The sequence below is a fragment of the Humulus lupulus genome, chromosome 2 (assembly GCF_963169125.1).
Source record: "Humulus lupulus chromosome 2, drHumLupu1.1, whole genome shotgun sequence".
Taxonomy (NCBI): domain Eukaryota; kingdom Viridiplantae; phylum Streptophyta; class Magnoliopsida; order Rosales; family Cannabaceae; genus Humulus; species Humulus lupulus.
Window position 1 is genome coordinate 292,994,018 of NC_084794.1, and position 72,089 is coordinate 293,066,106.

Sequence of the window (72,089 nt, forward strand, 5' to 3'; positions counted from 1 at the left end):
GTGACCCGCCCCCAAACTCACCATATCTCACATATGGTTGCTGCAACGAACCTCCAACCTCCCCATATCTAACATTAGGTAGCGGAGGCTGCATCGATCCTCCTTGAAAATCGATAAAGCTAAAATATAGTGGATGAGACTGGGAAGAGCGTCCAAAAATGTATTGGTTTTGATACTGAGGAGGTTGTTGCGATGACACATGTGGCAGATACGGTGGATGAGGCTGGTACTGCTACTGTGGCGGATACTGTGAAGGAGGCTGGTACTGCTGCTGTGGCGGTGTATGAAGGTCAGGATTGGCAGTGTTACTCTGAGAAGACGAACCACCTTAGTATTGTGGTGGCAAATACCTCTGCAGAAAAATGTCAAACTGTGGGTCATACAGTTTACTAGGTTGCTCAGGTACCACAGACTGAAGCGTCTCACGAATTGCCTTCATCATCAGAGCCATAGTAGTCATATCTTCATTAGGCGTAGCTGCAGTATTTGCTTAGGATTGACTCTGATCTGTAGAGCTAGAGGTTGTTTTTCTTGCCTTCCCTTTTTCCCTATAACCCACTCCTCTTTGGTAGTCAGATCTCTCCCCGAGTACTTTACTTAGTATCTCGTATTGATCGACCGGGACGAATCAACGCCAGATACATTAAGAGATGCCTCACTCTGTTGTTGACTTTGCCTTTCAAGCTGTGACCTCTAAACCACTGTCGCCAATTTTTCCTGTATAAAGATAACATTATGAACACAAATTAGAAACAAGAAAACAATACTATTCACTTACATAATCTTGTTGAGCTGCCTTATTGACAAAATATTTTGTCGATTTTTTCATATGAGCATCCCTCCAAGTATCAACAACATGCGCATCTGAGTTCTCCTATACAAATGTAAACAAAATGTTTCAGAATGTGTTATTTTATAAAATTAAATTAACATCTTCACTTACATATTGGTGACGCTTAGCTGCCAACGACTTTGTGCCTTGTGTTGTGGCATACTTCATTTGTTTTTTGTTTGCTTGATTTTTAGCGGAACGAGCCAAAAATCTTTCGCTCAAAAACATTTCACAAATATTCTGCCAAGCCTCCTTAGTGGAATGGTCAGGTGGCTTAGAGAGGACATTCTCCAAATCTTTTGGTCCAGCATAATGACTTTTGACGTGTTTATGTCTATTGTTCTTTCTCTCGCGATATCTTTCACCCATCTCCTTGTTGACAGTTGCCAGAACCAACTCACGTTGTGGATGACCATCTATATTATAGTAATACTGCATTAAGAACAAAAAATTAGATAACTTTGTAAATAATGGAAATAAATAATGAAAAGTACAAGATTTGTAATTCTTTTACCCTCATACGATCAAGCACTTGATCCTTAAACTATTGAGGTACATCAGCAAAATCCAAATAATGTCCCAGACACAAAATGGTAACTAGAGTGCCCAACATGCGAATAAATTATTGATCCTTCTGCCTAACCATTTTGTTGGTCACAGGATCAAGCTCTAGATCCAATGGTTTCCCGGCTTTTTTCTTTCGTTCTTCAAGAACATTATTACTAAAAATTTATTAACAATAATCGGTAGTAGTATTGATGTTATATTTATCTAACAATATAATTTTTAAAAATAATTTTGATATGCAATATTTCACCTGACTCGCAAGATGATGGAACCCTAGAAGGATCTGGCGGTTCTTGACCCCCACCATCTCCGCCGTGATAAGTAGCTATATCAGCTGACATTATACTTTAGTTTAAAATTTATTAGTTAGTAATTAGCATTAAAATAGAAGTATATCACATTCAATTCATAATAATAATAATTACAAAAAAACTTTATTATATTTAAATATATAGTTCTGTTACACAAACAGAAAAACTAAACAGAATAATCACTATCATTTCCATCCGTAATCAAAGACACATTTTCATCTTCACAAAGCTCAACTAACAATTCATCCTCTGCATCTGCGACTTCCTCATGTTCTAACATATCAGCTTCGTCGTCACCCTCTTCATTAACTCCAACATATGCAACAGGTTGATCAGATTGCATAATCAACTCTCCGAGGTCCACAGTCAACACCAAATTTGATGAACTTGTTTCATGTACAACATCAATAACATCATTAACCTCATCAGAATTGTCCTTAATGTCCCAAATCTATCGATGATTCACATCTTCTACAACTTTCCAATCACGACCTCTAAGTAAATCATCGAGATAGAAAACTTGCTTAGCTTGAGTAGCAAGTATGTACGTCTCATCTTTGTACCATTCACCATTGACGTTTTTACTGGTGATATTATTTTCAATGATTGTTTTCTTCATTCTTGGATTTGTATTAAATCATTTGCACCGAAATAATGCCACTGAATATGCACCAGTGAAAGAAAGTGTCGCTACTTCTTCAAGTGTGCCGTAATAATTAAAACCTTCTGTTCTGGCAACAGACACTCCACTATTCTATGTGGTGCGCTTTTTGTCTCGATTGTGTGCAATAAATCGAACACCATTGACTATACAACCTTGGTAAAAGGTTGACAAATGATCTAACCCAGATGCTAAAGCTAACAGTTCATCACCATTTTCCAAAGACCCAAGCTTGTGCAAGTCATATATCTAAATACATAAAATGGTATTAGATTCACACAATATATCATTAATAAAATGACTATTCAAAGTTCAAAGTTCAAAGCTACCTTTTTATGAAACCACGAACGAATTTTTTTTCCTATGCAAACGATCATGATCACCATCTGGGTATTTTTGTTTAATCTCTTGTAGGTATTCGCTGTTAATTAGAATAGTGTTACGATTCTTGATGACAAAAAACTGATAATAACCACACATGTTCTAATTTAGAAGAGAATAAACTTACTCTAAATAAGGCTCAATTTCAAGAGAATTCTCAAGTATGAACCACTCAGCTATTTCACGAGTGTTATGATTGAGAGGCTTCAAAGTTCCCTTTGTGAGTGGACGACACTGAGATTGGAAAACTGTAAGGTTTCGTGGGATATAAGTTGCATCTTCATTTCGATCATGAATGTTAAATCTTATTTCAATGTTTTTGAAATATATTGAACAAAAGGTCAAAGCCTCATCTGCAACATAGCCTTCGGCGATCGACCTTTTAGGGCGAGCTTTATTTCCCACATAATTCTTTAATTTTTTCATGTACCTTTCAAAAGGATACATCCACCTCATAAAATACAGGGCCACCCAATACAGCTTCTTCTGGCAAATGTAATACCAAATTAATCATTATGTCAAAAAAAGCTGGAGGAAAAATCAACTCCATCTTGCACAATATCTTAATAAAATCATTTTGTGCTTCCTCCATATCTTTAACATTTAAAGTCCTCGAACATATTTGCCTGACGAAATTGCACAATTCTGCAATAGTGGTTGATATAGATTTTGGAAGAAACTTGTGAACACCGAGAGAAAGTAATTGTTGCATTATCACATGACAATCATGTGACGTCAACCCAAGAATATTTGTATCATTCTTGGACACTTTCTTCTTCAAATTTGAACAAAAGCCATCTGGAAATCTAACTCCTTTTATAAACTGACAAAATTGTTGCCTCTGCGCCGGAGTTAACACATAAGGAGCGTGCAGCTTCATCAACTTCTCATTCTCATCTTCATAAATCCACAATGATTCTCTCACACCCATCTTTTTCAAATCATGTCTGGCATTAGTGTTGTCGTTAGATTTATCATTGTCTAAGATGGTGCCAAGGAGACTATCACACACATTCTTCTCAACATGCATGACATCTATATTGTGTTTTAATTTGTTTGTACACCAATACTCAAGCTCATAAAAAATACTTTTTTTCCTCCAATTACCTTCATCTACTCCTCTTTTACGTTTCACACCCCTAAACTGGACATGTTTTCCTAGAACTTGCGCTGCAAGAGCATTAACTTGTTCTAGTATATCCTCACAAGTAAACCGTCTCGGAAGACGTCTTCTCTCAACTTCTCCATCGAACTCTTTGTCTCTTCTCATTCGATGAGTACTTGGCAAGAATCTTCTGTGACCAACGTACGATGTCTTACCGATCACTCGGATGGAAGTTGTGTCCTTATTACACGTAGGACAAGCTTTGTATCCCTGACCACTCCATCCAGACAAACTACTGTGAACTGGAAAATCGTTCACACTGTCCACAAAAGGGCAGCCCGCATCTTGAACATTCTGTTGGTTGTACTGTCTCTTGTATCAACTCCGTTAACCCACAGATCCTTCAACTCATCCACCAATGGTCTCAGAAATACATTCATGTCCTTACTGGGTGATTTTGGCCCAGGAATAAGGAGCGTCAACATGAACTAATTGTCTTTCATGCACAACCAAGGTGGCAGATTATAGTTTGCCAACACCACAGGCCACATGTTGTATGCAAGGTTCATGTTGCCAAATGGATTAAATCCATCAGCAGCTAAGCCCAGACGAACATTTCTTTGAAAAATCAGGATGCTTGGCATCAAAGTCCTTCCATGCAGAGCCGTCCACCGGGTGTCGCATCACCCCTTCATCTTTTGATTTCCCGGCGTGATGCCATATCATGTGTTTCGATGTAATCCTTGAACTGTATAATCTTTTCAACCGAGGGGTCAACAGAAAGTAACGCATCACCTTGTGTGACACTTTTTTTCCTTTCGTCATTTCGGAAGTAATCCATCTACTACTTCCGCATACTGGACATGTATCTTTAGATGCATGCTCATTGTAAAATAAGCAGCAATCAAACTGACACACATGAATGGACTCGTATCCCAACCCTAATTTTTTCAATCTCTTTTTCGCCTTATAGTACGATCCGGGGATTTTGTTTTCCTTAGGAAATGCAAGCTTTAACAACTTCATCAATTCATCAAATATGTTGTTAGACATCTTCCCTCTAACTTTTAGATGCAATAACTTTGCTAAAAAGTTCAGGGATGAAATCCAATCACATCCAGGATATAACTCTGCTTCAATGTCCTCAAATAACTCGTCATAATATGACTCCCACAGTGATCCCTTTCTACTTCCTCAGTTGTCGGTAAAAGGAAGTCTTCCACAACGTGAATCATCTCATCCTCTTCATTCTCATCAACCACCTCATCAGCAACAATTTCTTCCACCTCACTATGAAAAATCCACTTATCATAAGCTTGATGAAAACCCCTATCGAATACGTGTGCCCGAACTACATCCAAAGATTCAAATCTATTATTATTGCATCTCACACACGGGCACCTAATTCTTCCATCAAAATCTTTATGTTCCGACGCCATCCTCAAAAAAGCTTGCAGACCATTCCAATATTCTTGACAACCACGAATTCTCAATGTTGTCCAAGTCTTGTCAATCGCCATCTAAAGTGTTATAAGAGTATGAGTTTTAGTAATGTGAATAAGAATGGATAACAAATGAGATTTGTTATCATTTTTGAAATCTTATGCAATAATATAATATCTTATGCTATTTTATGATATTTTATTAGATAATGTTATTTATAAACAAATTAATATTTTTTCCTAAACTAATTTATTATTTATTCTTAATTTTTTAAACTTTTATTAAATATAATTATCAATTTCTATATTCATGTAATTTATAACTATTAAATATTAAATAATGTTATTCAATAAACAAATTAAATTAAATTATTTAATTAGATAATATTATATCAAACTTTTATTATTTAAATAATTAAATTATTACATATTAATTAAAAACTAAATTATTATTTATATAATTATTTATTCATAATCTTTTAATTTGTAATAATAATAATTTTACAAATTAATTATTATTTGACTTTTAGACTAATTTTTTTTTTTAAATAATTAGATAAATTTTATTAATCTTTATCATTCATTATTTTATTAATAATATTTTAAACTTATAATTTATGTGCTGATATCTCTGTAATTGATGGTTGTAGCCAACAACCATCAATCACAAGCGTACCGGGATAGAGAAAATAAATTAACTTCTAATTAACTACTAATTAATTTTTTTGTTCTATTTTTACAAATTATAATTATAATAATTTTATAAATTAATTATTGTTCTATTTTTGTGAAACATGTTCAATGCAAGATTTTTTTTTTAGGTAGTAGGGGACAAAATCTAAAATCTTTGTGTCAATCCTCTCAGATATTAGTCTTTTTGCTAAGTTTTTATTTCAAAAGCAAAAAGTTTTTTTTTTTTTTAATAATGATGGACTTTAAACATTAACCACAAAAAATGTGACATAATTTTTTTTCGATTTTAAAATGTGGTAAAAAAAATACCAAATTTTAAAAAGAAAATGTTTTAGAAATATGTGACATTGTTTTTGTAAAGAAGCCTTCTACATTATCCAAACAAACAGAGAGAATTATCAGCATTAAAAAAACTATTCCAAATAAACAGAGACTAGGAACACAAAGCCAAAACAGAGAATTGTACACATAATGCAAAAATGACAGATTCATCATTAAAAAAATACTAACAACTAACAACAATTCAGTAACAAAAAACCAAACATAAAATCTAAAATCAAAATACATCAATGACTGTAGTCCAAAATATGGATATCATCATAAATCATAAAAAAATACCTTTGACCCACCAAACTAATAATCTGAAATTCCTAAAGCCACCAAGTGTAATCCGAAAATGACAGCCAACCAAGACCAATCACAAAAGAGTCACTGCCAAAACCAAAGTATAAGCACAAAACCAATGTATAATATGATGCAACATAATCCTATATCTACAAACGCATTTTGAAAAGATCAAAGTAACATAGTAATTGGAAAAGAAATTCACGATTCTTTATTGCATATCTAGTTACACTAGTAGTGAAAATAGCAGGGCAATATTTATTTGAAAATCAAGAAGAGGGTTTATGTGGCCCTGTGATGGGTATGGGATGCATACTGTGTGAGGGTTTTTAACCTAAGAAAATTGAAAGATATCAGTTTTAAAAAGTTAGAATTTGGCAACAATAGCACTCTCTGTCCATAAAGTGTTGTGCCTTTTGTATATATTTTGTCACAAAATAATGTTAACACAAGAAAAATAAACTCTAGTTCAACTATTAGGACAACTTTTTTTTTCTTTCTCTATCCTCTTATGCCTAGACCATGAAAGTTTCTCGGAACTATGAAGTGATGTAACGTTTCTAATTTTATTATTGCATATTGGAATCTTGACCAGAATGGTCAAAACTCTCATCACATTGCCCATGTCGTAGGGAAAGGGTTCTAATAAGCCAACACCAAAAAAAAAAAAGGTTTGAAGAAGAAGAATAAGAATAATCTGAATATGAGACTATATAGTTGAGTGCAAATTAATTAGTAAAAAAATTGTTTCTTGGTCATAGTTTCAAACTTCAGGAAAATTCCAACAGGGTTCGACGGGGCAGGTCTTCTTCTAGACCAAAAAGAAATGAGAATTGTTGTAATACTACAATAAAAATTGGTTACATATAACACAGAAAATTATATAAAAAAAACAAAATTAAATAACTACAATAAAAATTGGTTACTTACACTTGCTGCTTCTCTGACCAGTCTGTGTACCAAAAGGAATGATCATAAGATAAAGAAGGGAATGGTGAGAATGGCAGTCGGAGAAGAGGGAGAAGTCGGAGAAGAAGAAAGGAGAACAGACGCGAAGAGGGAAGGTGCGGTGCCAATTTGTAACGGTTTCATAAGCATTAGCGGCGGGTCCCGCCGCCATTAGTCACGCGTATAACATGGTTGAACTTAGTTTTCGGTACTGTAAACTATTCAGAATTTCTGAAAATTTACAGGATGCTCTAAATAGCTACAATATACACGGTCAAAAAAAAATCGTGCCGAAAACTGTTCACGGGTTGAGAACACTGAGAGTCCCACCAGTAGGGCTTAAAGTGAAACTCCTATAAAAGAATTCTCATATATATATATATATAGATGCACTCTTAATGGTTACTAGACATAGATGATTACTTTAATATTAACTGCTGGATTAAGATCAATAATCCATATTTATAGTTGTTAATTAATATTTCTAAAAATAAATTTTGATTTTTTCAAATTTTTGGAAGGGTTACTTGATGAAAAAGTTATATTTATTATGAAAATATAATATTATAAATTTTTCATTTTTCAAATACATGTCAATTTTTAAATATAACTAGTATTTTTCATTGATTGGAAATACCATTATTTATGGCAAACAAAAAATAACTAAATTAAAAATTAGTGTAGAAAAAAAAAATTATTTATTGATGACTTACTATACCAAGTTACTATATTACCGTATCATCATAATTATTAGTATTATTTATAGGTAGTAACTATTGAAAAATATTTCGTGTATATATATATATATATATAAATATAATTGACTTTTCTTTCAAGTTCTCGTCAATTTGAAATGTAGTAGTGGCTAATTTATATATATATATATAAAAATATAAATATATATTTATATATTACAGTTTTGATATCAATAATTTTTCCACGAATTGGCCACTACTACATTTCAAATTGACGACAACTTGGAAGAAAAGTTAATTATATTTATATATATATATATATATTAAAAGCTAGTTCTTAAATATTGACTCTGGATTTGTTTACGGCTGTCTAAGTTGATTATTTGAAAGAATATTAATTTAATGTTTTCATTAAGATTGAATTTTCATATTTTCATAGTTAAGTATAGCTTTTATAATTTTTTTTAAACATAGTACTAATTTAGATTTATCTCAAAAGATTTTTAAGATAAAGAGATGTGGCCTATGGATTGGTTTAGCACATGCCATTTGATTAGACAATAAGTTTTTTATGTTAGATATATTAATTCCTCCTTATTGTATCTATCCCGACTCCCAATCCTATAAAGATCATATTCTGACCCCGATCCTATATAGAACTTATGAAGACAATATTTAATAAAAAAATATTAAAGACTATTAGCAGCGACAATAAGAAAATTCGGACATTTTTTTTAAAAAAATTCAAAATTATCAAAGGCGACAAAGCCACTTCTAATATTACAAAAATTGCCGCTAATAGTCAAGAAAAAAAAATTAAGTAGGATAATTCCCACGTATTTTGCTGAAAATTTTTATAATTATTTGGGGCGACTTTATCACAAAAGTCGCCACTGATAATAATCCATATTAAAAAATTGTCCACGATGAAATTAGAGGTGAAAATGTGGTTTCGCTGCTAACAACGACATTATTAGGGTGATTTTAAGTTGCTAGTATCGCCCTTAAAATTTATTTTTCTTATAGTCTCTATGTATTAGTATGGAGGGGTCCCCTTTAAATGTATCGAGTACTTAACTACGAATCAGTTTATGAAAGAATATTAAATTAATAAATAGCTACAACATTATTTTTAACCTTTTGACGAATTAAGGGGTCTAAAAATTATTTTTTAAAATTAATGGATCCAATTAGGTAATGAAAAGAAATAATGTATCTATTCCTATTTATGATTTGATTGTTTGTTTAAAAATATGACTTGGCCAAAACGTTCTACACACGCACTAGTATACTTGATTGACTTGTCTTCGTTCGGTGTTTCTTGGAGAGACTTGATTAAACCTTTTAAATGAGACTGTTCTTTGATTGAGACAGCACACATGGCTTGTTTTCTCAGGCGTACAGTAGGGAGTGAAAATTCATGACTACGCTTACATTTACTATATTTGTTATCATATACGTATATTTGATCAAACATTTACATTTACTATATTTCTCATTAGTTGGGTGTGTTATCATCATCATTTCATTCACATTTATAAGAGCCAATCATTCTGGGAAAAAAAGAAAAGGACTAGTCTCTGCAGGGGTCATGCGCGCACTCAGAAATGGCTAAGATCTTCTTCTTGGCAATATTGAAAGCTACTTTAGTTCTCACAATTGTTATGGTTGTTAATGGCGAAGACCAATCAGGTTTCTTCATATAGTCTCTGTTCAATTTTAATCAGGTTTTTTCGTTTTAAATATATATATATATATGTATCACTAACAATATCTCTAAGTTAATATCTTATTTTTCAGATTTCATCAGTATTGACTGTGGAAAATCAGACGTGTCGAGCTACACAGATGAAAAAACGAGTATCGTTTACTCTTCTGACGAAAAGTTCATCGAAACTGGCGTAAACAGGGAGATAGCACCAGCTTACAGAGTGTCGAGCCAAGATCAGCAGCTCTGGAATCTACGCTTCTTCCCTGAAGGAATCAGAAACTGTTATAATCTGAATCCTTCTCTAGGCAAAGGTAACAAATATTTGATCCGAGCAAGGTTCTTGTATGGAAACTATGATGGCGAAAACAAAATCCCAAAATTCGATTTGCATCTTGGAGTTGAGTTGTGGAAAACAGTTTCAATTGATGGTATGAGTAGTGCATTAGATTTGGAAATCATACACACCCTTTCTTCGGATCACATATATGTTTGTCTAGTAAACACAGGCTACGGAACTCCATTCATATCAGCCTTAGAGATACGGCATATTGACATTGACAATGACGGTGTATACATTACTGATACTGGATCACTCCTACTCCATGATCGCTATGCTTTCTCTTTACCTACAAAACTATTCAAGACGAGGTACCGAGATGATGCATATGATCGCTTATGGAATCCACTTGGTTGGACACCATTTATCGAAGGCCCCTCTACAAATAATGAGAGCTCTATAAGGAAGAACGAATTCAAATTACCCTTCTCTGTCATGAACACTGCACATGTACCAAATACAGATTCTCGTTCTTTGGGTATTTCTTGGAAAAATTTTGATAGCTTGGACAGCTACAAATTGTACTTCCACTTTACGGAACTAGAAAAGCTCCAAGCAAACCAATCTAGAGAGTTTAACATTTCCGTCAATGGAGCTTTCTGGATTGCAGTTGTTCCCAGATACTTAGCTCAATATACTATATACAGCGAGAAAGCTGAGAGATTTGAATTAGGAAAACTGGAGATACGTCTCAACAGCACCGAGAAATCAACCTCACCGCCCCTAATCAATGGATTGGAGGTATATATGGTAAAGGAGTTCTCAGGAAGAGAAACAAATCAAGATGATGGTATGTATATACATGATCTCCACACAAAGGTCGATCATATATGAAGTACTTTTTTTTTTTTTGGTTTTTTAATTCATACACTATTTATATATATATATATATATGACAATATTATTAGTGGAGGCTATCTCAACTATCAAATCGGTGTACGAATTGAATAAACTTAAGTGGCAAGGAGATCCTTGTGCCCCGGAAGATTACATGTGGGATGGTCTAAATTGTAGTTACAGTACTACTGATAATTCGCAAAGAATTGTTTCCTTGTATGTCTTCTACTCTCAACAAAACATATTATTTATTTATATATATATATATAGGAACTTCACCTTAAGTCTTATTGGTGGGGCTCTCAGTATTTTCGAATTTTGAATAGTTTTTGACTAGATTTTCTTTTATGACCGTGTATATTGTAGCTATTTAGAGCATCGGTGCGATTTTTAGAAAATTCTGAATAGTTTACATTATCGAAAGTTAGGTTCAAACATGTTGTTGCATGCGTGACTAATTTTTTTTATGCACGTGGAAAGCAACATATTTAAACCTAGTTTTTGGTATTATTAACTATTTGGAATTTTCTGAAAATCTGCAGATGCTCTAAACAACTACAATATATAGACGGTCATAAAAAAAAAATCGCGCCGAAAACTGTTCACGAGTTAAAAACACTAAAAAGTCCCACTGATAAAGCATAACGTGAAACCTTGAAAAATTCTCATATATGTTTATGTATTTATCGTTAACATTTTTCTTACTACCAGAAATTTGTCGTCAAGTGGATTGAAAGGGGAAATTACTACATCTATTGCCAATCTTACATTGTTACAAAACTTGTAAGTGCCTATGTTTGCTTTGAGAATAACTGAAAATTTAAATACATACACATATTTATTTATTAATTTAGTGTAATAAAGACGACAAAATATGATTTATTTATTTTTATTCCAGTGTTTCTGAAATTCTAGATGACCGGCTGATATCACAATAATTTATCACAGATTTTCTATCTATTTTAATCACTAAATTCCTTTTAAAACATGTACTTAATTTGTTCAAGAAGTTAGCCAATTTAAAGTAACGATGGCCGTTTATATATGTAGATCCCAAATATAAAATTACATAAATATAATTTTTTTCTGCTTTATATATATATATAAATATATATATAACTTTTATCAATTCATATTTGTTTTAAAAAATATTTTATTTTAATTTTTGATAATAAATGCGAGTGCTTTTATAAAACTTTAAAGCCTGAATTTAATGGCTCTTAATATAAAAGTAACTTTTATTTTTTTTATTATGAATTTTTCCTTTAGTAATAAATATGTAATATTTTTATTTTATTTATAAAAGTTTAGACTTAGTAATTAATTTGGATATTTCAATTTTAATTGAACCAAAACTTAATTCTTGTTTAGTTTTTCTAATCTCATCGATAGTATAACATACAAATAAAATTCTCTCAATTGAAAAATAATATATAATAAAAATGTTAGTTTATTGTAGATTTTTTAAATTATTTTTTTATAAATTTAAATGTGTAATTGTATTAAACTCTCATTTTTTTAATAATAAAAAATTATCATTTAGAAAACATTAATTCCCAATTTTTATTAAATAAGGTACACATTTTTATGAAAAATATACAATTTAAGATTGAACATTAAAAATATATACGGTGTAATTATAAATAAATATATTGATGATTTGATGAAATGATATTTATTTAATTTAGGATGTAAATTTATTTTACTATTTTTTTTAAATGATCTATATTTATCATTATATCATTAATTCTTCTTCGAAATTTGGCTGTGCACATGCGGGTATTTAAGAAAAAAGTATACTGCGGATTGCAATAAAGACGTATATAGTGAATGACTTTTTTTTTTTTGGAAAGGAGTATAGTGTGACATGACTAAAAAATCTACCAAAAATTAAAATACTATCTAATTCTTTAATTTTTTTATTTTGTATCTTCAATTATTTAATGTCAGGGATTTATCTAACAACAACCTCAGTGGAATCGTGCCTGAATTTTTAGCTCAACTGTTATTCCTTGGAGTTTTGTAAGTTGACAAATATCATCATTATCTATAAACTATATAACTATATATAGTTTTAAAAAGGTGCAAATCATCGTTTGAATTGTTGTTATACAGGAACTTGAGCGGAAATAATTTCACAGGTCCTATTCCAGATGTGCTTCTTCAGAGAAAAAAGAATGGATTATTATTAAGGTATATCTATTTTATTTTATGAAATAAATAAATAAATTCAATCACATGAATTACCTTATAGTATTTAGTTGTTATTTATTTATTAATTAACCTTAAATGGAATTTTACATAAATATTTTTGTATTAGATTGAGATGCCATATGCAAACTAGATATTCATTGACATTCTTCATCCCTTGATCCCCTTCTCCCGTCACTTTGTAAACTAGAGCTTAAAAGTAAATGCTAACAAGTGTAATACATTAAACCTTTTGATGAAATTACATTAATTATTTTTCTTCAGCAGCATTGATACAAATAATTCTAGCAGTAGTAGTAATAGTCCATGTTCATCGAAGTCTTGCGGAAAGAAGAAAAACTTTGTTCTACCACTGGTTGCATCACTCGGTGGACTACTTTTAGTCATCTGCTTTACCACTGTGATTATTATCTGGAGACGTAAAAGGAGACATGATCATAAATCTGCTATCAGTTTGGAAGGTTAATTATTATTATTGATTTACTTCCAAAATAGTTGTTCATTGTCTGCGCTCTGTTTGGATTTTGTGTATTTTACAAAAGATAACAATTGAGATATAAACTTTGCACTTATTAATTTCTCACAGGTAGAAACTTAGAGGATGAATCATATATCAACAAAATGCAACAATACACATACTCTGAGATTCAAAAAGTAACCAACAACTTTGAGAAGGTATTAGGCGAAGGCGGATTTGGAAAGGTTTACTATGGTTACTTAAATGGCATTGAAGTAGCAGTGAAGATGCTTTCTTCTTCATCCATGCAAGGACATCGACAATTCCACGCAGAGGTTTATTTATTTATTTATTCAAAAGCATACATTATAATCTGATTTATACAATTGACTTCTAGTTCAATTATGACTTTAAAATATTTCAGCTAAAACTACTTTTGAGAGTTCATCATAAAAACTTAACTACACTAGTTGGGTTCTGCAATGAGGGGTCCGAAGTTGGACTCATTTACGAGTACATGGCAATGGGAAACTTACGATCACAACTTTTAGGTTTGTTTAGTTTGAGTTTATATTTAATTATATGTTACATCTAATCATTTATGTTTTATATCTTTCTCATTATAATTGAGTTTTATGGATATGTAGGTAACAGTAGTAGTGATATGATCTTGAGTTGGAAACAGAGACTTCAAATAGCAATAGACACTGCACAAGGTTCGTATATCGATTCTTTACCAAATGTTTATAGTATTAGTTAGACATATAAATAATAATTCTGTATTATTTTTTGAATTAAAATTCCACTTAAATAATCCCCCACTATTATTATAATTTCTTTATGTTCATTTATTAACACAAGAAAAATTAGGATGCTATAGCCATTACTAATGGATATATTTATGAACATATGTCTCTCATTGGGAGAGTTGAGAGAATTCCCACGTAAGTAGAAAGTCAACGTTTGACTTTTAACCTCTCCCACTGGGAGACGTGGGAAGTCTCTCACTTCTTCCATTGGGAGACGTGAGACATATACCTACAATGACTCCACCAACAATGTCTCATAAATTGGGAGACATTGTAGACTTTCAATATCCACAAATAAAGTCATAAAACCCATATTTTGTTGTAGTGAAAGTGTGTTGTGATAAAATATTGTATTCAAGTCTTGGTGTAATTACTTTTGTAATAATAAAATAATTACGTTTTCGCGTGTTGTGGTATTCAACATATGTGTTAATAATTTAGGATTGGAATACCTGCATAACGGATGCAAGCCGCCAATAGTTCATCGAGATGTTAAATCAACAAATATCTTGTTAAATGAAAAGCTTCGGGCCAAATTAGGCGATTTTGGCCTCTCCAAAGTCTTCGCTAACAATTATACATCAACATTTGATGTTACCACGCCTGCTGGTATATCGGCAAGTATTGTTGGCACTCCTGGCTACCTTGACCCTGAGTAAGTATTAATATTATTCATAACATAGAAGGAACAATATATATGTTGAGGGTAATATTGTGAGAAGTTCTTATATTTGTTTTTGGCGTATGACAAGTTTTAACCCGGATTATTTTCTAAGATGGTGTACATTGTAGTTATATAAGAGATTTTTAACAAATATTTGAGAAATTCTAGATATTTTTGGGTCCCGAAATTAAAATTGAAACAACATGTTTTATGCACGTAACATATTTGAATCTTGACACCCTAAATTATTCATAATTTATTGGAGCTCCCCTACAGCTACAATATTCATGATTGTATAAAAAAAATGGGTTATAATTAACTTATTCATGTGTAGAAAACAAAAAAGTTCCTACGAATAGATACTTTTCCAAAGTTCCTACCTGAAATACCCTATATATATATATAGATTTATATATGCATATCAGCTGGATGAACACTCATTAATTATGAGTTACTGATAATTTAATTTGTACATTTTATTTTCAATAGGTACTTTATATCAAATTGGTTGAACGAGAAAAGTGATGTTTACAGTTTCGGAATTGTTTTATTGGAGATAATCACAGCTCAACCTGTGGTAGCAACAACAGTACAACAAGGTAATCATCTAATTAAATGGGTTAATTCCATGATTGCAAAAGGAGATATTAAAAACATTCTCGATCCAAGGTTGGAAGTAGATACTGTTGATACTAATATTGTCTGGAAAGTAATTGAAATAGCAATGGCTTGTGTCGCAAAAACTTCCACCAGTAGGCCAACCATGAGTCGGGTAGCACTTGATTTGCAGGAGTGTTTGACAACAAATATACCTCGAAACAACAACCATCTTGAGACTGATCAAGATCAATATTCAACGGATTTAGATGGAATAATCTCCAACGATATAGCTTCAGAATTTTCTCCATTAGCTAGGTAATGAATAAATCTGAGACCAAAGATAATGAGGATGAATGATGGCATAGTAATTTGGGCTGAATACTTCTTTAAGTTTTGTTTGCTTGTTTTTTTATTTTCTGTAATTGTATTTCTGAATAAATTTTGTAAACCTATAGATACATTTTTTGAGCAAACGTTCTAGTTCTATTTCTTTAAATAATTAATAAATACATAAATATTTATGTTAGAACCTTATTTAGTGAACTTTTTCTAGAACATATATTTTATTTACTCTTGATTTCTATGAATTAGAGATTTTGTGTGCTGTAAAATATGGTGAGTGACTCATTTTTGAGTTGTCAAGTTTTAGATTTTATCTTTATCTAAAAAGATTTTTCTTAATATAGTAATTAAAGTCTTTGAAGATATGATATTATCCTATTGATTGCGTGCATATTAAATAAAAAAAATTCAGGAAATTTTTTTACCTCGTTGTGATTTATTTTTTCAAATGAATATAGACTTAAATCTGTCTAGGTACGGAAATTTTCTAAATGAATGCTCAATTTGTTAAGACAGAGTCACACATGCTAGCAAATTGTTTCCTCATAAAGAAATTAGCAAACCATTTCTTTATTGCTCCAGATTGCAAGAGAGTCTCTTCTAAACGTACAAACAGTTATAGATAGCAAGATCCCTTGAAAATTTATCTCTTATCTTGTAATATTGATAATATTTTGGTTTCTTTAGAGGGTTCTATACGTGTTGACGCCGTTTTTCACCAACAGTGAAATAAGAGCACGAAAACAATAATCAGTAATGGCCAATAAAAATATGATAACACAAAGGAGATTTTTTACGTGGTTCAGCAGTTAAATATGCCTAGTCCACGAGTCTTTGTTATTAAACTCAAGATGATCTCTGAAAATTCTTCAATGATGAATTCTCCAGAGTTTTATCTCAAGATCACAAAAATTCGGTCATTTGCAATGGTGCATGACCTCTCTATTTATAGAGAATATTTCAGAATACTATCCCACATATTTCGGGAAGTTATTCTGTGTATGCAAATGAATTAAATGGCATTAAAGCCTGCAATCCTATATATAAGGAAACGTCCCCTGAAGATCAGGGGGCGTATAACTGAACAAATAATATCCCTTGATTATAGGAGATTTATAGCAATCAATGTAGACCGCGTCTCTTATAGATGATTCATTAAGATATTCAAAGTTGTTATCTTATATCGCCAAGGCCCTATTCACCCAGGTCTCTTATCGACTTTCGAGCTATAGCATCTTCCCGAGATCATGTGGCTTCGAACTCATACTTATGTCGAGCTCGGGGCCCCTGATCCGAGGCCACCCCGAGAACAGATGCACCTCGATGTCTATCTTTCGAGCTTGTGAGGATCTCGAGGCTACCACCTTCGAAGTCGTCTCTGCTTCGCAAGCTCGATGCCTAGGCTGCGGACACGATCCAAACATTATGAGTCCATTCATTGCGAATCCAGCTTTCGAGATCATAATTCTTATGGCTCGAAATCTGGGTGTAACAATACGGATCTCAGTGTTATTCCAAAAATTTATAAACCATTCATTTTGTCCAGTGACAATAATGAGGCAATAACGAATTCGAAGAACCTCGAATCCACAAAAGAGCAAAGCATATAGAGAGAAAGTACCACATTATCTAGAATGTGTGGTGAAGGCATGATGTGAAGGTGATGAAGTTAGCATTAGAAAGCAATATTTCATATTCCTTTACAAAGATATAAGTAGAGAGCATATTTGTGAAGCATGTAGAATGAATGGTTTTAAGAAACATGTCTCATTTGTTTTAAAAGGGAAATTGGGAGTTTGCTGGGTTTTAAGCTCTTATAAATCCATGTCAGACATGTAACACCATTTTATATTGTCAAGAAAAGTAGTAGAAATCATTTAGTTTGACAGCCGTGTTGCTCTTGTTTTATTACATGATTATTGGAATAATACAAACATTTATAAAATCTCGAACATATAAATAGTTACAATTATAGTGTCTAGGTCATAGTGGATTATAATAAATGTTGGCGTAACCAGCAACGATGACACACCTAATAACTGTCGACATAGCTATCCCTATGCCGGCAAAGGCAAATACGACAGCTAGTCAACTGTCGTCGTTGCTCAATAGCGACAATTAAAAACTGTCGGAAAATCTTATTTTTGTAGTAGTGAGGCGCTGCTGGTTTGCAGAGAAAATGTTATGTTTTTTTCTTGAATTTTTAGGGCAAATGGAGCTATTGGGGACGAAGGTTGCAGTTAATGTAGGCAGGGGCGTTCGCGTCAATGGGCCACTGACGCGAACACCCCGTTAACAGCGTCATAGTGGCACTAACGCAAACTGTAATAACCCGGATTTTTTTATTTGTTTATTGTGTTTTATGTAAACATTATTCTGTGAATTAATTTTTTAAAGAGTATGAATAATAATTAAAATAATATTTGGTGAATATTATTTTAATTAAAGAAATGTGAGTTGATCGCTTTAGACCATAGTGCGGGGACTTAGATGTGAAATAAATCTAAGATAGGCATCTTGTTCAAAGAGGTTCCTATGGCTCGAAACTGGACTTGAAGAGTGCTTGCCATTCTTGGCCGTGCACAAGGAGCCATTGATGAAGGTTTTGTGCACGTGAGCATGCATGCATGGTTTGTTGTTTCTTTTGGTAACTAATGGTTACTAATTTGTAACCAAAGGGGACAAAAAGTGGTATTTGGTCCTGAAACTTTAGGAAGTTACTGCAAGGCTTGGGATTAGGTATTCTAAGATCAAAATCTGATTATTGAGAATCAAGGATAAAATTCCCTAGTTAATTGTCTAAGTATAATAATTTACAAGCTAGGCTCGGGAATTATTATGTAAGCTTCAAGAAAAATTCTAGGTTTGGAAGTTAGTTTCAAAGTTTAGATTTGATGACTTAGAATCTACAAAATATTTTCAAGGACTTAGAAAATATTTTAGGAAGTACAATATTACCGATTTTAAGTCTCAAGGTCAAGAGGTGGGCTCGGGGCTTGTGAATTGGACTCGAGCATCGGAAAACGGAATTTTAAGAAATAATTGGAGTTTTGACTTAAAATTTCGAACATGGATTAGGATAAAATTATTATTGAAATAATAATTTTCTAAGTTAAGTTTGGGATTCTGAGAGGGATATTATGGTCATTTTACCCCAAGGGCTCAGGTTTGAGCCAGGGTCGAGAATTTCAGTTTTTTTTTTTTTAAATTCTCTTATATATTTTAGAATCTTAGTAAGCATAAACTAAGACATATTGTCCCAATATGATAATAGGGTCTAAACGCGATCGGAAATACTCACAAAGACATAATTCACGAAAACTAAGGACAAGAGGTAAGGAAGTATACACCAAGAGTAACTTAGCTTGTTGTGATCTTAGTGAATTGTTTGCATGTTTGTATGCTGCCGGTTAAATTCTAGTTGCTATATATATGTGTGATTATATGGCTGGATGCGCATGATAGTACCCATCTATCGGGTTTGAATGTGCTTAGTGCAGTAAAGTTATCATGAATGCATGTGCAATGTTTGTGATTGTCAAGGGAAACCTTGTGAGGGTGGACCCCCATGCAGCCGTGTAGTGGGGTTAGCCGCCAAGTCGGTAAAGTCATCGGGTTTTAGCGGAGTATACCCCTTTGGCACGGGAGGTGAGTATTCTTTGGGCCGTGGAGGCCACCCAGGGATCATGACCCCACAGATAACTCGATGGCTCAATACAAGGCCTTGTGAGGGCGGATCCCCATGCAGCCGTACAATGGGGTGATCCTCCAAGTCAGTAAAGTCATTGTGTTTTAGTAGAGTGTACCCATTTGGTACGGGAGGTGAGTATTCTATGGGCCGTGGAGGCCACACGGGGATTAAGACCCCACAGATAACACGATGGCTCGGTTATATGTTTTCAGTATGTTACGCAACACTTTGACTTATGTGAATATGCTAGACGTGTTGCTCAGTTTGCAGTTTCTAGATATGCATTTCTGTTATGCAAAGTTTGTTTTGGATAGTAGAGTCATAAGTTGTAGCTAGCTTCCTTACTGAGCGTTATAGCTCATCAGTTACTCTGTGTGTGTAGGTAAGGGCAAAGCTTAAGGAGCAGTGCAATAAGCTGGAGGGGATTCTGTCTGAAGTATGCATACTGTGAAACAACCGACCTGCAGGGTTGTCAGGGTTCTCTTAAGTTTTCCGCTGAGTCTAGTAATAGTTTTATCAATTTCATGTTTACTAGTTTTTCTAAAGAAAACCATGTGGCTACAGACTATTTCTTAAGTTACGTTTAAACTACATTTTGTTTTTTTTAAAAACTATGGGATCCCATCCAAATACTATTTTATTTCAAAGTACTCCAATGTAAAAAATTTCAAAGTTGATTTAGTTTTTAACGATTTTTACCAAAGCGTTGACCGTAAGGGTCCAGTTGACCCCGGATAGTCATAGTCATGTTCGGTGGGTCTAGTTAAGAAAAGTCGGGTCGTTACATTAAATATGTGACAATTATAGGGTATTTTGTGTGAGTAATATGTCAGTCCAAAGATTGACTTATTGTTTGACATAATTTATTGTCAATGTTTGATTGCTACAATAAGAATATCGCTTAAGTTAATATTATTGTTCAAAGACTTAATATTAATGTTGTGTTTGGTATCTTGAGATGTGATTAACCAAATTTTGAATTTATTGTTTGATTATGCGTATTAATGTGAGCTTGTTTTATTTGTTTTGTTCTATATGCAGCTAGTTCATCTTCTGCTGCCTCAATATCTGCTAATATTAATTCTATTCCCATGCTTAATGGGACCAATTTCAAGGATTGGAAAAGGAACTTACTTATAGTTCTAGAATGTATGGATTTAGACCATGCATTAAGGGATGAGCAACCTGCACCTCTCACTAAGGAAAGCACCCGTGATGAGAAAGCGGATTTTGAGTGGTGTGATCGTTCAAATCGCATGAGTTTAATGATTATGAAGCACAGCATCCCAAAAGCCTTTTGGGGCACAGAATCCGAAGGGATTACTAAGGCCAAGAATTTCCTTGAACAAATTGAGGCACGTTTTGCTAAAAACGATAAGGTTGAAATGACAACACTTCTAGGTTCTTTGATGACCATGAAGTATAAGGGTCAAGGAAATGTAAGGGAGTACATTATGGAAATGCATCATATTGTCTCAAGGCTTAAGACACTTCTTAAGATCGAGCTTTCTGATGATGTGCTTGTGCTTATGGTTTTGTTAACACTTCCTACATAGTTTAACAAATTTAAAATTAGTTACAACTCTCAAAAGGAGAAATTGACTCTCAATGAGCTCATTTCTCACTATGTGCAAGAGGAAGAAGGTTAAAAAAGGACAAGACTCAAAGTGCTCACTTGGCCACTGCCTCTAAGGATAAGGGCAATGATAGACCCAAAACGGGTATGTTTTAAATATTTATATCGCAAGTGCGCACGAATCGTATATGAAATATAGTGTTCGTGTAAGCACGAGATCGAACTCAAATGAGTTGTCTAAAATCAAAATGAAAACTATTTTAAATCAAAATTAATAAATCTAACCTTGCTCCAAAGATTGATGAGAATTTGTGACAATAAAATCTAATAAGAGACAATAATAAATAAATTTAAGAAAATAAATAAAAATAAATTAATATTAGAAATCAAGATGGTAAAAGAAGATTATTAAGGTATTAGAATCTACAAAATATAAGTTCAATAATATTTATAAGTACATTGATTCCCAAATTTCATTAATAGTATAAATTAATCAACTATCACTTATTCAAACAGAAGCCACCCTAGCCTTCACAGCCCTCTTGGCACTCCAACGGGCTGGGCATTTTTAAGAAGCTCAGGCCCACCAAGCCAGCCCAATCCGCACCCCCAGCCCGTGCTCCTCCCTGCTGCTTTTGGCCCATCCTTCTTGCCCCATTGGAGTGCCAGAAAAGCTGGACTGGAAGGATGGGCCAAAAGCAGCAGGGAGGAGCACGGGCTGGGGGTGCATTGGGCTGGCCTGGTGGGCCTGAGCTTCTTAAAAATGCCACATTTTCCTTCTCTTTTTCAGCTTTAATTCTTTTCATTTCTCTTCTTTTTAAAGTACCAAAATGCAAAATTATTTCCTATAAAATATTTTTAACTATAAAATAAATCAATTTAATTCTTTGAAAATATTAATTATAACTTAATTTATATTTAATATTTAAGTTCAATAATACAACATTTTTTTACCTCAAACTAAACAACAATAATTCAAATAATTAACTACAACATTTTACAACAAAATAACTATAAAAATACATAAAAATCTATAAAATTAAAATAAACCTAATAAATTCAAAATTACTTAAAAACTCAAAGACTAAACAACAATTAGCATAAAAAAATGTGGTAAAATAACTTCATTTTGTAGAGTTATCAAGCAAGAAAAGGAAATCCGAGAATGAAGCTGCTAAGGGTCCAGCCCAAAAGAAAAAACAAAAGGATTTAGAAGGTTGTTACTTTTGCAACAAGCCTGGACATGTGAATAAAGATTGTGCCAAGTATCATGCATGGCGTGCAAAGAAAGGTATGATTCTTACTTTGGTCTGTTTTAAGGTTAATTTAGCTTCAGTACCTAGGAACACTTGGTGGATAGATTCTGGTGCTACTACTCACATAAGTGTTTCTATACAGGGTTGCCTGAGCTACCGAAATCCAAGTGATGGTGAAAGACACATCTTTGTGGGCGATGGAAAATCAGTAGAAGTGGAAGCAATTGGGCACTTTAGGTTGTTGTTAGGAACTGATTTTTATTTGGATTTGAAAGACACTTTTGTTGTACCATCTTTTAGACAGAATTTAGTTTCTGTTTCTTTGTTGGACAAATTTAGATATTGTTTTTTTGGAAACATTCAGTTTAATTTGTCTTTAAATTCAAATGTTGTTGGAACTAGTTACTTAAATGCTTATGGCAACCTTTATTTGCTATAAGCAATTACATCCTATAATGAAACCTTGCATGTGGAATCACGTGGTACTAAATGCAAATTAAATAAGGACAATTCAGCGTCATTATAGCATAAGCGCTTAGGTCATATCTCAAAAGGTAAAGTTGAGTGCCTTGTGTCTGATGGCATTTTAGAGTCTCTTGACTTCACAGACTTTGATGTTTGTGTCGATTGTATCAGGGGAAAACATACTAAATCTAAGAGATTAGGTGCCAACAGATCTTCAGATGTCTTAGAATTGATTCATACAGATATTTGTGGGTCATTCCCTACAACATCATGGAATGGTCAACAATATTTCATATCATTCATAGACGATTACTCATGTTATGGGTACCTATATCTCATTCATGAAAAGTCACAGTCCCTGAATGTGTTCAAAGCTTATAAAGCTAAAGTTAAGAATCAACTCAACAAAAGGATTAAAAATGTCAGATCTGATTGTGGTGGTGAGTACTACGGTAGATATGATGGCTCAGGCGAACAACGTCCATGACCGTTTGCTAAATTCCTAGAGGAATGCGGTATTGTCCCACAGTACACCATGCCAGGATCACCTAGCATGAATGGTGTTGTTGAAAGATGCAATAGGACTCTTAAGGAAATGGTAAGAAGTATAATTGCTTATTCTACCTTACCTGAGTCCCTCTGGGGAGAAGCATTAAAGATAGCAGCTTACATTCTTGAATAGAGTACCAACTAAAGTAGTTGCAAAAACACCTTATGAGCTTTGGACATGTTGAAAGCTTAGTCTAAAACACTTTCACATTTGGGGATGTCCAGCTGAGGCAAGGCCTTATAAGCCACATGAAAAGAAAAACAGTGAGCAGCTACTTTATTGGTTATTCTGAACGATCTAGGGGCTATAAGTTTTATGATCTCACAATTAAAAATATTTTTGAGACGGGAACTGCAACATTTTTTGAGGGTGTTGAGTTTGGGGGGAGAAATAAGGTTAGAGACATTGCTTTTGAGGAGGAATTGAATTCAAACTCAGTTCCTGCTATCACTTTTAACAATATTCAGGTTCCTACACCTATCATTGTTCAAGAAATGAATCCAGAACCTCAACAAGACAATGTTGAACAAACCCCAATTCAAGATGAAGAAATTGTTCCAGAAGAACAAACTCAACAACTTTGAGAACCAGAGCCATTAAGAAGGTCTACAAGAGAAAGAATAAGTGCTATTTCGGATGATTATGTTATATTTCTCCAAGAACATGAGAATGACAATGGAATGATGAAAGATGACCCAACCAATTTTCATCAGGCCGTGAAAAGTTCTAACTCTCAAAAGTGGATTGAAGCAATGAATAAAGAGTATAAGTTTATGCAAGACAATAAAGTTTTGGGAACTTGTCCCATTACCAGACAGTAAAAAATCGATTGGTTGCAAATGGATTTTTAAGACCAAGAAGGATGCAAATGGTAATGTGGAGAGGTATAAAGCTCGTCTTGTAGCTAAAGGCTATACTTAGAAAGAAGGCATTGATTATACAGAGACTTTCTCTCAAGTTTCATCGAAAGACTCTTTTAGAGCAATAATGGCACTTGTTGCTCACCTTGATCTTGAGCTACATCAGATGGATGTTAAAACCGCGTTTCTCAATGGAGACATTGATGAGACAATTTATATGGAGCAACCAGAAAACTTTGTGTCAGGAGACCTAAAGAATATGGTTTGCAAATTGACAAAATCTATATATGGGCTCAAGCAAGCTTCTCGTTAATGGTATCACAAGTTTCATCAAGTAATTATCTCATTCGGTTTTGAGATGAATGTTGTTGATGATTGTTTATATCACAAGTTCAGTGGGAGTAAGTATATATTCCTGGTTCTATATGTCGATGACATATTGGTTGCCACTAATGATATAGGCTTATTGCACGAAACCAAGAGATTTCTATCTAAGTATTTTGAGATGAAAGATCTTGGGGATGCTTCTTTTGTATTAGGAATTTAGATACACCAAGACCGTTCTCGAGGTATTCTTGGATTATCACAAAAGGGCTATATCGATAAAGTGCTTAAAAGATTTGGCATGCAAGATTGTAGACCAGGTGATACCTGTTGAGGGTAAAAAAGTGACGGGACCGCCAACAGCCGTGAGTAACCTTTTCGCGTTGGCTGTGGAGACAATAGACGGTGGTTTGGGCGGTGAGTGAGTGAGGAGTTTGGGATTGAGCTTGAGTTTAGGGTGTATTCTCTGTTCCGAGTTTCGGTCCCCCTCAAGTTGCCTACGTACCCTTATATAAAGGATCAAACCCCATCGTAGTTCAGTTGGAGGGTAGAATAGTCATTCCGTTCTATGATTCAAATGTGTTCACCTATCGTTGTGGGTTGTACGCCCACTTTCCCGGGGATCACGATCCACGACCTAGAATAGTGGAAATAGTTGCAACCGCCTTGGAGTAGTGTAGTCCACGAGTCGTGTGCATAACCGTTATGAGGCTAGACTTAGTCTTAATGGGCTGTCCAGCCCACTTTCGTGAGCTGACCACGTAATCCGAATAAGCCCTCATGCATTTGGGCTTACCACCCCTTAGACCATATCGCAGGCCTAAGTATGTCTAAAGAATTGTTGTGGGTTGTGCAGCCTATAATCAAGTGGGCTTGTATGGTTGGTTGTACAGACCATATATATTGCAATTTAACTAAGGCATATTCTATAATTTGGGCCATTGGGTTCTCTTATGCAGTCCACGAAGGGAGTGACTTGTACAGACCACCTAGTGTTCATCATCCATAGTTTATGGGTTCATTGAATTGAGCCGAGATCCAATTGGGATTTTTGCCCGTACAATTTGTCCCCCACTCTCTAAAATAGTATAGCTATTTTGGAGAGTAGTTTGATGGTGTTTGACCAATAGTTTTGTCGTTTGTAAATGCTACGAGAAATTCATTCATCTTATATATCTTTATTACAAGATGTAGTTCGTAGTGACCTCAAATTTTCTCATCATGAAGACGTGGTCTGTAGAGACTAAAAAGAATTTATTAATATTGTATATGGTTAGGTACAAGATGTGTTATGTACAAACTATATATATATATGTTCATCATGTATGAGCAAGATGCGGTCTTTTGCACATAGGGTGTGGCCTGTAGACACGACGTTCCTCTTGTTAGAGTATTATCCCACTTGTAAAGATAATTTATATCACAAGAATTTTGAATCTTTTGCAGAGTGTGGCCTGTAGAGGCCACATCATCTTTTGAATGTAACTTTTGTGTTTACACATTTCGTGGCTTGTAGAGTGATCATTATCTGGTCTATAAAGACAACTCTTGATAGATAATACAATGTGCTTCTGCACATTGTGGCCTGTAAAGGAGACTACGGTTTAAGAGGTAATAATAACACTCATATACCATATGGTCTGTAGAGACCATATCGATTTTGGAATAATGTAGGCTGTGTGTTCTCACATTTTGTGGCCTGTGGAGGCAACTCTAATTTTAAAAGACCAATATTGTGTGTGTCTACCAACTTTGTGGCCTGTAAAATAGTACCTATATGGCATGTAGAGACAACTTTGGTATCACAAGACCAACTGTGCTTTTACACATTTCGTGGCCTGTACGAGTAACTATAATATAAAAAGCGAAATATAGCTCATATATATATATATATATATACCATGTGTCTTGTAGAGACCACTATAATTTAAGAACAAAACATAGAGTTCATATAATGTGGTCTATTGAGACCACTTTGACTTAAGAGACAAATAGCAATGTTGGTATCCGTTGCCTGTAAAGCCCACAATTATATTTAGCCAAAAAAGACTTTGTAGGGTGATAGTCACCATAAATAGATTATATATAATATTAGTGTGAATGAGTAATATAGGACTTAATAGTAGTATTGTGGGTTATATATATAATAGAAGGTACTTATATATATATAATTTATTAGCGGTACTGTACGGATGTTGAATGAGGATGGTAGTAGTAGAGTTTATCATATATATATATACTAATATTATATATATATTTAATAGTGGATTTCAAACAAAAATTAAATTGGCTTAAGTTTTGAGCCAAAATATACTCTGGTGGTACAGGAATGGTACTATACGAATGACAGAATGATATCTGAAATGATAAATCATAAACCAATTTCCCTCCATTTCTCCAATAGTACAACTTACATAATATATTTACATTATATTCAAATACATTTAGCATGCACGTCAGAAGCTTTTACTTCTTCCTGTTCAATGTCATTGAAATGTCAATGCTATAATATATATTCATATCTATTTTGGAATAAAATATTTATATATTGATTAGCTAACCTTTCAATATATATGTACCATTTTGCATTTGTTTCTCCTGCCTATTTCTTCTTCTCCATAGGCCACCAGAATATCATTTTCTTTTGCTTCTTCAAGTTGAACATTGAATGACTCTACCTCCCAAAAGAGTGTTTATAAAATATTCTGACTGGAGTATTCTTGAGGTAAATATATATTTTTTGTTCTTATTATCGTTGGGGTTTATTTTTTTATCAAAACTGAAACTTTTTCAAGTTTCTCTTCACTTTTTTTATTTTTATTTTGTGGTGGTTGGTGGTTGAGCTATAATGTGATTGTGTTTCTGAAGGTAAAGTCTCATTCTTTACTTTTCTTTGCTATTTAGAATGCAATAGCTATGTCAATTGAAAGCCTTGAAAACTCTATCATCCCCAAGGCTATCCCTGTTGCATCTTCTTCTAAGAGAAGAAGATTAGATATTTCTTATGGGTTTATGGATGATGTCTCTGCATCAAATAACCCTCTATGTTTGGTAACCTTGGCTATGCAAGGGGATGGTAGTGATGGTTCGAGGAGAGCTCCTCAATGTAATCAACCACCAAATTTAGAACTCGACATGGAAGCCACTAGTGGCTTTACAAAGAACTTTTTGTTGCAATCTCCTCCCTCGTGGCTTGATGAGGAAACATTGCTTGTGTTAAGGGAAAAATATCACATTCCTGAACACATTAATTTGAGGCTAGCCAAACCTCATGAGAGGATTGATTGGGATATTCCTGGCTATGTCGCATTTTATGAATACGCCTTCTTCCTTGGGTTTAGGTTGCCTATGTCTCCTTTTGTCCAAGAATTTTTTGAGCATTTTGGTTTAACCCCTTCCCAATTGATGCCAAATGGTTGGAAAATCATCATGTGTCTAGAGGTGTTGGGTGAGGTACATAAAAAATCAATTGGGCTAAAAGAATTTTGTCATACTTACTACCTGAAGTTGCATGATAAAGAGAAAGGTAGGTACAAAGTGGTCTCAAGATCCAACAAAGCTCATTTAGTCGGGGGTCTACATAACGATCCAGATTGGAAAGACTTATATGTGTTTGTGGCAGAAAAGGATGCCTTTCGCGAGGGTCATAAAGCTCCTACATCATGGTGTTTGAGTATGTATTAATCCCTTGCTCTATTTTGTGCATATTGTAAACTGAATCTCATTGTCTTCTTTTTATGCAGGTCTCAAGAAAAACTCTCATGTTGATCCCGGACCTCATACTCAGGATATTATTGATTGGATCTTATCTATCCCTGCAAAGAAAAGACATTGGCGGAAAATTCTTTCCCACAAGAATATTACTTGTACGAGGTTGTGGGAGTTTGTAGAATCTTCAAAGAAAGGTACTCATGTGCCTCCTCCTGCCAAATTCAGTGACCACCGACTAGGGAGATATTCGATATTGAAATTGGGTGGTAACCTTGCTTTTACTGATCCATTGTCTCCGGATTTATACCAAATTGCAGAAAAAATGTCAAAAGAATTTGTGATCAATTCTGCGAACAATGCGACTGCCCGCTTAGCCCAGAGATTGAATTCTAACAAAGCAAAGACAGTTAAAGACAAGATCAAACCACCAAAAGTGGCTAAAGCTTGTCGGGCTGATCTAGAAGAAGAGGCTCCCCTCTCTATACTCGGTGAATCTGCTTCTCCACATAAACAAGTGGTTGACTTGGAGGGCCACGAGCTTGAGAAAAAGCGGAGCAAGTATAGTGAAGAGGATTGGTGTGATGACTTGAAGTTTGAACTTCCCGGTGATGTTTCAGCCTATGCAGACCCCGGAGTTGTCTTACCACATGTTGCAAAGTTTGTATTTCCAGAAGATAAAAAACAGATGAAGAGCATGGGCATTAGTAATACTTTTGATTTTTCCCTCACTCGTACATTTCAGGTATATTATACATGTTTTATCCATGCTTATCTCAAGATTGCAAAATATCTACTTTCATTCATTATTTCAATGATCTTGTACAGAGCATTCAAGCTTAAGCGTTCTTGAGAGAGGAAGTTTCTTCATCAGTTCGTCGGGCTTAAGGAGGCCATTTCTGAAATAGCTGCTGAGAAAAAGAAAGTTGAAGAACTTAAGGAGGCACATGCTACTTCCCTTAAGAAGGTTGGTGATCTTGAGACCAAGCTCGACGGGATGAAGAAAGAAGCAGATTTACTCAAAAATGAGTCTAAGGAGAAATTACTTGAAATTGAAGGGCTACAGAAGGCCAAAATAGAGTTAGAGCAAAAGGTGGAGAACCTAAGGCAAGAGTGCATGGATACTATTGACCACGCCATTCTTAAGACTTGTTATGACCATTATGTTGAGTTTCGAGATGGCAAGGCGGACCAATGGGAGGTGGACAAAGTGATTGCTGAATATGAAGAACTTGAGAAACTCAAGGTTGGGGGAGTCGAGTCTGATGGTCTTGACGAGCAAATGGATGTCGATGCTCGAGAGTAGAGTTGTTTGCACGCTACTACGATGTGCCTTTTGTCGAGGCTTCTTTGCACCCTTTTTGACTTTACTTCTCATTTTGCTATTGTTGCTTTTTAGACTATGTTTATTTCATTTTGAAATGTTGTCAAACTCCTCCGTCTACTAGGTTGTGGAACCATCATATATATGGGTAGTATTTTGTGACTATGTGAAATTTTACTTGTATTAGTGTTATATTTGGATGGTATGTGCAAGCAACACATAACTATGGCTCGTACAAGAACCTAAACGCTTATTATAAATTACATCTCATTTGATGGTCTGTATAGACCATGTACTCAGTGAAACCAACACTTTGGTGATAGTTTTGAGGCTTGTATAAACAATTATTGGACCATCAGAATTTGATAGTTTGTACAAGCAACAAACATTTTTATGGCCTGTACGCGTGGCATAATCTTTAGATGGTCTGTGTAGACAACGCATTGTTCTCAAAAAGCCATTACATTTTGATGATCGATGATATTTGTATATACAATTTAGTACCGTGAAGGATCACTAGATTTTGATGTACTGCACTAGCAGCGTTAGAATTTCGTGGTCTGTACAGGTAACAAAATATCTCATATGACCACCATATTTGGACCATCAGATTTTGATGGTCTGTACCAACAACACTACATTATTGTGGCCAGTACAGGCAACATGTATGTAGGAAACACAATATTATTAAGATGATCTTTGTGGTCTGTGCAAGCGACATATAGTCTTTGTTGTTTGTACAGGCAACTCAATGATCTTCAAATACTATATTATCCTTGGCCCCCAGCTTAGAAGTAAATGTTTGAGGCTTTGCTTCTAAGTTTATTCTTGCTCACGTACTTATAAATAAACAAGATGAGACAAAGTTGAATATACTAAAGATGTAAACATGCAAACAACAAAATGAAGTCTGAATAAAATTTAACTCAAAATCGCAAAAAGTGTTTCGTGCAGGGCAACACTGTGGGTTAAGCTTTGCCTCGTTAAAACCTCTCTGAGAAAAACCTCCCTTGAGGATAAAATCTCAGCCAGGAAAGAGTACGAAGTAGTTACCCCTTGCAAATGGAAGCAAAATTAAACTAATAAAAATAAGGTCGGAGATGACATGCATTCCAACTATTCGTAACGTTCCTTCCATCAGTTGCTTGTAGCTTGTAGGCTCCTTGCCCCACCACCTTAGTAATTTGGTAGGGTCCTTCCCAGTTGGATCCAAGCTTGCCTACTCCAGCCTCTTTGGTGTTCTGAAAAGTTCGCCTTAGGACATAATCCCCAACTTTATATGCACGAGTCCTCAAGTTTTTGTTGCAATGTCGAGCTACCATTTGCTTGTACGATGCTATCCTTAAATGGGCCTTGTCTCTTTTTTCGTCAAGTAAATCTAGCTATTTTTCCATTTGATTAGAGTTTGTCTCCTCATTTTCTGTAGATGTCCTCAAGGTATCAAGACCTCTTTCAACTGGGAGGACCGCTTCGAAACCATAAGTTAAAGAGAAAGGGATCTCACCAGTGGAAGTCTTTTCTGTTGTACGGTAAGACCATAGCACAGCTGGCAATTCCTCAACCCACTTACCTTTTGTCGCCTCTAGTCGCTTCTTGACTGTAGATACTACGGTTTTGTTAGTGGATTCAGCTTGACCGTTGGCTTGTGGGTATCTCGGTGTTGAAAAGTTAAGTTGAATATTCCAGTCCGCACAAAAGCTTTTGAACATACCGCTGATAAATTGAGAACCATTGTCTGTGACAATTTCCTTTGGGACTCCAAATCTACAGATCACATTCTTCCAGATAAAGTTGATTACTTCTTTGTCTTTGATACACGAAAAAGACTCTCCTTCTACCCACTTTGTGAAATAATCTGTCACCATAAGCAGGTACACCTTCTGTCCAGGTGCCATTGGTAGCTTGCCCACAATATCCATTCCCCATTTCATGAAAGTCCATGGAGATATAATGGGATGGAGGGGCTCTGATGGCTGATGCGGGACGGGAGCATATCGTTGACATTTGTCACATGTTCTGACATAGTCTTTTGTGTCTGCTCTCATGGTTGGCCAATAGTAACCCACAGTGAGTGCTTGATGAGCCAAGCTTCATGGTCCGAAGTGGTTTCCACACTCTCCTTCATGCAATTCCTGCAACACGTACTTGGCCTCCTCTGGGGTCAGACACCTAAGGAGAACGCCTGTATAGGACCTTCGATACAATGTCCCTTCAATGATAGAAAATCTTGTTGCTTTAACTCTAAGTTTACGAGCCTCCATCTTATTCTCAGGGAGTTTGTCATCTCTCAAATAATCAATGATGGGATCCATCCATGATCTCGTTTGTTGCACATCCAAGGCTTCTTGGTGACCTTTCCAAACAGCAGGCCACTCTAAGTAAACAAGCGTGATCTTCTTCTCTTCTGTTGCTTCTATAGAGGATCCTAGATTGGCAAGGGCATCAGCTTGTACATTTTGGTCTCTAGGGATCTGTTTGATATCACATCTTTTGAAAGAGAGTTGGATTTCCTTAGCCTTGGCCATGTAGGCAATTAACTTTGAGTCTCTAACTTGGTAGTCTCCTTGCATTTGATTTACTACCAACTAAGAATCACTGTAGACGATGATGCTATCTATTCCCATGCTTATAGCCAATTCTAATCCAGCTATGAGTGCCTCATACTCACTTTCGTTATTGGTGGCTTTGAAGCCACATTTATAAGATTGTTCAAAGACACCCCCCTGAGGTGATCTTAGTGACACACCCAAACCACTATCGTGAGTAGTGCTCGAGCCATCAACATGCATGGTCCACCCTTCATTGTCTGTTTCTTTGTCCAAGCACATGGCTTCTCCTTCTGCTTCCTTTTGAATGGACGGGGAAAAATCAGCCACAAAATCTGCCAAGACTTGGGACTTAATGGTTGTACGAGGCTGAAAGGTTATGTCGTGTTCTCCAAGCTCCACAGCCCACTTTGCTAATCTACCTGAGAGCTCGGGCTTATGTAGAATTGACTTCATTGGAAAAGTAGTGGGAACTACAATTGGGTGGCATTGGAAGTATGGACGCAACTTTCATGCAGCAACTACCAGGGCCAATGCCAATTTCTCCAAGTGGGTGTAGCGTGTCTCAGCATCAAGTAGGGCCTTACTTGTGTAGTAAATTGGCTTTTGCTTCCTTTCCTCCTCTCTAACTAGCACTTCACTCACTGCAGCTTCTGACACTAACAAGTATAAGTAGAGAATCTCCCCTTCCAATGGCTTAGACAGAAGAGGAGGTTGCATCAAATATTCTTTTAGCTCTTGTAATGCACGATCGCACTCAGGAGTCCACTGGAACGTTTTGTTCTTTCGAAGGATGTCAAAGAATTTTTGACACATATCTGATGATCTGGAGTTGAATCGGCTAAGCGCTGCTATTCTGCCAGTTAGCTTCTGGACATCCTTTTTAGTGCGTGGAGAAGGGATGTCCATAATGGATTTGATTTGGTCTGGATTGGCCTCAACTCCTCTTTGAGTAACCAGATACCCCAAAAATTTACCTGGAATGCCCCGAATTCCCTATTATGGTTTAATGGCTGGATTAGTAGGCCGGGAGGGCCATAACTGTTTAATTATGCCATTAAATGTGTTTATGCATGTTTATGAGAATTATATTATAATATGATGTTAAATGCATGCATGTGAGTCCACATTTGTTTACAGGGGTGTTTTGGTAATTTGGCCCGTTGAGGGTATAATTGAATATTTGTTTGCATGCTAATGATATGTTGTGCGACCACATTATAATGTGGATTGGTTCGAGTATTTCGACTTGAGACGATCTTTAAACATGATTTATCGGTTTGGTCATAACAGGTTTGAGCTCGGGGCTCGGGGTGAGTCTCGGGGTGATATTAATGGTTATAGCATTACCGGGGATTTTAGGGTAACGGGATATGAGTTATTGGTGTTTGAGGATATTGAGATTAGCGGGAATTGGGAAGCGTTAATTATGATTAACGGGATAAGCGGAAAGTACCAATTTTACCCTTGAAATGGTTTTAGAGGCTTTAGGTGGCTTAAGGGTATTTTGGTCATTTGAGGGGATTAATATTACCCTTTAGTTGGCTGTAGAAGGATAAAGACTAAACAGAACAAAAACAGGGGTTGTCTTCTCCCTTCCCGTACATCATCATTCTCTATATTTTTCTTTGGAATTTTGAGCTCAAAGAGGTGGAATTAAGCTAGGAGATCAAGGGGCTAAGGTTGTAGACTTAGTTCAGCCATTGAAGAGGGTTTGGTTTCGAATTTGAGGTGACTTTTATCCATCAATTTGCTGGTTATACTCTGTTTTCCTTTTAGTTTTTCAGCTCTAGATTTTGGTGTGGAAAGTTGGAATCAAGGGGAGTTTTTGTGGTGTTTTACTTGGGTTATGATGAGGGAGAGTTATGGGTGATGTTTGGAGGTTTAAATGGTTGTTTGGAAGGGGTTTTGAGTTGGTTTGAAGGGCTGGTTTGAGAGGGAAAACGCAGGGGAGTTTGCTGGTGCGTTGCTGAATTCTGGGTTATTTAGCATAATGAGTCGCGGCCTGGCTATGGTGTGTCGTGGCCTGTGTTGGCTTTAAAGGTGAAAATGGCTCTGTCAGGAGGGTGAGCCGCGGCATGGCTCTGGTGAGCCGCGGCCCATCAGGGTAAATTTAGCCAAAAAGATGTTTTTAGCTTGGGGATTCAAACCTTAGGCCTCGGGGTTGAACCTAGTACCTGGTTGAGTTATGTTTGAAGTCCCGGGGGCTAGATCTTGGTATGGGAACCCTCAATTATTATTTTTATTGATGAATCCTATATTTTGGTTATGACCAGGTGACCGTCAAGGAATTTAAAGGTTGATCGTTCTCAGGGGTCGTTCATATAATTATTCTCACTCGAACCAGAGGTAAGAAAACAGTGTATGAATACAGTTGCACCCTGTATAGGTATATGACATGCATGGTTTGATATTGAAGCATGTTGATTGATATATGTGGACGTGGATTGCATATTAAATGCTAATGAACGCTGATTACCTGTTTATGACACTGACTAGTTAGGAACCAACTCTAAAGTCGATGATCACGCATTGAATAGCTCTATGGCATTAATGTGGGACCGACCCTAAGGTCGAAGAACTTATAAGCGCTTGCCTGGTCTACGACCAGATGTCTATAGCCAAGGTATATGACCCCGGTGACCGTTTGTCACATGGCTAGGGGACGTTGTCCATAGCTTCGACTCTAGAGTCGAGAGGAAGGTCATGTTGGTGACCAATCACCATGCACCTGTCCTGATCAAACTTATGAAAGAACCACTCGTCAGTTAAGCCCTGGTGACCCTATCGTCACATGGCTAGAGGAGGATGTGCTCATTATTGTGACTATTGGCTATTGTCACCTATTTGTTTGGACTGATAGTCCTGAATGGTTATTATGATCGTTGTTGATATTATATCATGCTTTATTGTGTTTTCTTGCTGGGCCTTGGCTCATGGGTGCTTTGTGGTGCAGGTAAAGGGAAAGAGAATCTCACCCAACCCTGAGTGGAGAGCTTGGGCGATGTTGTGTACATACAGGGCCGCTTGATCTCCATGGTCAAGGAGTTCTCAGAGGGACTAGGGGTTTACCCTATTTTTGCCGCTTAGGCCGGCGGGGACTGTAAATTTGAAACAATAGTGACTCTTTTGTATTACGAACTACTTGTAAACATTTTGAATGGCTCATGAGCAGTTTATTTACTTAATGAAGTATATCATTTCCTTTTTACTGGTTTTTCACCTTAACCTGATAATAACACTTAGATCACGTTTTTAACCAAAGGACTTGGGTAGCGAGTCAAATTTCCGGTTTACTGTTCACCGTAACTGTTCTGGGGTAACCAGGGCGTTACATTACCTGAACGTACACCGAACGTACACTTGGTTGGGTTCAACTTCATTCCATTCTGTTGTAGAACCTTGAATGATTGTCGGAGGTGATTAACATGATCTTCAGCCCTGAGAGATTTGACGAGCATGTCGTCAATGTAAACCTCCATTGACTTTCCAAGGTATTCAGTGAATATCTTGTTTACGAGCCTTTGATAAGTAGCCCCTGCATTTTTTAGCCCAAAGGGCATTACTTTGTAAAAGTAGGTTCCCCGTTCAGTAATGAAAGAAGTTTTCTCTTGATCTTCTGGGTGCATTAGAATCTGATTGTAGCCTGAAAACGCGTCCATAAAGCTCAACAATTCATGCCCAGCCGTAGCATCTACCATCATGTCGATGTGTGGTAAAGGGAATGAGTCTTTTGGACAGGCTTTATTTAAGTCTATAAAATCGATGCACACTCACCATTTTCCATTCTTTTTTGGGACTACAACGATATTAGCCAACCACTGTGGGTAGTGGACTTCACGAACAAAACCAATGTCAAGCAACTTCTGAATTTCTTCATTTATAATTCGGTTTCTCTCGGGAGCAAACTTTCTTCTTTTTTGTTTCACTGGAAGATAGTCTGGATCTACATTTAGCTTATGGGTAATAACATCTGCACTGACTCCGATCATGTCTGCATGAGACCACGCAAATTGATCATGGTGGGCCACAAGAAAATCAAGGAGCTTCTTTCTAATTTCTGGTTGTAACCTTGAACCAATTTGCACCTTGTGGTCAGGGTAGTCTGGGTGGATTGGAATTTCTTCTATTTCTTCAACTGACGGATGCTCAGCCTCCGATCCCGGTCGAGGCTGCTCTAATTGCTATAAAGTGGCTTTGCCGGGTTTGAGAGCTTGCCTGTAGCAATCTCGTGATGTCTTTTGTTCTCCTTTGATTTCCTGTACACCCCATTTGGTTGGGAAACGAATTATCTGGTGATAAGTAGATGGCACAGCTCTCATGTCGTGTATCCATGGTCTTCCCAGAATAATATTATAAGCAGAAGGGCATTCGAGTACGAGGAACTTTACACAAATGTTCACCCCTTCAGCGTAGACTGGAAGATCAATCTCTCCAATCGAACTCTTGTGCTCTCCACTGAATCCAACAAGCATTGTGGAACACCTGGTAATATTTGACTCATCAATACCCATCCCTTGCAATGCATTCAGGAAGAGGATATTTGTGGAACTTCCATTGTCGATTAGCACCCTTTTGACAAGGCAATTGGCGACATTAATTGAGATCACTAAAGCATCATGATGGGGGTTCAACAGATCTGTAGCTTCTGTGCTGGTAAAACTTATCACCAAGTTTGGGTCAATATTTGTGTTGGTAGAGTGTAAAACTTCCCCACTTGTCGTCGAACGTGCATGTCTTTTTGCAGCAGAATATGTTATACCACTTACCTCAGATCCTCCTGTAATGCAATTCACCACCTTTTTGGTTGGTGGTCTATCGGGGGTAGGGCTCTTCTGAGACCTTGGCTCCCGATTCTTTTTTCCTTCTATTGTCAATCTTCCTTTTTCTGATAGATAATTAGTCAGGTGTCCACGCTTCAACAATTCGTTGACCTCTAGTCGGAGTGCTATGCATTCATCAGTAAGATGCCCATGGTCAGAGTGGAATTCACACCACTTACTCCTATCCCACTTATCTGTTGGAGCCTTCATCTTTTCTGGCCAACGCACTGTACTTCCCATTCCTTTCATTACTGAGACTACCTCTTGAGGAGGTACAAAAAAGGTGTACTCAGGAAGTTTAAGCTTAAGCTTTTCTCCCATTCGTTGGCTTGAGCGATCCATAGATCTTTGGTTGTCTCTCCTGGATGAATACTTGCTCGGAAGTGGGTAAGGATCTATTCAGCTTTCGCTGCTTCTCCTTTCGGTCCTCGCGGTTCTTTTAGAGTCCCTCTGCTCGTAGCAAGGGGGTGAGTGAACACGATTATCATCTTCTTCATAGCGAATTTGTGCCCATGCTTTTGCAAGTACATCATACATGGTTTTGCATGGGTATTTCGTCAATTCCTTGTAAAGGTTTGATCCAAGACTCAAGCCTCTACGAAAAGCGGACGTAGCAGTTGCCTCATTGCAATTTGGAATGGCCACCTTCTCTTTATTGAATTTGCCCACAAATTCGCATAAAGACTCTCCTTTTCGCTGTATAACCCGATAGAGGTCATCTGACTGTTTCTCTAGCTTGCGACTACTGGCGAATTGCTCAATAAAACTATCTGTCAATTGAGCAAAGGAGGATATGGTGTTGTTGGGTATATTTATATACCATTGAAGTGCAGGTCCCACCAAGCTTGATCCAAAACCTTTGCACATGCAAGCCTCACGTAAGTCTCGAGGTATAGCAACAACCAACATGCGTTGCTTGTACTGAGCCACATGGTCGTCTGGATCAGTGGTACCGTCGTACATCTTCATTATTGGAAAGCTTAATTTCCTGGGCATCTTGACCAAGGCTATAGCATCCACGAATGGTGAATCTGCAAAGCTATTAGCGGCACTTTTCTTTATAGGCGTTGGCAACCCAGGAATCCGTTGGATCATGGACTCTAGCTCGGAAAACCTCTTCATTATTTCTGGGTCCACAGAATCTGGTGTCGCACCTAGGCCCTTGTCAGCTAAGTGGCATGGTATCAAGTTGTCTTGTTTATTAGTAGCATCTGTGGAGATGAGTCCTTCTTGGTTGGTCGTTGTTACCCCATTCAGGTTTGACGTCATGTTCCTCAGGAGGTTCTGTGTTATCGGAAGGCTCTATTGCCTGAACAGTAGTAATTGTGCGCTTGGGCAGGCCATTGTTTCCATCCTAGGGGTGTATGATGGTCCCTGAGCCATTTACGCGATGTTCTCCCATATCAGACCTGTGTGTTGTCAAACAAACGGATAGGTTCTATCCCTCGCCCGGAGGCTTGTGCGTCCAGTGGTGGAGTAGTGTTTTCCCTTTGGAGAACCTCTACTATTCCTTGGAGATCAACATTCTCTTGGCGAATAGAAGTGTTCTCGGCTTCCAACTCCTTCAATCTTTCATTCGCAATTTTGGACTGATTAAGCAAAGCATCATATTGCGCCTGTAGATCTTGAGCACTGGTATCACGGGGTGTCTCCATCGATACTTTTCGCAAAGTGTTGAGCAACGAAAAGGTGTTAATTACTGTCGGGGCCCCATGGTGGGTGCCAAACTGTTGAGGGTAAAAAAGTGACGGAACCGCCAACAGCCGTGAGTAACCTTTTCGCGTTGGCTGTGGAGACAATAGACGGTAGTTTGGGCGGTGAGTGAGTGAGGAGTTTGGGATTGAGCTTGAGTTTAGGGTGTATTCTCTGTTCCGAGTTTCGGTCCCCCTCAAGTTGCCTACGTACCCTTATATAAAGGATCAAACCCCATCGTAGTTCAGTTGGAGGGTAGAATAGTCATTCCGTTCTATGATTCAAATGTGTTCACCTATCGTTGTGGGTTGTACGCCCACTTTCCCGGGGATCACGATCCACGACCTAGAATAGTGGAAATAGTTGCAACCGCCTTGGAGTAGTGTAGTCCACGAGTCGTGTGCATAACCGTTATGAGGCTAGACTTAGTCTTAATGGGCTGTCCAGCCCACTTTCGTGAGCTGACCACGTAATCTGAATAAGTCCTCATGCATTTGGGCTTACCACCCCTTGGACCATATTGCAGGCCTAAGTATGTCTAAAGAATTGTTGTGGGTTGTGCAGCCCATAATCAAGTGGGCTTGTATGGTTGGTTGTACAGACCATATATATTGCAATTTAACTAAGGCATATTCTATAATTTGGGCCATTGGGTTCTCTTATGCAGTCCACGAAGGGAGTGACTTGTACAGACTACCTAGTGTTCATCATCCATAGTTTATGGGTTCACTGAATTGGGTCGAGATCCAATTGGGATTTTTGCCCGTACAATACCCATGTTGCTAAAGGAGACAAATTCAATCTTAGTCAGTGTCCTAAAAGTAACCTTGAAATTCAAGAAATGCGAAAGATTCCTTATGCATCAACTGTTGGGAGTCTAATGTATTGTCAAGTATGTACACGTCCATATATTGCATGCGTACATTGTTAGGATGTTAGGCAGATATTTAAGCAACCCTGGTATGGACCATTGGATAGCAGCCAAAAGGGTTATGAGGTATCTTCAAAGAACAAAAGATTACATGCTCACATATAGGAAATCAGATCATTTGGAGGTCATAGGGTATTCAAATTCTGATTTTTCTAGATGCCAAGATAGCAGAAAGTCTACATCAGGCTATATTTACCTGTTAGCTGGAGGAGCTATATCCTGGAAAAGTGTCAAACAGACACTTGTAGCTTCTTCCACCATGGCAGCAAAATTTGTAGCATGCCATGAGGCATCAAATCATGGAATATGGCTGCGAAACTTTGTCACTGGGCTATGCATTTTGGAGAATGTAGAAAGACCACTCAAGTTATTTTGTGACAATAATTCAGCAGTGTTGTATTCCAACAACAATAAGAGCTCATCCAAGTCAAAGCATATTGACATAAAGTTCCTAGTTGTGAAAGAAAGAGTGCAGAGTGGACAGATATCCATAGAACACATTGGGACAAACTCCATGATAGCGGATCCGCTCACAGAGGGATTGCCACCCAAGGTCTTTCATGAGCACACTACTCATATGGGTGTTGTATTGTTTATGGATATCATGATTTAGTGGAAGTTTGTATGTTATTTGCTTTATATTTGTTTTAGACATTTATGTATTTAATTATTTTCTGATCAGAATGAAGTATTCAGTTTATTCACTCTGTTTTGTCATGTTTGATTATGACCTCACTAAAGTTTAAGTAGGATCAGTTGGAAATAGACATGTTTGGTTCACATTGCATGTAATTTACATGCTACACATCCATGATTGATGTATGTCATTTGACTGTATTTGTATATGTGACCATTGATGGGTTTAGTCATGATGAATATGACAAAGACCGCTTTGATCTTATATGGATATGGTTGATGGACAAGATTGTTAAAGAATACCTTTATAAATAGAAAATTTTGAGCTCATAAGGTTATACATTTATAAGAAAACATATATTGCCCAAGTGGGAGATTGTTGGATTAAAAATCCTATTATGGGCACATATGTATTAATGTATGATGCTATTATAAAGTTTGATACAAAATAAAGTGACCAATTATGTTATAAGTATCATAGGGTATTAAAATGTCATGGAAATAATGTGTAGATACCATAAGTTGTATTTATAATTTGATGAGGGGCCAAATTATAAATACCCAAAATTGATTTAATAATCAGTTTTTTAATAAATAGGCAATGGTCCCCAAGAAACGTATTCTTTCGTATTCTTTCCTTCCCCATTACAGAGAAATACACAGAGAGAAACTGATTTCTTGGAAGACCAAAACATTTTGGACTATCTCCACCAATGGCTTCAGGTTAATGCTTCCGCTCTTGTATTCATCTTCTTCTTTAATTTAGCAAAGGTTTTATAGAAACATGTTTTAGGGTTTATCATTTATGCACTTCTAGTAACATGATTAAGATCTGAGAAATTATGTTGAATACTAATGTTTATGTGTGTTGCTTAAGTGTATTTTAATAATCCTAACAAGTTGTGCCTGCTTCTCTTTCATCACTTGCAGACAAGTTTAGCATACTAAAGGGCTGCTGTCGGATTTTGTTACAGGTTGTTTTGGAATCTGGATTTTTCTCTATGATTTATATAATTTTCTTGACAATGTGAACATACGAAAGGTGACATGACTTTAATAGCACGGCATGTGAAATCATCTTATACTTCATTGTTTTAGTGGCTAGTGCAGCACATATTAGCTCTTATTGTGCAACATATGAAGTGAAAATCTATTATTTTTATTGTTTTTCTGTCCAGGTACACTATGAGTTAGTTTTGGAAGCAGATCCCTCTGTAATAAAGGAAGCTGCTTCATTGTTACAGATGAGCATGGAGAATGCTACTTCGCTTCTTGGTATATGTTTAGTGTCTTGGATAAATGGTTTCCATCTTGTGGACATGTATTAACAATTTATCTCAAATGTCTGCTTTTCAGTACCTTTGCATGTCAAACTGAAAATTGGAAGAAAATGGGGTTCCATGGAACCTTTCCAGGAAGATAAGTTGTGAGATAAAACTCTTCTCCCCGATTTCAAAATTTGACTGGAAGAAACAAATGTTTCATAATGTTGGTGAGATGATTTATGGCAGTTTTCCCAGTTTATGAATGGTCTTGTTTTTTAACTTCAATTTTATTGGTCTATTTTGGGCTTTAATATTCAACTACCCTGACGAAAGTATAGTTTCACACCCAGGGAATTCATTTCAAATTGCTAAAAGCAGCTGAGGAGAAGGATTTCTGCAGCATCTTACTGCAGATTTTGCTTCTATCATGAACCAACATTGGAGCATGGATACCATCATAAAGTTCAAAAGGGATTGGTAGACATGTGTACAGACCTCCATGGAAGAGTGCAGCTCAGAAGTTTTTCATTTAGATAAAGCAACATCTCACGGGCGTTCCACTGACCTTGAAACATTTGGTTCGGGTGTACAGAGACTGTCAAGCTGACCCTGATTGAACTCTTCAAGGTGAGTGAAGTTCTGAAAAATGATCCTTGAGTTTGTCCAGTCACTCACTGGGGCTGTTGGCTCAAACGTCGGGACCATCCTATTGGAAGCCGAGTTACTCGTGTAAGGATGGAAGAAAAGACGGCAATGACATTTCATTTGATTCGAGTTTGACTCTAAATGCAGCTGCACTTTCATAGCACATCCTATTGCCGAGGTCATTTGATGATTACTTCTTTCTCTCTTTTAATATAAGCTGTCCATTACGAACGCCAAAACAAGAGATCTCATAGCTAATAAACTGGTTGCAATCCAATTTGGTTAGCACGACTTCACTTTATTCTTTAGTCCTCAGTGACATGAAATATGACCAAGTGGTTAATTGTCCTTTATTCAGTTATTTATTTATTCTTTTTTAATTAACAACCGTGATTGACTTCAGCCACTTTTCTAATGTATTGTAATTTTATGGATTTAATTGTAAAAATTACAATTTACAGGCCAGGTTTTTTTTTTAATTTTTTGAGGAAATTGTATCGTATCCCTAGTGAATTTTGAAAAAAAAAATTCATTTACACATTATTTTATTTAGATTTTTTAAGATATAACTTTGGACCATAATTAATGGCAACATAAGCAATTTTAGCGATATAATTTTATATGAGGAGTGTTAAGGAAACTTTATTTTAGACTCTTGTTTACACTCATTCATCCATGGATAACATGTGCATATTATTTAATTTTTTATATTTTGATATTTTTTCAAATTATGAGTGTAATCTACGAGAGAACAAAAGATAGTGTAATATATAGTATATTTAGCATTTCTCATTTTATATTCTTGAACGTCTCTAGTTAAGAAGTTTATGGTATCATTAATGATTTTTGATACAAAACATTTATTATTATTACTACTCAAAACAAAACTGATCATTTTCTGAGTACAAACAAGTGGCACCAAAAATTCCAACCTTAGCACTCAAAACAGTTCCCCAATACTTTGACCATATTACATGGGTGCATATTACCTAGCTTAGTGTAGAAAAGCCTTGTTACTACGCTGAGGAACCTTTTTGAAAATTGCCCAAATGAGGTCGAAGTAGAGAGACAGCTGAGCGAAAGCGAAATAAGTAATAGGGAAGCACAAAGCTGCGTACAAAGGAAAGGCCACATACCTTAGTTTATGCGTAAGAATAAAGATATGTCCGTCGCAGAACGAAACCAACATGGAAGCTATGGAAGCAAAGAGCGAGGTCAAGCCAAAAAGAAGCTTTCGAGGCAAGTCCATGGCGAAATCTTTCTCGTCGTAGCGAGAGGTGAGGATCGAGAGGAAGAAGACGAGGGCCGTGATTGAGAAGCAGAGAGCGAGCAACGAGGAGATGGAGAAGGTGTCAAAAGCGAAGTTTCCTATCAGGAGGGGTATGCCGGTTTCTTGATTGACTCCGCCGGGTATGGTTGTGGAAGTTGTGAATGCGACTGTGGCGATGAGCGCCGCCACGAGGGAGCAGGACTCGGAGGTCTTGGTTAGCCATTTACCACCTTCTTTGATGAGCTCTTTGTGTGTGGTGATGAAGACTTCTTTAGGGGCCTCGTGCTTCATGTTGTAGCGTGGGAAGAACTGCGGTGGCATTGAGTGTTTGACAAACTGCATGCATGCATCAAATTTTATCATTTTATAATTTGTCACAACAAAATTTGTAATAAAAAAATATCATTATATAATTTTGTCATGGTAGAAATATTAATTAATCACAAAAATTATAATTTGTTACGACTCAATATAACAACTTGTTGTCACTAAATTTTAATTTAGTTACAAGTAATTTTTATGTTATTAAATGTAATAACAAAAAACTATCACCAGAGCTATTGGTACTTGTTACATATATAAACTGTTCATGTTGTCGAGTAAAAATGACACTAGTCCCTCATGTGTTGTTCCATTATATTCTTGAACATTGATAGTTTACTTTTAGTTTTTAGATAAGTTATTATAAACGCTATCTATTATAATATTGGCATGTGAAAGAAGTGTTATGAATGAGATGTGAAGTGTTATAAATGAGATGTGAAGTGTTATAAATGACCACTTATATGTGAATATATATATATACACACACCTTGTACCACTTGATTTCCCATTGCACTTGCAAGGCAACACCAGGGATGAGCCAAGGCCTCTGCTCTTTACACTCAGAAGCAAGATGCAAAGCACTATTTCCATCCTTGTCGAGTTGGCGGAACACACTTTCCTTAAGAATGTTACTGTTGAGAAGGAGATTATAAACCTGTGATTGTCTATTTTCAACAGCCAAAAGCACAACATTCTTGTTATCTGAGTCCACATCTTGGATGGCAACCGGGAACTCCTCCAAAATCTTCTCTATCATTTCAGTCACTCCCATCTTTGCAGCTATTAGTATTGGTGTATGTTGTCTCCCAACTTCACAATTTAATTAATCAGATTCTTAATTAGTTTATGATGCTAGATAATTAATATATATGTTCTTAGGAGAATTCTCCTATAGGGGCTTCACTTTAAGCCTTACTGGTAGGGCTCTTCAGTGTTCTCAACTCGTAAACTGTTTTCAGCACGATTTTTGTTTATGATCGTATATATTGCAGTTGTTTAGAGCATTCTGCAAATTTTCAGAAAATTCCGAATAGTTTACAATACCGAAAATTAGGTTCAAACATGTTTTCTACGCATATAAATAAAATTAGTCACGCGTGCAACATATTTGAACCTAGTTTTCAGTACTGTAAACTATTCATAATTTTCTAAAAATCACGTCGATGCTCTAAATAGCTACAATATACACGGTCAACAAAAAAAATAGCGTCAAAAATTGTTCAAAGGTCAATAATACTGAGAGCTCCACCGGTAGGCTTAAGGTGAATCCTATAGGAGAATTGTCATATATTCTTATATGTGTATAGTTTGTTACTTACCAGCAGTCATGTTGTGATCTGGCTTCCGTTTCTGACTAGATTTCAAGCTTGGAAGCTTTTCTGAATCAGACACAATAGAGTTTGGGTCAAGATTGGGAAATGCAGATTCTTCCTCTATGTCCTCTCCATGATTTTTTTGGTGGGGATCCAATCCAGTGTTGTCATAGAATTTGTAAGAAGTAGAATGCTTGACCAATTCATTCATGGCACGTCTAGCCCACATGTGCAGCTTTTTCTTTCTTTGGATTTTCTTTATTCTCCAAATGCCTACAAAACTCAACACAAGTTTCCCTAAATATATTTTACTTTTTCCTTTGCATGAATATAAACTACGTACATAATATAGCTTTATTAACTAGTACCACCTATGATACTTCAAGACAACAAAAAATTTCCAGTAATAGTTTTACCATTTCTTTTTTCTCGCATAATGTTATTTTGGTCACTTGATGAGACTATCTCAAAGTGGTGGTTTGGTAACATGAATTAAAATTTCGCACTATTTTCTTGTATTAACACCTATGAATATAATATACGGTTTACACTTTTTTGGACATTGTATTTTATCTCATTACCTATTTGGATCTTGTATTTTAATAAATTATTTTTTGGACCCTATGTTTTGTAAAATAGTTAAAATAGAACCCTAAACTAGGGCTGTGCAGAAATTTTTACAACCCGAATAATCCGCCCAAACCAACCCGAAAAAACCGCGCAAAAAACGCAACCCGAATAAACCGACCAAAATTTAAACCGCCCAATTGTTACATTGGGCGGGTTGAAAATAATTATCAACCCGCCCAATTAAGAATTTATTATTAATTTATTATTTTTAATATATTCAAATAAATATATAAATTAATTAAGTTTTGTTTTAATTTTTTTACTATAAAGTTAAAATATTGTTTTAAGCTTAAAAAGATAAACTTCACACTATTAGTACTAATATTTTTTTTTAAAAATTACAAAAATGTAAAAAAAAATACCACTTTTGTTTGAAAAAAAATTACTAAAATGTAAAAAAATATTGTTTTGGGTGGGTTGACCCGACCAACCCGCCAAAAAAAAATACCATTTCAGTTTGGGCGGGTTAACCCGACCAACCCGCCCAAATTATTGGACGGGTTAAAATTTTTTTTTTCTTAATTGGGTAAGTTACGGGTCACTTTTGCTAACCCGATTATGATATTGGACGGGTAAAAATGCCTTGTAACCCGACCAACCCGCCCAATGATCAGCCCTCCCTAAACCCGATTTTGGTCAATATTTTTTCAACTAAAATCACAAATAATTTACTAAACTAACAATTCAGAACAAAAATAAAATCATTCTGCTTAAAAACTGTGTTGTTATATTCAATTTTTTCTTCATCAAAATTGAGTTTAGGGTTTTATTTTAACTATTTTACAACACTTAGGGTCCAAAAAGTAATTTGTCAAAACACAGGATCCAAACAGGTAATGTGACAAAACACAGGGTCTAAAAAAGCATAAACCCTATAATATATAGGGAAATTGAGCATCATTTTTTGCTAGGGGTGTTCTTATTATCTTTAGCACATTGAGAAATTGTAATCCAAATTTTTTTTTTAGTGAGAGTTTACATTGTAGTTATACCAGGTATAACATAAATTTTCAGGAAATTCCGAATAATAATGATACTAAAATCATGAGGGTTCAAACAGTGAGTTGCACACATGCATGTTTTGCTTACGTATGTAAAACAAATTTTTTTAATGTTGATTTCAGTACCATAAATTATTTATAATTTCTATAAAAATTGGTAGAATGTCTCTTGGAACAACAATGTACATCATCATAATAAAAAAAAATTGAATTATTATTTCTCCATGTGCCAAAAACACGAATGCCAAAAACAGGGACGCCCCTAGCGATAGGGGTAAAAGTGACGCCCCTACATTAGAATCTCCCAATATATATGTATATATATATACTAGATACAAACAACGTGCAATATGCACGTTTGCTTAGTTTTATTTATAGAATTTATTAATTATTTTTATTAAATTTATATTAATATTATATAAATTTCAAATAAATATTATATTTTAATTAAATAATTTATCTATTTTTGTTTAAGTTTATGTTTGTTCTAGTTTTTAAATTTGGGACTGACAATTATATATTATATGTTTAATGTAATATTAAATATTATACATGTATTTTAAATTTAGGTTTATTGCTAGTTTTTTTCGGTACTTTGAGGAATTATAATTTATTTTTTTATATATGACAACGTACGTGATAGTTATAATAGATATGCTGCCAATTTTCAGAAAATTCTTAATAATTTACAATGTCAAAATCATAGTCCAAATAGTTTATTTTCCACGCGTATATAAAAAAATCAGATACACGTGTAACTGATTGTTTGAAGTCTGATTTCAGCACCGTAAACTATTCAAAAAAAAAATTTAAATTAACAAGATGTCTGTTGTAATTATAATGTACTGTCGTAGTAAAAAAATTGAATTATAATTTCTTAATATAAAACACTTAATAGAAAAAGTGATACTCATATATTTATACACATGTAAAGGTACAATATTACTCACCAATTCCGAGGATGACTAGCATGGACTTCATGACAAGCTTTACAAACAAGACAAGTTTGTCATAATTAGGCGGAAACTGACGATTTTCATCACTTTGTGAGCTATCACCTACAAGAGAATAGCAAACCATTAACTTAATATTCCAAACTAATAAGATCGTGTTATACAAAAATATATTTTTTGAGACATATACAATTAATTATAAGTTCACTAAAATGCATGAAAAGTCTCTTCAATTCAGCTGTTGAGGAATCTCTGCAACATAAAGTATATATATATATATATATATTTATAGTTACCATGGCTAGAATTTGAAGTGTTTGCCAAAGATGATTCTTCTATACTGTGTTTGGATTCTGAACTCATTGCAGGTGAAGATGTGCCTGGAGTAGTTTCCTGATCTGCAACACATATAGAGTAGTTAATTATTCTTTTCCCATAAAACAAACACAAACTATTGATAGTTTATTTAATTCAAGCAAAGAATAACCATCCATTGATATCATCATATATGCCATTAATGAGACTAGTAATTATTGTTACCTTGATTCTCTTCATCACCTTTCTTTCTTTCCTTATTCACTTGGGAATCAGCTGGTTGATACAATCCACATAAAGACAGTATCCATTTCTTCATTAGCAATTTATCAACTACAAAAATGTGGTTAAAACTAGTCAATTTTCAACAAAACAAAAGTAGTGGAATCATTGAAAAGATATATATATATATATATATGAGAATTTTTATAGGACTTCATTTTAAACCTACTGGGGCTCTCGGTGTTCTGGACCTATGAAAAGTTTTCGGCACAATTTTTTTTTATGACATTGTATATTGTAGCTATTTAGAGCATTTTGCAAATTTTCAGAAAATTCCGAATAGTTTACAATACTGAAAACTAAGTTCAAACATGTTGCCCGAATGACTAATTTTTTCTTTTTACGCGTGGAAAACAACATATTTGAACCTAGTTTTTGGTATTGTAAACTATTTGGAATTTTCTGAAAATTTGCAGGATGCTCTAAATAGCTACAACATACATGGTTATAAAAAAAAATCGCGCCAAAAACTGTTCACGGGTTGAGAAACACTGAAAACCCCACCGATAAAACTCAAAGTGAAGCCATATAAAAGAATTATCATATATATATATATAATTATACTTTTGTATCTAAATTCACCCACATAAAACATGAAACACCGATAACAGTAATCCAAAAAAGTTTATGCAAGTCTTGTAGTTTTCCGGATACTTGAGAGATTCTATTCTTCTTTTTGTTTTCTTTGCAATATATGCTTCAACGTCATGTGATTCCTCCTTAAGCTCGTCCACAACCAAGCCTGACATGTATGATCACGACCAACATTGTACAAGATATATGTAAGAAAAGAATAGAGTAGGAAAATAGATGGTATAGAATGAATGGTATGGTTAGACTTAGTCTTATAATCTTATAAGAGGATTGATATTCTCACATCTTTAGACACTACAAGAAAAAATGGCTTCTACTTCGGTTTTTATGCTGGATTCATTTTGGTTTTTGCTTAAATTTGCAACAGCAGTAGTTCAGAGTAAAGTAAAAAAAGTAAATAAAAACCTAAATGAAATATAGGCTTTCTACTTTGGTTATTATGTAGAAACCGAAGTAGAAAGTGAGGATTCTACTTCAGTTTTTACATAATAACCGAAGTAGAATCCCTACTCTATACTTCGGTTCTTATCTAAAAACCGTAGTAGTATGGATTTAAAAGTAGTGGAACACGCATGGCTGCGCACTTTCTACTGCGGTTTTATGTAAGAACCGAAGTAGAAAACTTACTTTCCACTTCGTTTTTTTACATAAAAAGCACAGTAGAAAGTGCCCAAAAACTAATAAGGAGTGCGTTTGGTTTGACCTTTTTTTTACATCCTTATTCTTTCCAAATCGAAGTCATGGGCCTGTGCAACCAAACATGGTTATCTTTTCATTGAATTTTTAACTTCGATTTTTGAGAAAGTGAAGTAGTATCCAATTTTTTTTAGCTTCAAATCCAAAAGCAAAGTAAAAGAATTTAATAAGACTTTTACTTCAATTTTTTTGTATGCTAAGTATAAAAACTGAAGGAAAACCTATACTTATAATAGTGAGATGTCCTAATTTTGGACCGGTCGTTCATTTGAGCTAATGGGCTCTAATACCATGTAAGAATTGAATGAAAGCTTAGATGGGATAAAGGTTTAGAAAGTAGAAGAATAGAAGGACGATAGAAAAGCAATGCTGAAAGTTAATATCTTTATATATCTATTCAATGTAAAAGCAATGCTGAAAGTTTATCAAGGACGATAGAAACTCGTACAATGATATATGATACGATCAAAGAGCCCAAGGCGAGTACTGCTGTGAAATGCATTGGGCTTACTAGCAAGAATGTGAAGAGGTGATAGGCCATTCTCATTTATGGCATCAGCAAGATCAGGGTGGGATTTCATTATGCCCACTGCCAAACCTATAAACAAAACACAGAAAATTAATGCTTGCTATGACCAAATCCAAATATATAGTAGTAAATTCCACTTGGTAATCTAAGTTGTACATGGCAAGACAAGAAATTAAGACTTACTGAAATATTCACCAGTTATGGCAGCATGGAGAATGGTATCACCATTGTTTCTTCTCACAAGAGATTCTTCTTTGTCTTTAGAATAAAGGTAAAGAAAAGTGTCTTTCTTACCATGAAGAGCTGCCAAGAAGATAGGAGTCTCACCATTGTGATTTCTAATGGCTACTAGCTTTGGATTCTTCATAACCATATGTGTGCACACAATCAAGTTTCCAAGCGCAGCTGCAATGTGCAGAGCTGTGTTTCCTCTAGCATTCTCAACCTCCAAGATACCATCTTTGGAGACTCCAACCAATTCCAATGCTGTGTCAGTTTGTCCAACTGAGACTGCTATGTGCAACGCAGTGTCTTCTAATATAGTAATCTTTGCCTTCTGAGCCTCTTGGCTCTTCTCATAGATCCTCAAAACCTCTTCCCACTGGCCTTTCATGGCATATGAAAACAAGTCATTGACTTCCCTTCGAGAAGGCATTCTTCTTTGTCTGTTTTCTATGAGCTAAAACTTGATTGATAATAATCGTCCACTTGAGTTTAAATAGCTCTATATATAGCTCATACTATTTCACCTCTAAATAAAGCTATATATCTAACGTTTTAAAATATAAAGAACTTAATCATATTGTTACGAGAAGCATGGTTTGATGGAATGTTTTTCTTTAGGCACAAGAAAGCAATGAGTTTATTAAATATGTTTTTAATTGATTTTTTAAAAAATAAAATAAAAAAAGAGTTGGACACAATGTGAAATGGGTTTTAGTGGGTGCGACACGTGTAGACCTAGTCAGCAACTTGACAATTCTAATGGTCGCGGTAGTGACAAAAATACTATTTTTCGTACTTTTAGGTATTTTTTCTATAAAAAAAAAATAATTGAGTAGATTATTTATAACACTTGTTAAACATCGAGAATTTATGCCACGTATAATTTCAAATAAGAAAAAGAATAAATAGGATTCCCCCGAACTATGACCCTTGTAGAGTTTTGCCCTTGAATTTTTTTTTTTTACAAAAAAAATCCCCCCAAACTATAACAACCATTGCAAATGTCCCCCTTTAGTTGCATTTTGTGCATTTTTTTCAAACTGTTTGTTCATGTAACACTGACATAACGGTAATTAGACACAATTCAACAGTCCAGGCAAGAAATACATGCATAGATAGTAATCTAATGACAAATTCTAAAAATATATATTGATATTCTTAGTGCTAATGTTTGTATGTTTAATGTCAATAAACTCGATTTCGGCTAGCTTAAGTTGGTTAAATAGATTTTCATACTTCAACTATACATGTAGCTAATGGTCAAACTGGCAAACCGTTTAAAAAAATGAACATAATATAGCTAAAGGGGTACATTTGTTATGATTGTTATAGTTCCGAATGAATTTTGTCCAAAAAATAATATTTAAAGGGCAAACTCTACATAGATCATATATAGTTCGAGAAGCTAAATTCCTATTTATTCTAAGAAAAAAGTAACCAAAGTGCTCATGTTCATGATGACTCACTCATCTTTTCTATTAGATATAGTCCAAAAGAATTTCTTCTTCTTCTTCAAGTCATCCAATTATTCTCCCACTTATGTTAATTCTCAAACTTAGTAAGCGAAACAACTTTTATCCCCTAACAAAATTATCTTTATTATTTTATAATCCATTTCTAACTATCCTTTTATGATGTTGGATAAAGTCCGAAGACAAATCTAACTAAAGACATCAAAATCTAGAAGTAAGGTACCCATCAATTTTTTGCTAAAATATAGATATGTATTCCACTTTTTTAGATTCCACACATATATAATAGAAAGTTTAATAAGTTGCTTTATACAACTAAACCTCGTTTAAGCTAATTAATTACTTACTAATTATAACCTGTAGCTCAAGCAATCTACTAACTTTTTATATTCAGACGTACCATAGAGGATTTCATTGCCAAAAAAAGGTGTTGTTCTAGCATGACACAAAAGCATATTGGGCCCAAGTCATGTAAAAAGATGATTTAATTAAATTAATAATCAAGTGTTGTTCAATGATTCTTTTCTTCATTGTGTTTTTCTTTAATTCTTTTTGTCTATTTAAATGTGTTTTTTGTCTACAAATACTCAAACCACTGGACTTAGCCATTTGTTAACTAGATAAATTTGAAATAAATTGCCAATCAGGCATAGAGAAATAAAATAAATTGCTATAATACTAAAAACCATTATCACTTAGTTATAAAGCTTCTTAATAAAATAATAATACTTATGTAGTTATGAATTTTTAGTAGAATAATTTACATGTAAAAAATTAATCTATTAAAGTAAGAATTTAGTCATATAAATTAAATTTATTGAAATTATTAACATTAATTACGGATTCATATTATCTTCAAACTAGCTTGATAAAATAGAATTAACATTAGATTATTTCTAATCTTGATCGCATAAATTTTAGGAAAATTCACAAAAATACCTAAGATTTAAAAAAAAATACTAAAAATATGGAATCTGGAGAAAAATTACAAAAATACGGAATGACATAATCATAAATATAGATTTTTTTTTTGTAAACAAAGTTTACAAATTTGTAACAATACAGTTTTTTTTAACCAAAGTTTACAAATTTGTAACTAAAATTTATAAGTTTGTAATTATATATTACGATTTTGTAAACAACATTTAGAAACTAAATAGAAAATTGTAATATGCGATTACACAATCTGTATTTTTATAATTTTTGTAAAATTCCATATTTTTTTTTAATTTACAATGTTATGCGTAATTTTTCCTAAATTTTATTATTTATAAAATAATAGTTACTATATACTTTCTTCAATGAAAAATATGAATATATGTATAAAATAATTTATTCTTCAATGATAATATTTTTCTAAAATTAATCTTCATAATAAATGTAAAAAAATTAATTACAAAAATTCAAATGTATAAAATTTAGTTATTTTTGTGATATAATTGTATGCTACACACAAACTAAAAATACTCAAATAGTAAAATTATAGAGATTTTTTTAAAACTACCAACTTTTATCATTCAGTAACTATAAATAGCAATATATTTTTTTATGAATAATAGCGACATTTAGAGACAGAGTGACTAAAATACTATTGGTTTTCATTTTTAGGCACGTGGTTTACATTTATGAATCTGTGATTTATATTTTTGGCTTGTAGTTTACATTTCAAAGTCTAGTGGTTTACATTTCAAAGCCTTGTGGTTTATATTTTAAAAGGTTGTGGTTTACATTTAAAAATCTAGAAAGGATAAAATAAACATTGTGATTAGAAAAGTGAGTATTAATTAACAATTTTAAAATTTTGGGTAAAAATAAAAGAGACTAACTTAATTTGGGTACTACATGTAATTTCTTCAAAATTATATGATCATGATAATCTTTTTTATAGGTAGAAATTAGATTCAGCAGCCAATTTTAGGCAAGTCATTTCTTTTTTATATACAATTAAAAAAATTTAGTATAATACCCACTATTTCAATCAATATACCTATTATACCCCTATAATATGTGGATACTGTTTTTAGAAGAAAACCATGTGGTCAAGGGTATTTTTGGAATTGTCTCTGATAAAAATGGGTAGAATTAAACTAACAATATTTAGAAGATAATTTTACTTAATGTAATGACCCAACTACTCTAGATTTTGAACCATTAATGAAAACTATACATAGACACTAATCCTTAATAGAACTTACAAGTGAAAAGATCATAACTTTATTAAAAACTTGAAAAAAATAAATGTTAAACTTACATAAAATTTAAAGTAGGATATGGGATCCCATTGTTTTAAAAGGAAAACATAACATAATTGTAATTAAAAGAGATTACATAAATAAGTGCGGAAAAATACACATAAAACTATAAGTAAAGACTTCATCCTCGAATCGAAACTCTCGACTCTTTGAATCCATTCCGCCTCAATACACATTCCCCAAGCTTCCAAGAACCTTTCCCGCCACTAAAGCTATTTTCCTGCACATATAAACAAAAAGGAGTGAGCCTAATGTCCAGCAAGAAAAATCTAACATATAACCATATACATAAAATTCATAATGTAACATAAAACATATCATAACACTTATGTCACATACATACTATAATGGCCATTATTACTTGGGGTCCCATAAACTAAACAAGTCATATGCCCATTAGATTAGTGGGGCTTGCTAGCTAAGCAAGTCATATGCCCATAATCTATTTGGGGCTTGTTAGTTGTACGGGTCATATGCCCAAGTCTACAATTATACATATTATAGCATATTTCATAACACATAATCATAAGATAACATATAAATCATATAACACATAAATCCTATCCTATTTTCCTTACCAAAATTACCGGGATATGAGGACAGAGTTGGGACTTTGGAACACTCCTAAAAACCATAAATGGAAGGGTGAGTATACTAAAAAGAATGAGATGAAAAGAATGGAAGAATTATACCATTGAGAATATACTTACCAAAAACTTATGTGCAAGTTCTTAGATTTCCTAACCAAGAATAAAGAATAAGGTTAGAATGCTGAGTAGAAGACTATGAGAACTTAAAGAAAATAATACCAATTGAACTAGAGTGTGGAATACCTTGAATGCTTCTATAGTCAATCTAAACCTTGAACCGAAATGCTATAAAACCTTACTTCCCAAGTGTTTGGTAAGCTTATAGTGATCAAGCTTTATAATTCCCAACCCAAGTGTTTACACTCTCACAATAACCTAGCAACTAGCAGCCTCTGAACTTAGTTTGATGAATGAATAAATGGCTGGGTACTAGGTCCTATTTATAGAGTTTAGGAATGAAAAGATCTTCATTTAACTTGAATAAAAATAATGGCTTTTTAAGTGAAAAACATTTGAATTATCGTTCAGCAGGGGCTAAAGACTCGTTCAGAAAGATGCTGGACTTATCAAGAGGTTGAAGATTTGAATGGAGAACATTTTCAAAATGTTTCAAAATGCCCTGAAGGAGGCGATATATCGCCTGGGCCAGTATGCCCGAGGCAATCGTGCGACGTTTCGTGTTTTTCGTATCTTCGTGCTGCGATATATCGCCCCCTATATGTAGAGTCCAAGAACTTTACTTACCTAATTGTTTAGTAGTATTATAGTATGTTTAGTGTTATCATTGTTACTTTGGATTTTTGGTTCAGACCGGGAGTTATTTGGACACTCATAGTAGTACTTATAGATTTTCTAAGTTTAACCTATAGTTTAAGAATATTAAGTATAACCTAAGGTTTGATTAATGTGTCTGATATTAAGGATTATATTATTATATTATAAGGTTTAGACATCAACCAATAGGATTTTAAGCACATGTTTTGAATGGTAATTAAGGATTAAGTATTTTTGAGGATTAAATTAAATAAGGGTAAAAGTTTGAATGTATAGGGTCAGTCAGCAGCTTTGAGCATGTTGAGGGCTTAGTCAAGGCTGTTTACTCCATTCAAACTCAGCTAAAAATGTGTAAATTCGTGTTTAAATATTCAGCGTATGCCGATATATCGCAGCTATAGGGGGCGATATGTCGCAGCACGTAGATACGGAAAACACGAATCGATGCACGGTCGCCTCGGGAACAAAGGTCCAGGCGATATATCGCCTATAGGGGGCGATATATCGCCTCCACCAGCATGAATTCAAATACATTTGAATTCTTTTCCCTTCAGCCATTCAAACTCCTTCAACAGTCCAGCATCTTCTGAACGAGTCTTCAGCCTCTGCTGAACGATTATTCAAATGATTTTCACTTAAAAAGCCATTATTTTTATTCAAGTAAAATCAAGATATTTTCATTCCCAAACTCTATAAATAGGACCTAGTACCCAGCCATTATTCACCATTTGCTCTAAGTTCAGAGGCTGCTAGTGTTAAGTGAGTGTGAGAGTGTAAACACTTGGTTTGGGGAAAAACTATAAGCTTAAACATCATAAGCTTATCAAACACTTTGGGAAGTGAGTGCTATAGTATTTCGGTGGATGTTAGATTGGTCTTGCAATCTTTGAGGTAAACCCAAGACTCTAGTTCTTTTCTGTATTTTTATGTTAATTCCTTTCTCAAAACCTTCTACTCAGTCCCCTAACCTTATTCTTATTTTGGTTAGGGAATCCAAGCTTTTAAGCATATAAGTTGGTAAGTGTGTTTTCTATGGTTTAGTCTTTCCATCTCTTTCATTTCATCTCCTTTCTTTAGACTTACTCTTTCTTATGGTTTTAGGAGTGTTCCAACAATCCCAACTCAGTCCATAATCTCGGTAACTTTGGTAAGGAAAATAGGCTAGAATTAATATGTTATGTGCTTATGTTATCTATATGTTTATGTTATTAAAAGTGTTATGATATGTATATGTGTATGTTTGTAGGCTTGGGCATATGACCCATATGACTAACAAGACCCCAAATGGGTTATGGGCATATGACCTACTTAGCTAGTAGGACCCCATTAACCCCATGGGCATATGCTTGTTTAGACTATGGGACCCCAAGTAATAATGGCCATTATAATAAGTGTATGTTATATGTGTTATGTTAAGTCTTTATGTTTTCTTATGAACTTATGTATGTGACTTTGTGTTAGATTTTCCTTACTGGGCATTAGGCTCACTCCTTTCTGTTTATGTGCAGGAAAATAAGTTTAGAGGCGGAAAGATTCGTGACGCTTGGAGAATGTGTATCGATGATGAATGAGAGTCAAGGGGCCGAGCGTTATTCGATTCGAGGATATAGTCTCCTTTTATGTTTTTATGGTTTTTATGTGTATTTTCCGCATTATTATGTAATGTCTTTTATTTTAAATCTTATTTTGTTTTCAAGACAATGGGATCCCAAAATCCTTCTTAGTATTCTGTTTATTTGTAAATAACTCTTATTTTCAAGTTACTCAATAAATTATGGTATTTTCGTAAAAATGTAAGTTTTATGTATAGTTTCGATAATGGTCCAATTAGTCTAGATTAGTGGGTCATTACACTATAGCTGCGATATATCGGCATACGCTGAACATTTAAACACGAAATTACACATTTTTAACTTAATTTGAATTGAGTAAATATCCTTGACTAAGCCCTCTAACGTTTTCAAAGCTGCTGACTGACCCTAGGATATTCAAATTTTACTCTTAATAAACTTATTCCTCAAAAATACTTAATTGTCATTAAACATGGATGTGACAAGTGTTACTTTCTTATTGGGTCTATCTAAACCTTATAATATAATATTTATCACCACCAATATCAGTCATATTAATCAAACCTTAGGTTAAAATTAATATTCTTAAACTATAGGTTAAACTTAGAAAATCTACAAGTGTTACTATGAGTGTCCAAATAAATCCCGGTCTGAACCAAAAATCCACAGTCATACCAATAATACTACTATTACTATTATACTACTATCTAACTAGCTAAGTAAAGTTCTTTGGACTCTACAATTAAGAACTCATTAAACTAGCTAATTTTCAACTTATCCCTTTTTACAGGGCCTATATATGTGATGTAGACAACAACTCAAATGGACTAAAGTGTGGGTCTAGGCCCTAAAATAGAAATCTTAGGATTAATATTTGGGAAGTTCTTAAAACTATAGGTTTTTAAAACCTAATGTATAAAAATATGGCTTTACCAGATGGGTAAGTTTTGCTTGAATTATTTTTTAAAGTATGGTTTTGTTTTTGGCAATTAAGTTTTTAAAAAATTTCATATTTTCACATGTGTTAACTAATCCTCCAACAAAAAAAAATATTAAACATGAATAATTAATAAACTATTTATATAAAATACACTCAAAATTAAAAAGTTATATGACTCATTTAAATTTATATATTTTTATATAAAAATAGATTTTGTTGTTTTTGTTTATATATATGTATAAGTAGTTTATTTTTTTAAATTTTTTCTAGGCAGCTTTTTATATAATTTTTAAATTATATATATATATATGTATGTCAATTGTGATGGATAAAAATCTCAAGTGTGAGAATGGTTGTATAAAACTTTATATTAAAATTTGAATAAAATGCAAGTATTATAATTTATATGTATATATATATGAGTAGGGTAAATATATAAAGAAAAACAAGTAACATTTTCTTTAATTTATATACCTAGCTTTGCTTTATATATTTATTTTTATACAAGAGGGTTCATCTTTTTTTTCATTTTTATAAATATATAATTATTAAATAATTTTTATATGTTTCTTGTATAGAGAGACACCAATGCTAAAATATTCAAAAAAGAATTGAATAACTAGCTTTATACATATATATATTCTCAATTTTTTTTTTCTTTTTTTCTTATACAAATTCTCAATGATTCATTTTATTTTACCAAATCTCAATAATAGTCAATCTACTATTCTATTAAAATAATCGAAAATAAAAAGTAATTTTTCGGTGAAATTAATTTTTTGTTTTTTTCTTTTCAAAATCTTAAAATCTCGTCATAATAATGGGTTATAATAAAAAACTTGTAACTGGTTACAACTATTCATTTTTTGAGAGTTATAACTTGTTCTATGTTTGCGATTTTTTTTTTCAATTTGGTTGCAAAATTGTAACCAATTACCATTCTAAAACTGATAAATATTGTAACTGGTGCTAAGTTTGCAATTTTTTTTCTTTTGGTTTCATACTTGTAATGGTTACTATTCTAAAACTGAGAAATATTGTAACTGGTTACCAATGTGAAACTGAGGAAGTGGTAACTGGTTACAAAGATAGAATTTAATATAATTATTTTTATCACACTTGATTAATATTTTTAAAGTGGGTAACTAGTTACAAACATGACACTAATTAGTTACAATTTTGTAAGGTGATAATCAGTTGCAAATTAAAATCTCACACTAGTTACAATTTTTAGAGTGGTCATTTTTTTTCTTTGTTTTCTTATTTTAATACAAGTTTGGAGTGTGCCTATACACAAATACAACTAGAAACAAGTTGATGTGCTTTTATTATTTATGAATAAATAGATTGCTTTGAATATATTTATTTATATAACTATGTATATAGTTTCATACTATATTTAAAGTAATCTTTTCTAGTTTCTTATTTTCTCCTTCTAAACTAATATTTAACTTGGGATTTGAGAAGCTAGTTCCAGGATATTTTTATATGATACATTTATACGTCAAAATAATTATAATTCGTACAAAATAATAAAATATTCATTATTTAATTACACTCGTATTTCTCTTATTATTATTTCTCTTATTTCTCTTATTATTACGTAATTATACTTATTATATTCATATATCTAATAAATGAAAAGAAAAGAAAGAAAAAATCAAGACTTATTTTATTTATATAATATTAATTGACAAAAAAAAAACAAAATCAATACTTATTATATCCATCAACGTACAAAATAATAAAAAAAAACTTATTATTTAATTACACTCATATTATTATGCAATTATACTTATTATATTTGTTATATTATTTATAATAATATAATGTTAGATTAAATAACTGTGACAAAATGAGTTTGTCGCATTTTGTAACATAATTTCATAATTTCAAATAAGTGGGACAAATGTGTGTCCAAATTTGTAACATACTTTTGGGACTTACATACCTTACAAAATCGGTTGCTAGTTAGGTTGGAAATGGTGGAGTCGAAGGGGGAAGGAACCAGGGAATTTCTACTTGGTTGTAGCGCTACAGCGTCCACAAGGGGGCACTACAGCGCTAGCCAGGAGGGTTCTGATCTGCCTAGAGCGACCTTGTTTCTTCAGATTCCTGTTTTGGGTGATTTAAGGGTTTTTGGCTCGGGGTTTCAATTCCTAAGACTCGAGATCGAATATACTCACCATTTGGGTACAATTCGGGGTCCCGGGAGTGAGGTTTAGGTCAAGACCCTTTTATTGTTAATTTTCATTAATGGAGATTGTATTTGGTTATGAGTAGGTAACTGCTAAGGGATTAAATGATCGATCGTTCTCAAGGGTCGTTCATTTGTTATTTCTCGCTCGAACCAGAGGTAAGAAAACTGCACCCAGTATGTGATGCACGAGAAACATGTGGTTAGGGCATGCCATGAATGTTGAATATGAGATTGATCAGAGCCTGAGTCTCTGTGTTTGTGCATGATCCTAATTATGCTAGCAATTGTTAAGTAAGCATGTTGAATGCCCTACATTTGGATATTTGACATATGATATATACCTGGAAGCATTGCTTACTTGTGTGTGGCACTAACTTACTAGTCATAATCAACAATGGTGTCAGAACTGCTTGTGAAGTTGTGACTTACTAGTTAAGTTTGACAGTAGTACTGAGCACTGGTTGTGTGTTATTGACTTGTGAGTCATGAGCGGCATAAGCGTCATGAACGCAGAGCCGAAAATATTAGATCTAATTGACATCTGCATTGAATGACTCATCATGAGCATTAAAGCCGGACCGACCTCAAGTTCGATGAAAACTATAAGCACTTGTCTAGTCTATGACTAGTTACTCAGAGCTAGGGCTAGAAGGTCCAGGTGATTGTATCGTCACATGGCTAAGGGCATGGAACCCACACAAGTGACTCCTCAGTCACTCATGTAAGGGTGCAGATCCCATGTTAGTGACTTGCTCATCAGTCACTCATCTAAGGGTGCAGATCCCATGTTAGTGACTTACTCCTCAGTCACTCATTTGATTAGGGCTATAAGCCCCAGCATGGTTATCGGAACCTCGAGTGTTAATCACTCATCGGTTTAGGATTGACTTGATAGTCATCCATAAAGGAGGGCAGGGCCCACAAACATCATTATTTGAACTTATTTGCATGTGTGATTAAGGCTATTATTGCTAGGCATGCACATTATGATCTGATGACATGTTATTACTATTCATGAGAATATTGAGTTTTCTTGTTGGGCTTCGGCTCACGGGTGCTATGTGGTGTAGGTAAAGGCAAAAGAAAGCTTGACCATCCTTGAGTTGGAGAGCTTAGGTGACAATGTGTACATATGCGGCTGCTCGACTGCCACGGTCGAGGGTTGAAAGAGGAACTAGGGTTAAACCCTATTTTGCCGCTTAGATAGGCTTGTTGTAAATATTTTCTTGTAATTAACCCTTAATATATATTTTTGGGATCCCAATGTATACAGTAAATGTTATATCTTAACCAAAAAAATTAACCCTAAATCGCTAATCATACTTAGTTACACGATTATGGCCAAATGACTCGATTAGCAAGTTTAGCATTGTTTGAAATGCACACCGTAACGGTCCCTGGAGTTTAGAGCGTTACAAATACCATCCAAACTTATAATTTAATCCAAAAACCTCATCAATACCTCAACCTCATCAAAACCCAAGCTTTGAACCATTTAAAACCACCTTAAATAGCCACTTCTATAATTAAAACTTCAAACTTAAAACTAACTTAAAAACAGAGCAAACCAGAAAAACAATGGCTGAAACCTTACCTTAATCACAGGTTTGAATCCCATTCAATGGCTAAACACTAGCTTAGAACCTCAAGCTTTGATTCCCAAGTTTGAACCATCAATCTTAGCTTCAAAAATTCAAAGGAAAAGAAAGAAGAGATGATTGTGGAGGAGGAAAGAACTACTCTGTTTTTGCTTCAGCTTTATCCCTTCTACAGCCATCTATTTTAAATATAACCTTTGGTCAAAAGACCAAAATGCCCCCAAACCTATTTATTATATTAACAGCCACCAAGAGCAAAAGTGTCTATTCTCCTCTAATCCCGTTAATTATAATTAACGTCCTTCAATTCCCGTTATTCCCAATATTCTCAAATAATAATTAAATCATATCCCATTGCCCTTAATTTTCGGTAATGTATTAATCATCAAATTATCCCGAGACTCACCCCGAGCCTGGTAAATAACCCCGTTATGACTAAATCGCTAACTTACATTCTAAGATCGTCTCATGCCGAATAGCACAAAAATATCCACATTATAATGTGATCTCATCCATAAATCCCCCAACATGCATGAAAATATACAAATATGCCCTCAACGGGCTAAATTACCAAAATACCCTTACAATGAAAAGTGGACCCACATGCATGCATTTATCATCATATAATAATATAACTCACATAATCATGCATATAATCATTTAATTGCATAACATATCAATTATGGCCCTCTTAGCCCCTTAATCTAGGCTTTAAACCACATTAGGAAATTTGAGTCGTTACAACTATCCCCGCCTTACAGAAATTTTGTCCTCGAAATTTACCTGAACAACTCGGGATACTGATTCTGCATATCTGACTCCAACTCCCAGGTTGCTTCCTCGACCTTGATGTTCTTCCATAATACCTTAACCAAAGGTATCGTTTTATTCCTAAGGACCTTGTCCTTTCTGTCTAGTATCTGGACTGGTTGTTCCTCATAGGAGAGATATGTCTCAAGCTCCAGATCTTCGTAACTCAAAACATGAGTCACATCAGATACATACTTTCGAAGAGCTGGGATATGAAACACGTTATGCACGACCGACAATGCCAATGGTAAGGCCAACCTGTAGGCCACCTGTCCAATCTTCTCCAGAATCTCAAATGGACCTACAAACCTAGGGCTCAACTTGCCCTTCTTCCCAAACCTTCTCACCCTTTTCCATGGCGAAACTCTAAGGAAGACATAGTCCCCTACTTGGGACTCCATATTCCTGCATTTGGGATCTGCATAACTTTTCTGTCTACTTTGAGAAGCGAGCATCCGAGCTCTAATCTTCTCAATGGCCTCATTGGTCCTCTGTACAACCTCAGGACCCTAGTATCTTATTTTTCCTGTCTCGTCCCAATGAATGGGAGATCTGCATTTCCTACCATACAGGATCTCATAAGGTGCCACCCCAATGGTCGACTGATAGCTGTTATTGTAGGAAAACTCTATCAAAGGTAGATACATACTCCAGGACCCACCAAAGTCCAGCATACTGATGGACCCAAAACGGGTATGCTTAAATATTTATACTCGCAAGCGCACGAATCGTATTTATAGAATAGTTTTCATGTAAGCACGAGGTCGAACCCAAAGGAGTTGTCTAAAATCAAAAAGAAAACTATTTTAAATCAAAAGTAATAAATTCTAACCTAGTTCCAAAGATTGATGAGTTTTAATATTATGAACATAAAATAAAAGATTGAAAAATAAAGCTATTTAAGAGAATGAAAATAAACCAATAATGATTTGACAATAAGTGTTAAAAGAAAAGATTATTAAGATACTAGAATCCACAAAATGTAAGTTTAATAATATTTATTAGTATATTGATTCCCAAGTTTTAGTGATAGTTAAAATAATTTAAACTATCATTTTCCAAAAAGATTTATAATTTTAAACACAAATTTCTTATAAAAAGATAGGATTTTTCTTCACTTTTCAAAATTATAATTTCAAAGCATTTAGTGTAAATCAATCTAATGAAATAACAAATAAATCAATGAACATTATTTATAAGGCAAAACATAATATTTTTGTTCTAAGCATGGATGTGTACAATTTAATGACACATCTTACACAAAGAATATTATGTTTATGCACTAATGAAGAACAAAGTGTAAATATGTTCTAACAATCTAAAATACAAGATATTTAAGATGAAAGAAATATATGAAGAAGAAAAATCCATAGACTTTGTTGCATTACAAGGGAAATCAACATACAACATAAATATTACCTAGTTACAAGTTGCTTCATCATGATCTTAATAATCTTATGAAAAAGATTAGAAGCACATAACTAGAGTAGAAATTACAAAATAAAAGACATACATACTTGCAAAATGCTCTTGAAAAACCCAAATGGAAGAGAGAATGGTAGAGAGAAAATGAGAGAAAAAGATGGTAACCAAAAACCTTAAGCCCCCCAAAATGGTCTTCAAAACCCTTATTTATAGCCAAAATGAGATTATTAAAATAGTCAATTTAAATTAAGTAAATTGATTAAATTAATAATAATATGGTAAATAGGGGTAAATTGTAGGAGTGATGATGATTTTGGGGTAAAAAGTGTGTAGAAAATGGGCAAAAAGGTGGCATTTTAAACAAGGGGACAATAAGCAAATTTATGGGCTCAAGAGGTGTTTGTACGACAATGACAGGCGGCTGGGAGGTTTGGGGCCTGCTGGGCGAGTTGGGGACCTGGGCCGGTTGGGCTGCTGAAGGAGAAAGGCCCATGTTGGGCTTGCTGGGAATTGCTGAATGGTGAAGAGCTTGACCAGGCGGGCCGGGCCTGATGCAGAGGCAGAAGAGAGGATTGATTGCTGGAAGGGAAATGGCTGTGCTAGACGCAAGGCTTGCTGCTGGGTGATGTAGAAGCCGAATGGAGGTAGGCTTCTTGGTGCTGTAGCAGGCGGGCCTGGGCTAGGAGATGGGCCTTGGTGGTTAAGGCATTTCAAGAATGCCACTTTTACCATAGATTTCCTTTAAACAAAAAAAAATGCAAATTAATTTCTATAACATGGTATAAATTAACTTCAAATAAATATTTTCAACATACAAATACATCTCATTAATTTAAAGAAAATATTAATTTAAACTTAATTTGTTTTGACACTTAAGTTGAATAAAAATGTATTTATTTTTACCACTAAACACACAACAATAATTCAAATAATTAAATTACAACATATTACAATATAGTAACTATAAAAACATACAAATATATATAAAATCAAAATAAACCCAATAAATTCAAAATTACTTTAAAATTTAATAAATCAATTAAAAACTCAAGAATTAAGCAACAATTAGCACATAAAAAGTGGTAAAATAACTCTATTTTGTAGAGTTATCACATACATGCTCGCAGCATGTCCTCTAATATCTGGATTGTCCTCTCAGATTTCCCATCTGTCTGAGGATGATAAGCAGTGCTGAACTTTAACTGTGTTCCCATGGCCTTCCGTAGACTTCCCCAGAACTTGGAAGTGAAACTAGGGTCCCGATCTGACACGATCGACCTTGGTGCTCTATGGAGGCGCACGATCTCTCTCACATAGAGATCTGCGTACTGGTCAACTGTATAAGTAGTCCTCACTGGTAAGAAATGAGCTGACTTGGTGTAGCGATCCACAATAACCCATACTGAATCATATTGACCCACAGTCCTGGGTAACCCCACCACGAAATCCATCGTGATGTCTTGCCATTTCCACTTTGGGATATCCAGAGGCTGCAATAACCCTGCTGGCCTATGATGCTCAGCCTTGACCTGTTGGCATGTCAAGCACTTAGCCTCATATTCCACTACATCCCAGGTCACCAATACAGTGATCTCACATCCTAATACGTCTTTGTGGTGCCTGGATGCAAAGAGTAAGGAGTAGTATGAGATTCATCCACAATCTCTTGCCTCAAAGAAGTATCTAACGGAACACATATCCGACTTTTATATCTTAACAAATGATAACTCTACAAAATAGAGTTATTTTACCACTTTTTATGTGCTAATTGTTGCTTAGTTCTTGAGTTTTTAATTGATTTATTAAGTTTTAAAGAAATTTTGAATTTATTAGGTTTATTTTAATTTTATACATTTTTGTGTATTTTTATAATTATTTTGTTTTAAAATGTTGTAGTTTGAATTATTGTTGTTTAGTTATAGGTCAAAAATGCCATTTTATTGAACTTAAATGGTAAATATAAATTAAATTATAATTAATATTTTCAAAAAATTAAATTAATTTATTTTATAGTTGAAAATATTTTATTATGATTTATTTTAAATTTATTTTGTAGGGAATTTATGGTATTTTTGGGCTTTGAAGAGTGAGGAAAAGAAGAAAGAAAAGTGGTATTTTTAAAATCAAACCCAAGCCTCCAGCCAAGCCCATCAGTCGGCCCAGCCTGCCACTCACTCGGCCCAGCCACCAGAGGCCTGCCTGGCCCATGCCTCCAATTCCAGCTCCAGCCGTGCACCTCCAAGCAGCACTCCTGCCATCCACACCACACCAGAAGCTTGCCTCCAACCGACCCAATCCGCCAGGCCCATCACCCCATACGGCCCACCACCAAGCCCAACCACTGACAACAACCACCTGACCCAGCCCATCACCCCAATGCCAGCCACCTTGCCCAGCCGTACACCACCCTTCTTGAGCCCATAAAATTGCCCAATGTCCCCTTTGTCCAAAAATACCATTTTTTTACCCAAACTTTTCTACACATTTTACCCCAAAATCATCATTACACCCTATAATTTACCCCTATTAGCCATACTATTATTAATTTAATAAATTTAATCAATTTAATTAATTTAAATTGATTATTTTAATACTATCATTTTGGCTATAAATAGGGAATTTTCAAGACCATTTGGGTGTGCTTATTTTAGGAGAGGTCACACTAAAAGTTTATACACTTTCAAACCACTCCATTCTCTTCATCTTCTTCTTCTTTTTGGTTAATTTTCTATGTATTTTTAGATGAACAATTTTGGGGTTTCTCCTCCAAATTTTCCTTTTTATGTTTGTAATTTTTTTGTTTGTATTTTCTATTCTAGTTATGAGTTTCTAATCTTTTTAAGATTATTAAGGTGATGATGAAACAATATGTAACTAAATAGTATTTATTTTGTATGTTGATTTCTCATTTGTGCAACAAAGTTTATGGATTTTTCTTTTTTCAAATATCTTCTTTCATCTTAAATATCATGTATTTTTTATTGTTAGCACACATTTTTACACTTTGTTCTTCATTAGTGCAAAAACATAATATTCTTTATGTTAGATGTCTCATTAAATTGTACACATCCAATGCTTAGAACAAAAATATTATGTTTTGCCTTATAAATAATGTTTATTGATTTATTTGTTATTTCATTATATTGATTTACACTAAATGCTTTGAAATTATAAGTTTAAAAAGTGAAGATAGATCCTATATTTTTATAAAAATTTGTGCTTAAATAGAATATCTAATTTGAATAAGTGATTGTTTGATTAATTTCTACTATTACTAGAACTTGAGAATCAATGTACTTTTAAATATTATTGAACTTATATTTTGTGAATTCTATTATCTTAATAATATTTCTTTTACCATCTTGATTTCTATTTTTAATTTATCTTTATATATTGCCTTTAATTTCTTTATTATTATCTTTAATTTTTTTTATTATACAAAAATCTCATCAATCTTTGGAACTAGGTTAGAATTTATTAATTTTGATTTAAAATATTTTTCTTTTTGATTTTAGACAACTCATTTGGGTTCAATCTCGTGCTTACACGAACACTATATTTCATATACGATTTGTGCGCTTGCAAGTTATAAATTTTTAAAACATACCCGTTTTGGGTCCATCAAGTTTTTGTCACCGTTGCCGGGGAGTTGCAAGAAGAAAAGAAACGAAATTTATCTCAAGGTTAATAAATTCTTCTACTAGTTATTTTAATTTTTGCACTTAAAAAAAAACTATATATAAAAAAATATATGTTTATATAAAACTAAAAAAAAAAAGATAAAAAGAAAATTTGGGACGGTTCTACCACCCATAAAAAAAACACTTGCTTATATTTCTATATTTATTATTTTTTTTAGTTGACGGCACTTGTGCCTCCTATCTTTCTTTTTAATTTTTATAGTCGATGACACTTGTGCCTCCTAATTTTGTTGTAATTTTTATTCCTTGTATTTCTTTGTTAGTTGACGGCATTTGTGCCTCCTAGCCTTTGTTGTAATTTTCTTTATTTATCTTGTTGTTATTTTTATTTTATTTTTGCAAGTTACTAGTTGATGGCAATTTTGCCTCCTAGTCTTTTATTTTATGTTTTAGTTGATAGCACTTGTGCCTCCTAATTTTTACCTTAATTTTGTTATGGTTGATGGCATGCTATGCCTCCCTACTCTTGCCTAATTTTTTATAATCTTACTTAATTTTACCTTATTTTTCTTTGTCTTTTATCAAATTATCGTGTAATTGTTTAATATCTTAACATTGTTTTTGTTCTCTTAATTTTATTTTTTTGTTCTTTTTATTTTAATTGTCTTTTTAAAAAAAAAAATAGTTTGTCATTTAGTTTTTACCATATGAATCATTTTAATTATAGTTGGAATTCTGAGTACAACTATTATGTGCAATCAAATTTAAATTATGGAGAAACTAAATATATGCATGATTATGGTGAATCATTTGATATCTCATTTGCCCCCACCTATAATCCAAATTTTTCATGGAGTCATATCCAGTCTCCAATAGGGCATGAATTCAACACGCATAATCAAAATCATGCCCAATCCGACCTATCATATCCCATTCAACAAGAAATGAGCCCATCTTTAGAGGATACCCTACAACAGTTCATGCAATCAACCTACTAAATCTTACAAGCCCAGTCTCAGTCAATCTCAAAAATTAAGACAATAGTAGGACAACTTGCAACTGTTATAGAGTCGGAAAAACAAGTTTATCCCAACCAACCCATTCCCAATCAAAATAGTCAAATTGAAAGTGAAAAAGAGAATGAAGTGGTTGAAGAACTTGTAATATGCATCCAACCCCCTAATGAAACAAAAGAGTTGGATAAAATAATTTTCGAGGCTCATGAAGAAAATGAAAAATATATAATTATATCTCAAGAGCCCATAATTGAACAAATTTGTATATTTACTCAAAATGAAAATGAGTCTAATATAGATAAGCAATTTTCTTATTTTATTGATATTCCATTAAAATTACATATTTATAATTTTCTTGTAGGTGTGATGTTATCAATTATTATTTATGGCATTTGCATCAAAGTCATAACTCACCCTACTAATGAAATTTTACACCATCGATTGGGTGTAGGTTGAAAAAAAAAATTATAGTCGAGCTAAAGATTATAAACTAAAGAGCTTTTGGGAGGTAACCCATACTTTCATGTTTCATTTTATATTTTACTTTTGTTGTGTGTTCTGTTTTGTGTTTTTCAAATTCCAAAAAGCTTGAAGGAAATGTAATGCCCCAAATTCCCTAATAAGGTTTAGGACCTTGATTAGGAGGCCGGGAGGGCCATAATTGCTTTATTATGCTATTTAATGATAATATGCATGTTTAGGTGTATTAAACATGTATGTGAACCCATTTGTGATTAATTGGGTGATTTTCATATTTTGGCCATTTCGGGCATTTTTGGCATATATGTGAAATGGGCGTGGTGCTTTGTTATTATCTGGTTATGCCAGGGTTACCCAGCACAAGACGATCCTAGGAGGTAAGCTAGTGGGTAAGTCACAACGGAATTTAAGCTTGACTTGGAGTAAGTCAAGGGGTATTTAGAGCATTACCGGGTTATTGGGTAATGGGAATTAATATTTGGTGATAAATTGGGAGTTAGTAAGATCATGGGGAAATTCTGGCAGTTTTGACTATAATGTCCCCGGGGGTGTTTTCGGGACCCCGAGCATTAGGTTTTATTGGAAGCTACTTAAGCTTAAAGTAACCTTTTAAGAAAATAAAAAGAACGTTTGGTACGTTCTCTTTCCCAAAAAGTTCCCTTTTCGTTTCCCGATCGTGTTTTCGAAGGTAACTTGAGTTCTAGGACTCGGAATCAAGCGAGGATCGAGGCATAGCAATCCTAAGGAGAATTAGAAGCTTATTAGCTGGAGGATTTAGTTGGAAACAACTCAATCGGAGGTAATTCAAGTTTAAGTTTTAAGTTTTTAAAAGTTTTTAAGCTTGAATTGGATTTTGTGAATCGTTGAGTTTTTAGTTCGTTTGAGCCTCAGGTTTTGGTGGTTTTGGACAATTGGGGAGTTTGGGAGCTTTGATTTGATGATTTGGGAATGTTTAGACATGTTTTTGGGAGGTTTTAAAAGGATAAAAGTGAAGGAAAATGGTTGCCCCGAAGTTGGGTCGTGGCCCTGTTCTTGGGCGCCGCGGCCCTTGCTCGATGAAGCAGGTGCCTTGTTTTGTTCTTGCTGGGCGCCGCGGCCCTTGATGTTGGGCGCCACGGCTCTTGCTTCAGGTTGTGCTGGGGGCCGCGACTCAAGGTTCTAGGGCCGCGGCTCAGGTAGGCTTTTGAGCCCGTTTGCGTGTTTTAACCCCGGGAACATGGTTTTAGGCCTTGGGATCATTCCTACTACCCGGATTATTGAGGATTGATGTCTTGGAGGCTAAGTTTTAGTTCAAGGATTGGTTTTAGAACTTGAACTCATTGGATCACCATTTGTGGTTGTGACTAGGTTATCACTAGAGGCTTGGAATCAGGATCGTGCTTGTGGCTCATTTGTTGGTAACCTGTGCTTGGACCGAAGGTAAGAAAACTGCACCCCATGTGTGACATGCATGGTTATGTTTGATGCATGTTGGACGTTTAAATGTAAACATTGATAGCATAATGAATGCTTGGCAATTTTTCCCATTTGCATACGATTATTATTGAGGCATGCTGGATGATTAAGTGTGATTCATGTGATGCACGAGAAACATGCGATTAGGGCATGCCATGAATGATGAATATGAGATTGGTCAGAGCTTGAGTCTCTGTGTTTGTGCATGATCATTATTATGCTCGCAATTGTTAAGTAAGCATGTTGAATGCCCCATCTTTGGATGTTTGACATATGATATATGTTTAGTAGCAATGCTTACTTGTGCATGGTACTGACTCATTAGTCAGATTTGGCAAAGGTGCTAGTATCAACTGTGAAGCTGTGACTCATTAGTCAGGTTTGGCAGTGGTACTGGGCACTGGTCACATTGCGCTGACTTATTAGTCAGGACGGCCTTAGCGTGTTCAATGCAAGCCAATAAAGATTAGATCTAATCGACTTTCTGCATTGAATGACTCAAATGAGCATTAATGTCGGACCGACCTCAAGGTCGATGAATATTAAAAAGCGCTTGTCTAGCCAAAGGCTAGCCTTTTAGAGCCAGGGCCAGCGAGCCCCATGACTGTTATGTCACATGGCTATGGGCATCGGCCCCACAGTGACGTGCTTGTCAGTCACTCATATGATAAGAGCCATTGCAGGAAAGCCCAGGTAACGGTGTCGTTACATGGCTATGGGCACTGAGGCCCTAGTGACTTGTTTGTCAGTCACTCAGTATGGTTTACCAGAACCTCAAGTGATATTCACTCATCTGATTAGAGCTATGAGCTCTGTATGATCATTTTGATCATCATATGCATGTTTATGGGCACCGGCCTCGTAGTGACTTGCTTGTTGGTCACTCAGCATGGTTTACCAGAACCTCAAGTCTTGAGACACTTATCTTATTAGGATTGACTTGATAGTCCTCCAATCAGAAGGGCAGGATTTCTTATCCTGGATACCCCAGCATTGTTTGAGCTCATTTGCATGCTAAATAGAGCTATGTTTGCTAGGCATGCCGGATATGATTTGATGTCATGATAAGACTGTTTATGAGCATATGAGTTTTCTTGTTGAGCTTCGGCTCACGGGTGCTTTGTGGTGCAGGTAAAGGCAAAAGGAAGCTGGGCCATCCTTGAGTTGGAGAGCTTAGGTGATGATGTGTACATATGCAGCTGCTCGACCAATAC

General features: G+C 34.7%; 3 protein-coding genes and 1 long non-coding RNA gene across 5 annotated transcripts; 2 read left to right on the forward strand and 2 right to left on the reverse strand.

Annotated features, from left to right (window-relative positions):
* The first annotated feature begins 9,762 nt into the window (after positions 1 to 9,762).
* Positions 9,763 to 16,419, forward strand: LOC133819812 (putative leucine-rich repeat receptor-like protein kinase At2g19210). Of its 2 annotated transcripts, none has more exons than XM_062253161.1 (12): positions 9,763 to 9,951; positions 10,060 to 11,097; positions 11,216 to 11,360; positions 11,856 to 11,927; positions 13,095 to 13,166; positions 13,260 to 13,337; positions 13,623 to 13,816; positions 13,942 to 14,147; positions 14,237 to 14,364; positions 14,458 to 14,528; positions 15,063 to 15,276; positions 15,775 to 16,419. In XM_062253161.1, exons 1-12 carry the CDS (start codon positions 9,867 to 9,869, stop codon positions 16,202 to 16,204), a joined length of 2,733 nt encoding a protein of 910 aa, XP_062109145.1. In that variant the 5' UTR covers positions 9,763 to 9,866; the 3' UTR covers positions 16,205 to 16,419. The 2 variants fall into 2 exon arrangements, with proteins under 2 accessions (XP_062109145.1, XP_062109144.1); XM_062253160.1 differs by having other exon boundaries at positions 9,764 to 9,951; positions 13,620 to 13,816; positions 14,237 to 14,363; positions 14,460 to 14,528.
* A 20,292-nt stretch (positions 16,420 to 36,711) lies between these two features.
* Positions 36,712 to 37,692, reverse strand: LOC133815702 (uncharacterized). Its single transcript, XM_062248512.1, has one exon. The coding sequence runs from the start codon at positions 37,690 to 37,692 to the stop codon at positions 36,712 to 36,714; it is 981 nt and encodes a 326-aa protein (XP_062104496.1).
* Positions 37,693 to 41,757: 4,065 nt separating this feature from the next.
* Positions 41,758 to 43,146, forward strand: LOC133819813 (uncharacterized). The gene is made up of 3 exons (XR_009886458.1): positions 41,758 to 41,884; positions 41,966 to 42,101; positions 42,213 to 43,146. It is a non-coding gene; the product is annotated as an uncharacterized LOC133819813 (long non-coding RNA).
* Positions 43,147 to 43,513: 367 nt separating this feature from the next.
* LOC133815703 (uncharacterized) lies at positions 43,514 to 51,080 on the reverse strand. Its single transcript, XM_062248513.1, has 9 exons — positions 50,610 to 51,080; positions 50,346 to 50,495; positions 49,194 to 49,349; positions 48,551 to 48,658; positions 48,307 to 48,408; positions 48,008 to 48,115; positions 45,433 to 45,699; positions 44,601 to 44,923; positions 43,514 to 44,125 (listed from the first exon to the last, which is right to left on the reverse strand). Exons 1-9 carry the CDS (start codon positions 51,037 to 51,039, stop codon positions 43,514 to 43,516), a joined length of 2,256 nt encoding a protein of 751 aa, XP_062104497.1. The 5' UTR covers positions 51,040 to 51,080.
* Between the last annotated feature and the right edge of the window lie 21,009 nt (positions 51,081 to 72,089).

Excerpts from the sequence above, each read along its gene's own strand:
- LOC133815702 (XM_062248512.1), bottom strand. The coding sequence starts at position 37,692 with ATGGATCGCTCAAGCCAACGAATGGGAGAAAAGCTTAAGCTTAAACTT.
- LOC133815703 (XM_062248513.1), bottom strand. The coding sequence starts at position 51,039 with ATGAAAGGCCAGTGGGAAGAGGTTTTGAGGATCTATGAGAAGAGCCAA. Across the intron at positions 50,496-50,609 it reads CATAACTGGTGAATATTTCA|GTTTGGCAGTGGGCATAATG; the intron begins GTAAGTCTTAAT and ends TTTTGTTTATAG. Across the intron at positions 48,409-48,550 it reads AGGTGATGAAGAGAATCAAG|ATCAGGAAACTACTCCAGGC; the intron begins GTAACAATAATT and ends TATGTGTTGCAG.
- LOC133819812 (XM_062253161.1), top strand. The coding sequence starts at position 9,867 with ATGGCTAAGATCTTCTTCTTGGCAATATTGAAAGCTACTTTAGTTCTC. Across the intron at positions 9,952-10,059 it reads TAATGGCGAAGACCAATCAG|ATTTCATCAGTATTGACTGT; the intron begins GTTTCTTCATAT and ends CTTATTTTTCAG. Across the intron at positions 14,529-15,062 it reads AGCAATAGACACTGCACAAG|GATTGGAATACCTGCATAAC; the intron begins GTTCGTATATCG and ends TTAATAATTTAG.